At 42.5% G+C, this 69,861-nt stretch overlaps 1 long non-coding RNA gene across 1 annotated transcript; it reads right to left on the minus strand.

The window, feature by feature from the left end:
- Nucleotides 1–23,028: 23,028 nt before the first annotated feature.
- Nucleotides 23,029–36,512, minus strand: LOC114905682. The gene is made up of 3 exons (XR_003796317.1): nucleotides 36,418–36,512; nucleotides 28,982–29,185; nucleotides 23,029–23,186 (listed from the first exon to the last, which is right to left on the minus strand). It is a non-coding gene; the product is annotated as an uncharacterized LOC114905682 (long non-coding RNA).
- Between the last annotated feature and the right edge of the window lie 33,349 nt (nucleotides 36,513–69,861).

Here is a 69,861-nt window from a genome sequence, read left to right on the forward strand (position 1 = left end):
GGAATGACAGATTTTACAAGCCCTCCTGGTCCATAATTTCAGGAGACTCTTGGCTCTAGGGGATGGGGCGGGGGGTTTCCCATCGTGCCGAGATGGACCGCAGGCGGCTCACACAGGCCTGGGTCTGCACTACGGCGTGAGCTGTTCTGCAGAGCGGTTTTTCTCTATGTGTGTTTCTCAGTTGAGGTATCCTGATCCATTCAAAAACGTCACGAATCTGCATTCTTGAAAAATCACAGATGGAGAGAGGGCTCTGGTTCCTTGGAGTCGTGTGTTTCTCTTGTATTTCAATAGGTCCATGTCCGTAATGAACTAAAACCACCACGAAATGCAAACAGATTTCAGAAGCAAAGCTGTGCTGCCCACTTGGACCCACGGTAGGGAGTGAAAACAAACTGAACAGCTTTCAGGACATCGGGAGAAAGAAGACGACTTCAGGTGCGGTTCAGAAGAGGATGAGGGCGCAGAGCACAAGGTAAAGACAGGAAATGAAGAAGAAGGATTGTGGTTAGTGATTTTAAAGTCCCAGGGCAAGTTTATCGCGAGAAGAAAATGGCTTTGACTGAACCAAGAGAGCTAAGGCGTCCTCCACACCACATCACGAGCCATGGCTAGGGCTGTCTCAATATAAATCCAGAAGAGTCAAGCCATTTATTTGATGACATGAAAACAAGGTCATTGAAGGGAATTAACTATAAGCTCCAAGAGGTTGGAGACAATATTGGTCACTATGATAGTCTCAGCACCTCACTCATAGGAGGTGCTCTATAAATATGTGTTCAGGGGGCTTCCCTGGTGGCGCAGTGGTTGGGAGTCCGCCTGCCGATGCAGGGGACGCGGGTTCGTGCCCCAGTCCGGGAGGATCCCACGTGCCGCAGAGCGGCTGGGCCCGTGAGCCATGGCCGCTGAGCCTGCGCGTCCGGAGCCTGTGCTCCGCAACGGGAGAGGCCACAACAGTGAGAGGCCCGCGTACCGCAAAAAAAAAAAAAAAAAAAAAAATTTGTTCAGGAAAGGGATGGATGCATGCTTGCATTGCTCAGTTGTGCGCTGGGGGGTGGCAGGGCTAGATGGATACATTCCTAATCCCATACTCCAAGTGATATTGGCCTGTCCAAAGGACAACTGCATTTTATTAGAAGGATGGATTCTGAAATGTTTGGCCCCGTTCTCAGTGCTGGGTTTACCATGGCAAACAAGACAGCATGTTCTCTGCCTTCCCAGAGAGGCAGTCTCTTCCCTCTGCCAATGGTCTAGAGGGGGAGGCTGCCATTAAACAATTAAGAATCCAATTAATGACATGGCTACACTGGTGCTAAGCGCTACAAAGGAGAAGCACACAGCTTCCAGGAGACCAAACAACAGCCGAAACTAACCTCATCTCAGAGGAGGGTCACAGAGGCTTCCTGGACAAAGTGACATTTGAGTAACACTTCTAAGGATCAATGAGAGTTAACTAGATAAAAAGAGCAGAAGGGGGTATTCAGGGCAAAAGGATCACGTGCAAAGGCAGGCCCAGAAGCAGAAAGGAATAGACATCTTCTGAGGGATCCAAAGGCAGCCCGTGTGACTGGACGGCAGACGCTAAGGAGGGAAGTGGCCCACAATGAGGCTGTAAGAGGCAAAAGGGACCATGGAGGTGGTGGTAAGGATTTGGGGATTTAGCCTAAGAATCATAGAAAGACACTGAAAGCTTTTAAGCAAAGAGAAAGAGACCTGATAAGATTTGCATGATTAAGAAGTCTCTTGAGCCACTAAATGGAGAGCAGATTAAAAGTGATTAACAGTGGAATACTATTCAGCCATGGCCTCTGCATGGTTTCATCGCTAGGTTTCCCAGCCTTAGCCAGCATGGCTCGGTTAATGGAGTTCTCAGAACAAGACACCGGTGACGCACCCAAGTGCTTGTCTACACCTCACACGGTCTGTTCACTGATTCTTTGAAAGACCTTTGAAACATTCAAGTGCATAGAGGCCTTTCAGACTGTCTGCCCTCTGTAACAGATCTGGCTAACTGCCTGCCCATCTGAAGGGCCACCGGGGAGAAAGCAGAAGAGGTTTCAAAAACCGGACTGTGCAAAGCTCAATGTTTAACAGCCCAGTGACTCCACGAGACAATTTATCAAGAGACAATAAGTTGAACAACCTTTGCCTGAACAGAATGATAGCCGGATGGCCCTTCATCGAGGTACTTTTCCCAGAAAACAAGATCACTTGCTTTTAATGCTATTTTAGTCCACATTTCTTGTCAAGAACAGAATCTGACCTGACCCTAAGCATACATTATACAGAACATCAAATTCCTACACACGTTGTGTGTCTAAGTAAAGGAGATTCATTTAATCAACAGATATTTGACATGAAAATGTAAAATTAAATGTTCAAAAGAGTCGCTCATCATGTCTGAGCAACAGGGCCATCGTCCTGCAGACCCTTCATGTGTTACGACATCGCCCATTGCTCCCCACGCACTACTCCACGCCAGGTTCCATGCCCCAACGCTGCCTGCCTTGGAGCCCCAGCTTGGCCGCCTTTTGGACTACCTTCTCTGGCTTTCTGGATTTGGTTCCCCACTTGGCTCTCAATTCTGAATGCTTTCATTACCTCAGTGTTCCTCCACGAGTTCAAAAGCAAGGCTTCCCCACAATCCACAGCTTCTTCGAGCTCCTCCAGGTGGACCACACCCAAGAACGAATTCTCAGTAGCCCCACCAGTAGTCCTTGAACCCAGCACTACTTTAGCTAGTAGCAGGCAGAGATATACATATGCATATACGTGAAACTGCTCCCACACACATACCCCTCCCAGTCACCTTTCTTACCAGTCACACGTGCGGGAGGCTACTGACGTCACTCAGATTAATATTTCCCGGGACGGCAGAGCTCGTGGCACTATGATCTCAGCAACCCAGATGAGCTAGACCCACAGTGACCGCACATCCTGGGAGAAGGCTTAAGATGTGAAGAGTCAACGGCTCAGGGCGGGACGGCTGAAGATCTCGCTACTGCTGATGGCGGGGCCAGAAGAGAGAGGAGAGCCCTCTCTGAAGGAGTTCCTGGGCCAGTGGCAATGCTATGACAGGGTGTGGCAGACAAACTCTAAGGTAACCCCCAATGATTCCACCGCCCGGCGCTCATGTCTTTGCCTACTCTGCTGGCTCTGAGTGTGGGTAGTACGTATGACTTGCTTCTGACCTACAGAACATGGCAAAGGTGACTGTACGTCACTCCCACAATTAGCTTGTTACGCAAAACACCACCTCACCAGACTGGAGGAGGCTTCTCCTTGATAAAGGCAGCAGCCGTGTTGAAGAAGCCACATGGCAAGGAACTTCAGGTGGCCTCTGGCCTACAGCCAGCGAAAAGCTCAGGCTCTCAGCCGTACAGCCACGAGGAAATGAATTCCGCCCACATCCTGATGCTTGGAACAGATTCTTCCCCACTCAAGCCACCAGAAGAACTCTCAGCCTTGCCCTTCATTTCATCCTGTGAGACCCTGATCAGAGGCTCCAACTAAGCTGTGCCCAGACTCCTGATCCACAGAAACTGGGAGATAATAAACGTGTACCGGCTTAAGCTGTTCATTTGTGGTCCTCTGTTACACAGTAATACGAAACCCGTACACAGGAGTTATGGGAAACAAGGATTACAGAATCAGTCAGGCCAGGCAGACCTCGGGCTGTGTGGGAGGGAGCAATGGGTAGGCAGTAGCTGGAAACATCCCAAACATCAAAGCCAATCGAACACCTCAGTCTACAATCCGAAGTCCTCCCTGTCTTGACCCCTGCTTCCAAGCTTTTGTTCAAATATGCACACATCTGTACCCTCCATCCTGTCCATTCAACCCGGAAAGCCTAAGCACCTCTGCTGTGCCAGGCCCTGTCTTAGATCCAGCTGGGAGGAGACAGGACAAAGTCAAGGTCACTGGCCTCTAGGGGTTCTCGGCAAGAATTTGAATCCCAAAGGGAACTGGTTGAGGCAGGTGCTTGTTTGAAATATGATTTCCTGGGCTCCACCCACAGAGATTCAGTTGGTAGATCTTAGGCAGGGCCTAGGCATTCACATATATATATATATATATATATTTTTTTGCGGTACGCGGGCCTCTCACAGTCGCGGCCCCTTCCGCTGCGGAGCACAGGCTCCGGACGCGCAGGCCCAGCGGCCATGGCTCACGGGCCCGGCCGCTCCGCGGCATGTGGGATCTTCCCAGCCCGGGGCACGAACCCACGTCCCCTGCATCGGCAGGCGGACTCTCAACCAGGGAAGCCACAGGGAAGCCCCATATTTTTTTTTTTAAATGTCTCAAGTGATTCTTATGCAGGTAGTCCAAGGACCACACTCTTAAGATGAAACACCAACCTGCAGGGCCAGTGTTAGGTTTTCAGTAGAGCGATGACAAGATACGGCTTGCATTTTAAGAGGATCACCCTGGGCTGCTGCATGGAGAATAAACTGATAAGGAGCAGGGATAGAAGCAGGGGGCCAGCAGGGGCTGTGGTCCAAGAGAGATGATAGCGGCTTGACCAGGGTAGGAACAATGGGATGAGAGAAAAATAGATGGATACAGGTTATATTATGGAGGTGGAGCCAACAGAACTTAGTGATGATGTTATTGTGAGACAGAGAGGGAAGTGTTGAGGATACCACCATTACTCAGATCATCATGTGTGTGATTATTCAAGTGACATGCCCATTGTAACTGTGGTCACTCCACAGTATAATACTCATGAAAGGGAAGAAACAGGTCAATACAAACTCAATCATTTTCCCATCAAAATAATTTGAGTAACCAATTGGAACACACTGATTTCCTTAATTTAATAGGTGAGTCTGTCATCGTGAATGAATCAATGGTTTAAGTATCATTCCCCAGACAAAACAGCAGAAGTACCTGCTCATTAATGAAAGATAACTCTTTCAGAGAAGTCAGCTTTGGGCTTCCCTGGTGGCACAGTGGTTAAGAATCCGCCTGCCAAGGCAGGGGACATGGGTTCGAGCCCTGGTCTGGGAAGATCCCACATGCCACGGAGCAACTAAGCCCGTGCACCACAACTACTGAAGACCTTGCGTGTAGAGCCTGTGCTCCCCAACAAGAGAAGCCACCGCAATGAGAAGCCCACGCACTGCAACGAAGAGTAGCCCCCGCTCACCGCAACTAGAGAAAGCCCGCGTGCAGCAACAAAGACCCAACACAGCCAAAAATAAATAAATAAGTAAAATTTAAAAAAGAGAGAAGTCAACTTTATTCAAATTGTTTCAAACTTTTCACAAAATGTTTCAAGGAGAAATCATAAAATTCTAAGGACTGAAAAACTAGATAAGGACCCTTCTTTTTTCTAGACCAGGAAACAAGTACAGAAGAGAGTTATGTAAATATACGATTGCCATAGAGACCTTTCCTGAGTGGGGCAGACTGATTTGGAGAAAGAGAATTAATTCTTGTTGGGTGCTGGTTTAATTTTTTACTTTGTGTGTGTGTTTAAATTTTTTTTTATTTCACTTTATCTTAACAATGACCCCATGGAGTAGAGATCATTATCATCTCCATTCTACACTCAGGATTTGATAACAGTGGCAGAATGTCAAACAACTATTTAATAAATGAAAACTTTCACCTCACCTCTTCCATCGAAATAAGCTCCAATGAATTAAAGAGTTAAGTTTTAAAAGAAAGTTATCAAACAGTCCATCAAAACATAGGTAAATATCTACCAGCTCATGGTATGGGGAAAGATCTTCTAAACATGAAAGGAAAAGAAACGTAAAACAAAAACACTGATAAATTTGACTCCAGATATGTATTCTAAAATCTCTGTATAAAAATATCACAAGCAAAATTTAAGACACAAATAAGAGTAGAAAATTATCTGGAGCTACTATAACACAGAGCTAATACCTTTCCACAGTGCGGTGGCTGCCTTGGTGTCAGACTATTTCAATTTGAATCCTGGCTCTGCCTTTTACTAGCTGTGTGACCTGCAGCAAGTTATCAAACTTCTCTGTTCCTATTTTCCTCATGTGTATGATGGGGATGATAAGGGTACTTACTTATTCATGAGCCCTAAAAACGCTCATGCCCTTTGACCTACTAATGTGACCTCTAGGAACCTAGTCCAAGGAACTTATTATATAAACAAATAAAAATGTGAAAAAAGGGGCTTCCCACGCACAATATTAACTAAATTTTTTCACTCCCCCAAGGAGCCTTCTAGAAGAGGCAAAGCCTGGGACCAGGCTGGGACTAGGGGTGATGTCAGTGAGGGATCTAGTGCCTCCTTGAATTGTACGCCCTGGGTGCTTGCTTACTGTACCCTAGTCGCTGCCTTGGAGCATGAGGCTAACATCTATCCCTAACAAAAAAAGTCTTACGACTTCAAGTTAGAAAAAGCATCGATAGAAGAGAGTTTTTAATTTCTTCAACTCTTGGTCCATGAAACAGGTCAGGCTTTGAAAGCATTCATTCAACAATTCGACAGGCCCTTGGGATTTCCCTGGTGGTCCAGTGGTTAAGGCTCCGTGCTTACACCGCAGGCGGCTTGGGTTCAATCCCTGGTTGGGGAACTAAGATCCGACATGCTGCGTGGTACGCCAAAAAATTAAAAACAAACAATAAAAAAAGCAATTTGACAGGCCCTGTATGATGTTCTAGGGACCCAGAGATTGGCAGGATGGGGAGGGGTGGGCGTGCACAGGGTAATTAACAATGTGTTCACAGGGCCATATATTTTTGTTAAATTTGCAAAAGTAAGATGTTCACATCACAGTTGGTTAAGCATTTTGGGGAATGGGCTAGGGGAAGCTGACTTGGGATAGATCAATTTTGAGTTTGGTGGGGGTATATTTATGGGGTTTGCAGTTACTTGCATGATTAGTTAAATTATCCCTAAGCACCTTGCTGTAGGAATGGCTTCCGGGACGCTTCTACCATCCACTAGGCTGACTCACCTGGGGTCATGACATAAAGGTCCAGAAGCCATATTGCTTGTGCACACATCCTATAGCAGCTGGTACCCAAAGCGGGCAGATGGTGGAAGACGAACAGGGCTTGAGTGTACCGAGTCAGAAGCTTAGTCTTTGGAAAAGTCTTTCAAATTTTAAATAGAGATTTAAAATGAGAGAGAGAGAGACAGAAAGAGGTTTTCTTAAATTTGACAACAACAGAAACAATTGGTAATTAGACGAATTACCCACTAAAAGTTGAGAAGCTGGGGGGGAAAAAAAGGTTTCTAAACGATCAACAATATAAAACAAATTTCAACCAAAAGTGATAGAGGAAAGAAAAATGATCTTCCAACTCTCTCCACAGAAAATCCTATAAAATTGTCATATGCAGAAGTGATTAAAGAATATGTCGGGCAGCTGTTTAGTGAAAATATTGTGCTATTTTTCTGGATTTTATGATGTCTCTGGTATTTGGCAGCCTTCCAAATTTGTGATTTCTGTGATTTATTTCCCCTAAGTAAATATTGACTTTTGTACCTAATTTTGAATTTGTGATTGGGGTTGCTTTTCTTAAGGAGGGTCACACAAATTCGGTAAGCTTCAGGGCCCCCAAATCTGGATGTGCTTCTGGTAGGAGATGAAAGATCGTAGAGATCTGTAGATGTATTCATGATTTGTGTAGGTACTCTACAAAACATTTTTAACAATAAAAAATGAGTTATGTGCTAAATTCCTACCTTGTCTCAGTTACCCACACCTGGGGAAAGGCCTGCTCGATGAGCCGACCAAGCAGATTGGGCCACATAGGACCTACGCCTGAAGACCCCGCACCAAGGAGGAAATCATTTCCACAGGGAGCAACAAATGGCCCATCATTCAGAGCATTGTTTTCCAATTACATACAGAAAGAATTTCACCACCACCTCCCACTTCCTCTTGCATATGGATTCAAAGCAAAAATATTTATTGAGCGTGCAAGACTCCAGGTCACCTTGGGATCAAGCCAGGCGAGAGGGTCCAGGAGAGTCAGCATAACTTTGTGGTAGGAATACAAGAGAGGAGGTGAAATCTGGAGAGCTCTGCTAAATTTTGGAAAACCAGGCGGGCAAAGGCCTAAGGGGAGGAGGTTCTCCCCTCAGCAAGGGTTAAGGCTTCCAGCCAGGAGGCAGAGGGAAGAGGGCCCAGGAAAACCAAGTTCAGTCTTCACTCTTCATCAGGCCCCGCTCATTAACAGCCCAGCGGATCTGTAGGGATTGCGGGAACGTGGGCAATTTGGCCTCAGAGTTGAAGGGCAGGGAGCATGGCAGGCCTGGAAGAGTGGTGTGGTAACCAAGACAGTCCCTGGAAGGGGGGTGGAGCCTGGACTATCCCCGGCTACCTGTGCCCCAGCTCATCCCAGACTGACCCTTTACAGGAAGCCTGCAGCACGACATCCCTCCAGATAGCACAGGCTTTGGCGGCAGACGGGCCTGAGCCTCAGCCTAACCCCTCCAGCCTTGTGACCCAGGACAAATGATTTCATCTCTCTATGCTTGAGTTTTTTCATCTCTACACAGGGGCTGATGATTCCCACCTCAGAGGGTTCTTACAAGGAGGTTTTTAACTAATACTAGCTGTAACTAACATTTACTCCATGGATACTTCGTGCTTATTGCATCTAATCAACCAGAACAACCCTCTTAGGAAGTTTTCCTCACTTCCCCATTTTACAGATGAGAAAACTCAGGCACAGAGAGGTTGAGTAATTTGCTCAAGAACACACAGCTACTAAGTAGCAGAGCCAGGGTTTGCGATGCAAGCAGTTCAACCCCAGAGTCTGTATGCCAAATCACTCTCCCTCCTGCCTCTCACTACCAATACTTGCAACTGGCTTTTCAACAACAGAAAAAACATGGAAGGCTAAATTATAGCCACCAAAAAGAATGTAAATGCTATCAACCTTCCTGGTGGGGATGTAAAATGGTACCCCATCTATGGAGAGAAATGTGGCAATATTTAGCAAAAATATGTGTATGTTTACCTTCTGACCCGACAATACCAGTCCTAGGAATCTATCCCATGGATACTGGCAAAAATATGAAAATGCATATACACAAAGCTATTTGATGCAGAACAATTTGTAAAAGCAAAGACTGGTATCGGCCCAAATGTTCCTCGATAGGGGATTGTGGTGCATCCACATAACGGAGTTACCCAGCTGGTAAACAAATGAGAAGATATTATAAAGTGATTTCCAGGATCTATTTTTAAGTGGGGAAAAAAAAAGCAAGGTGTAGAAAAATGTGCATATCATGCTATCTTTTTTCCAAGAAAGGAGGGATGCCAAGATATATGTATACGGAGAATTCCTTGGTGGTCCGGTGGCTAGGACTCGGCGCCACTGCTGAGGGCCTGGGTTCAATCCCTGGTCGGGGAACTAAGATCCACAAGCCACCCTGTGCGGCCAAAAAAAGATATATGAATATTCTCAGGTTAAAACATTAAAAAACGGAAGGATGAGCCCTAAGAAATTTTGAAATGGTTGCCTCTAAGGTGAGGAGGAAACAGGATGAAAGGGGCAGGGATAGAATCTAGATTTATTTGAATATACCTTGGCTTACAGATTTGACTTCAGAATCATGTAACCATATTACGTAATCATAAAAGAACATGAATAACACACTATAAAACAGAAATTCCCGAACTGAAAGCAAAATGAAATAGATGAATCTAATTGTGTGTGTAGCTGGTGGCAGAGAGAAACTATTCCCAATGACTTTCAAACACAGTGATCTGATAGTATATCCCTAGTGAGATTTGCTTTAAGTATAAGAACTACAAAAAAATGTGTAAATTATTTACAGTAATCATGTTGTGGCGGCAGCATTAGTATTGTTATTCTGAGACAGTTTTGTTTGTATGATGAGATAAACTGAATAAGTAATTGTGTGATATTTTAATTCTATTATCCCCCGTGGCCTTGAATACTGGGATTCTTAGTGTAGGAATAGAGATGTGGATGTAAGATAGAAGATGTTACATAAATGCCCTGTAGTCCTGAATTTGAATTGGAAGTATCAGTATGAACTCATGATATATTTTACTTTAAATAATACACTTCCTAGCTCTTCTGCTGAAAAGCTCTAGAAACAATGATGAACCCAGTAGCAATGAGCAACCTTAAAATGCAGACTGTAGTCCTGAAATATCATTTATCCCTAAAAGAAACAGGGCTTCTTGGAGAAATGGCTGATTCTAGGTCTGTAGCAGGAAATATACAAGATGAGCCTGGAGCACCCTGTCTTACCGGACAACAAGGAAACAATCAAAGGCTCTCGGGGTCAGGGCAAAAGAACTCAGGGAGCCAACTTGAAGAGGCTTCCATTGGCCAAAGATGGGACAATTTGAATATCAAAAAAATAATGACCGTCATGGATTGGCAAATTTATGGTTACCAAAGGGGAAAGGTGGGTGGGGGGAAGGATAAATTAGGAGTTTGGAATTAACATACACGCATTACTATATATAAAATAGATAACCAACAAGGACCTACTGTAGATTCTTGTATAGCACAGGGAACTCTACTCAATATTCTGTAATAACCTACATGGGAAAAGAATCTGAAAAAAAATGGATATATGTATATGTACAATTGAATCACTTTGCTGTACACCTGAAACCAACACAACATTGTAAATCAACTATACTCCAATATAAAATAAAAATTAAAAAAATAATAACTGCCAATGGATTGAACACATCAAACATATTTAAACCCATGATTTCATTATAAAAACATCTACTTCGTCACTTTAGTGCAATGAAAGAGAGCCAACTTATTCTTTTGGAAATTAATAATTAAAGGGAAAGAATCAGGTATTAATCCTGCATTTCTCTATGGACTAAACCACTGGGCAACCAAATAGTAGATGAGGGAAATTTCTCTTGTACTGGAGCTCTATGTAAGCTAGATAACCAACAAGGACCTACTGTATAGCACAGGGAACTCTCCCCAATATCCTGTGATAACTTATATGAAAAGAATCTAAAAAAGAATATATGTTTATGTACAATTGAATCACTTTGCTGTACACATGAAACTAACACAACATTGTAAATTGACAATACGCCAATAAAATTTTTTTAAAAAAGAAGTACTGTAGCTAATAAATGAAGAAGTAATTAGAGTTAGAGTATCACCATTGCACAATCGGTAATGAAGTAATGGATCTAGGCATTGAACAATAATGATTGCTAGCATCACCAAAAAAAAGGAGGCACCTAGACAGGATGTAGGGTGACCAACATCATCTATGACGCATGATTCTTGCTGGCCCCAAGTTAAATTTGCATCAGATGAAGCCTCGAGATACAACAACCAATTCACAAGAAACACTAAGGACAGAGGAACATCTTAAGGTAAGCCATGGAGATTCAATCAGCCAAATCCAGACTGTGAGACTCTATAGGAAAACTTCTTCAGCAAATAAATTATGAGGGGGAAAAAAAAGATGGAGAGGGTTCCTACAATTTTAAAAAGTTCTGAAAGACATATTAACCTTAACCAATTGTAATATATGGGCTTTATTTGTATCCTGATTCAAACAAACTGTAGTGTGTGTGTGTGTTTGTGTGTGTGTGTGTGTGTGTGCGCACGCACGTGCACACACATGTGTATAATTGGAAATTTGAACACTGATTACTGCACTATTTATATTTGATAATGGTATTTTGGTTGTGTTATAAAAATATTTCATGTCTTTTAGAGATACATACTGAAATATTTATGGATTACCTGATTTATGAAGTCTGGGATTTGCTTTAAAATAATACAGGAGATATGAAGTAGATGGGGCCAGAGATGCAACAAAACTGGCCCTGAGTTGATAATTATTGAAGTTGGGTAATAGGTATATGGTGGTTTATCAAACTATTCTATTTTGTATATTTTTAATTTTCCATATTTTTAAGCTCAAGGTCAAGCTGTTGGAAGTCTAGTGGTAGAGAGAGGAGGGAAGGTGGAGGCCCTCTCAGGACTGAACCCTCCTGTAAGCAAGGGAGCTGCCATCATTGGGAAAATCTGCCTCCTGGGACCTCCTTCTATTTGGTGCTCAGGGGCACGTGACCCCTGCCTGGCTAGACCTTCAATGCCCTTCCGCCACTCTGACTCCCATCTCCAGTGATCTAAAGCTTCTCAGCAGAAGCCCTTATTCCTGAAACAAGGAAGATAAACTTTCTAAAAGAGCCTCTCCACTCAGAAGACTAATCTGAAACACAGCTTAGTGGTGCTGGGAGTTTTTAATTATTGTGGCTGTCAGTTGATGTAAATATTTTAATGAATGGTTTTATTATGCTTCTGTCTTGAGGCCTTAGGCACAAAGTCCACTTCTAAAAATCAGATGTTCTTGCAACCATATTTCTTTAGCGTTTTAATAGTTTGCAGAGAACATGCCAATCGTGGTCATTTGTTATAGTTCATACTGAGAGATGACAGCAGGGGTAGTTTTGTGGAAAGAACCTTGAACCAGATCTCAGAAGTCCTCAGTTTAAAGTCCTGGATATCAGTGTTGTGACTTACTGGCTGATGAGCTGGGGCAAGCATCTTAACCAATGTGAGGCTCTTTCGTCATCTGTAACATGGAGATGAGAAGCCTGGCTGAAACTGGTGTTTGGAGAATCTAACTGAATAATATGTGAGCAACACACACCCATATACCACACACCACATAACCACACAGACAAAGGTGATGCCGAAATTTGGCCTCTGTACACGAGTACCAAATTGAATCTCAGAGACAGAGTTTTGGGTGAAGTAGAAAAGAATAGCTTTATTGCTTTGCCAGGCAAAGGGGACCACAGCAGGCTAATGCCCTCAAAACTGTGTGTCCCAACCCAGGGGGCGTTGTGAGGAGTTTTATAGTCAAGGGGCAGGGTGTGTGCAGGACCCATATTCTTTTCAATCTAGAGATCTTCTGGTGTCAGGTGGTCTCTTGATCTGTGGTTCTCGAGGTTATTGAACTGTGACCTTCTCTCTGGAACATCTTCCATTTGTTGGGGGTTTTAGTTCTTTAAAGAGCTCAAAGATATTGTTATGTGTATCCCTTGAGGGGGAACCAGGACCCTGCCCCAAGGCTGCACTATCGTTTCTGGACTGCTCCTCCCCTGTCTCTGCACCCCCTCCCTTCCCTGATTAGCAACTACTTGAACCTGCCCTTTGGAACTCAGGGAACACAGAAAGGCTTTTGTGCCCAGGAGCCCCACAGGGTCCTGCTCAGTTTCACAGGGGCTGCCATGAAGGACCCCCAGTACATACTTACTACACTAGAATGAACTGGAATGCTCTCCTGGCTCTTTCCCCATCCAAACTGCATTAAGCCTCCAGTTCCAGGGCTCTCTGAAGGCTGCTGCATCCCACCGTCCAGACAGATCCCACAAGCCAGCACACAGCCCCTTCCTCGCACCCATGGGCATCTACAGTGACATCTGACAGCGGGCTCTTTCATCTTGGATGGTGATTTGGAATTACCCAGATTTCCAATCCACTTCGTTTTACTGACTTGAAACTTCTCCTTTTATTACAATTTGACTTTGGTATGAATCATAGATATGAGGTTCTTCTCTTCATTTTTAGAGAGATTGGTTATTACACCAGGAATGCTGCTACTTTCGAGGGTTCTTACTCTTGTTCCAGAAAGGAAAGGTGTCTAGGAAACAAGACCTGTACACGAGTCACAGCCATAGTCATGAGCAGATGGGATTGTAAGTAAAATTGGACTGGGCCCAGCTTGGGCAAACAACTGGCACAAGAAGTGCCAAAGTGTGGGACTTCCCTGGTGGCGCAGTGGTTGAGAATCCGCCTGCCAGTGCAGGGGACACGGGTTCGAGCCCTGGTCTGGGAAGATCCCACATGCCGCGGAGCAACTAGGCCCGTGTGCCACAACTACTGAGCCTGCGCTCTAGAGCCCGCGAGCCACAACTACTGAAGCCCGCGTGTCTAGAGCCCGTGCTCCGCAACAAGAGAAGCCACCGCAATGAGAAGCCTGCACACCACAACGAAGAGTAGCCCCCGCTCGCCGCAACTAGAGAAAGCCCACGTGCAGCAATGAAGACCCAACGCAGCCAAAAATAAATAAATAAATAAATTTATTAAAAAAAAAAAAAGACGTGCCAAAGTGTGGCAGAAGTCCTATAACTGGTAGAACCGGGCAAGTTCAAGGAAGTTGGAAGCAACAGGTCCAACAGAGTCTAAGGTTTCTGTTTACCCTTTGAGAGAGGAGTGGGCGAAGACATCCAGATATCCTGGCTAGCTTTTTGTAAGTTGCTTAGACTAAGTATGTGTTTTGACTACTGCCTCTGAACTTCACCCTAGTCACTTTCAAAGCTGATGTTGACCACCTCTGGCCTGGCTTAGAGCTCCAAGACACCTCAAAAATATAATGACGCAGAAAGGCATGAAACAAAGGGCAAAGATATACCTACAAATGCAAAGTAAACAGGATTGGCGCTATTACTATCAAAGTGAGTTCAATGCGGCAGAATTAAGCAGAAGAGAGATTTTAAATAAATAAAATATATGATCCACCAAAAAGTAATAATAGTTATGCCCCTAAACACACCAAACAATCCAGCATCAAAATTCATAAAGCAAAAATTCTAGAATGGGTGGAGATGAAGCCAGAGAGGTAGACTGGACCCACATGGTAGAGAGCTCTGAATACTTCTGAAGGAATCTGTATCCTGTAGCGGACGGGAAAGCAAACAGCCTCTCTGCTCCTTGGCTACACTTTGTATGTTCCTGTTTGTGTCAAGCTGTATCTGTAACCAAGTTGCGCCTTACCTCCAGTATCAGCTACAGAGGACACCCAGCACCCGCTACTCTAGAATGAATGGGAATGATCTCCACAACCCTTTTCTCCACCCAAACTATGCTCATTCTGGAAGACACAGATCAGGGCCCACCTCCTGGATGAAGTCTTCTTCCCACCCCAAGTCCTCCATGGCCGCTTCGTCCCACCTCTGAGATGAACAGTAGAACTCTCTGGGAAATGAATCACACTCTACCTTGTGACTTATCTTCTTTTGTATTATCTATTTGAACTGGTTCTTGAAGCTTGCCTTGTCATTTCACGATTTTTCACAAGTTCATGTTCACCTCCCCAATTTGGCTATACACCTCAGAGGTCTGACCCGCTCTGCTATTTCTATGCACAGAGGAGTGTCACGCAGAGTGCTTTTGGAGGGAGAGGACTCTGGGGCAGTGAGTGGATGGGCCTGAGAGTCAAGAGACTTCCTCTGATAGGAACCTGCTATAATCATCCAGGACAGTAGTAAGGAGATGGTATTTGCTTGTGCTATAAGAGGCATGGGAAGGGATTCAATGGGAGTGAACTTTCAGGAAACATCAGCAGGGCTGAATGGGCTAAGAAGAATAAGACTCAAGGATATCTCCCACTGAGCTGGTCACGATCTCCAAGGTTCCAAGCATGATGCTGACACCCGTGACCCAGATCAGCTAAGCCCTTCACACCAAGAAGGCACATATGTGAGACTTAGACTCTGAGCCATTTTCTTAGTTGGTTGAGGGCCAAATGATCCAGTGGCTCTGATGGAACTAGGTATGGCACAAAGACAAAGGAAGAGGAGCCCACCAGAGGCCACCCTCCGCCAAACCTTCTGCCTGCGGTCCTGACACTTCCAGCTCCCCACCCTGCAGATCACCCAAGCCCTTTGCAAACCAGAAGGTAAAGATGCCAGTTGGGCGGGGGAGGGGGGCGGTGCACAGGACACCCTTGGGCTTCCAATACCAGAGATAAGATGTAAGCCGACCCTGGCTGGAGGCCACCAGCTCGAGATGCTAGACCAAAGGGGCTCCCCAGAAAGCACAACTTCCCCCACTCCCCCACGTGTCCCTAGCAACAGGCACACGGGTCACCGACACAACCCCCACCCTGCAGTGCCTATGAGAGCTGGCCTGGGTGCCCCCAGGCAAAAGGAATGGTTCCTCCCAGACCATTGGTTCGGACGTCTCTGGGAAAGGCAGCAATGAAAGACGGAAACACACAGGGACCTGGGAGCCAGAGAAAGCTGAGAGAGTAGCTTTGTGACCTTGCGCAAATCATTTCCCATCTCTGGGCTCGAGTATCCCTCTCTGTAAAATGGCAATAAAATGGTAATAATACTCACCCAACAGGTTGTTGCCAGGGCGCCCAGCACAAGGAGGCACTCAAAAAGTAAAAATAATTATTGCTGTCCCTCTGCATCGTGGTAAAGCCAGTCAAGATAAAGTCTAGAAAGAGAGGCAATCTGTGAGTCTCTGGAGGACTGAAACGGGATTGCGGGGAGTCTTCCCCTCCCCCAACACACCGGCAAACACATCCGCGCATGCTCACACCGGCCGCCCAAGGGCTGGCCTGAGGCCTGAGCAAAACCCCGCCCGACTGTGCCTCTTGCACTGGTGAAGCTCCTAATTGCGGAAAACATCCCCACAGGAGACCCAGCCGAGGTTAACTCCCCTTCCTGCCGGCGGGGCCTGGAGCTTGCATCTTATTTGCATACTGATTCACATCAGTTGGAGAAGTGTGGGATTTTGAACCTTGTGGGTGTGCCAGGGTATCCCTTGCCAGGTAGAAAAAATTTCAACGTGCAGCCGAATTTCAATCTTCCAGCCAATTCGATCTGCTTCCTCCCTGGAGCTACAACCAGAGAAGTGGCTTGAACTCTGCTTGGAGCTTGCTAGCACCACAGGAAATTCTCTTGCAGAGATTCAAAGAGTCAGTGACCCAAGCACTTTCCAGTGCTTTCCGGATTCTAAGGCACTTTCGCAACTATTATCACACTTAGTCTTCTGAATAACCCTGTGAGGTAGGTATGAATAAACCCATTTTACAGAGCAGGAGACTGGGCTTAGACACGTAAAGTGCTTCGTCTGAGCTTGCGCGCTGTCTCTCTCTCTCTCTCTCTCTCTCTCACACACGCACACGCACACGCATACAACCCTAGTGGTTTCCAAGCTCAAATTCAAACACAAGTCTGGACTCCACACTCCTACCCCACTCCACTACCCCTTTTTACTTCCTTCTTTCTTCTTTACTACCCAGCCAACAGTCTCCATCATCCCCTAAGGAGTTTCATGGCCAGACTGCAGCCAAGCCCTCAGGTCAGAGAGATGAAGATTCCTGCAAGTAGTGACCGGCAGCTTCTGTTTTTAACAGTTTAATTTCAAAGGAAATGGACCTCACTTAACTAAATTTCCTTTTCTATTTTTTTCTAGCTATTAAAGAACTTGCATATCTAATAAATATTTAATAGGAATTCCCCTCCAGCTGAATTCAGGCCTCTCAGCATCTCATTACCATGTCTTAGAATAGTATCCTCATTGTCACTTGCTTAATTATGCTAAGAAAGAGTTGAATTGTGTAGCTGTTGGGATCAGAAAGCGATTAAATTCACTTGGCAAGACATTGGATATCTCATTATTATCCTCATTTAGCACTTCTAATGGAGTTATTTTTTTCCCCAATACTGACTTGGGAAAGGCTTGCTTGGTGGAGCTAAGTATTTCCTTAAGCCTTGCACAACTTTGCAGTGTGCCAGAAAAGATCAGAAGTTACTTCACACATCATTTGAACTCCCAAGAACACCAGCCGCCCAACGAGCAACAACACAGGAGCCTGGAGAAAGGGGTGGGGCAGGTGGGCTTTTCAGATCAGCCAGTGCCCTCTGATGTTTGAATTCCTTCTGCAACATCATCCTGGAAGGCTAGTCCAGGCCCTGCTTGGACTCCTCCAATGTCAGGAAACTGACTTCTCCCTAAGGCAGCCTGTTAGCTCTTTGGACCCCTCAGTAAGTCCTTTGTTGCTTACAGTTACTGGTCCTCTCCCTGCCCTCTAGATCTTCCCTGCTTTTTTGGATAACAGAGAACTCTTACCTCTCTCTTAGAAGATCCTTTGGCAAGTTGGAGATTCTGAAACTCAGCAGGACCCTGTGGGGTCCTCCTGGATGCAAAAGCCTTTATGTGTCCCCCGTTTCTGGCGTGTAGGAAAAAGGCTTCAGCCTCCTAGACCTTCCCTGAGTTCCAAAGGGCAGATTCCAACAGTTGCTAATCAGGGAAGGGAGGGGATGCAGAAACAAATGGGGAGAAGTCAAGAAGCAATAGTGCAGCGACTAAAACAGGGCCCTGGTTCCTCCGCAAGGGTTATATCAATACGTAACAATACCTTTGAGTTCTTCTGCAGGAACTAAGGCCCCCAGCCAGGTGGAGGATGGTAACTTCCAGCTGAGCACAAGGTTTCTGGAGCCCCGCCCTGTTACCTCACCACCAGCAGTCAAGTTTGCCAGGCTTTCCGCTCTGGGCCCAGTACCTACTCTCATGGGCAGGCACTAGAGAAGAAAAGAAGGGAGGGAGGGAAGGAGGGAGGGAGGAGAAATTGTTGTTGAACACAGAGACACTGATGCTAGTGACAGAAGCATCGTGTGAGTAACGACAGGAGCAGCAGCTAGGATTTATTGAACGTGGACTCTGCACCCATTCTGTGCTAGGAGCGGCCCATGGATTACTTAGTCCTCACGACCCCATTCTACAGAGGAAGCAACGGAGGCACAGAGAGGTTAAGTAACTTCTCCAACGTCACACATTAAGTAGCAGATGGAGGATGTAAAGCCATAGAATAAATACACTGTTATTCGGGCCTCTGAGTATGGAAACAAGATTTGGATTCAATCCCCCGAGAGTCCTCTGACCAGTCAAGAAAGAGCACAGCATTTCCCTCCTGAACCCTCTCTGTGCTCGTTCCCATCTGAGCACCTCTTTCTCGTCTTAGGTCCGTGACCCCTCCTCGTGCTGGTGCTTCTGAATGTGCTGACCACTGAACCCAGAGATGCTGCTCGTCTATTGCTCACCCCAGCGGCCCCTCACTGAGCTGCCGCCCTGCCCTGCCCCTCCCCCAGACCGCCTCTCAGCTCCTTCTGAAACAGGAGGGAAGGGGGCAGGGCACAACCTTTAAAAGAAGGACATAGACGTAGGGCATGACAAAACTGGGTAGAACCCACTAGGTCCAAGATGGGTGGAAGATTTGACTTCCAGGGGACCTTGAGCCTCATTACACTCTCATTGTAATACATTAGCTGCTAAATGACACACCCACCAGCGCCCGTGATTGTTCTGAGGCCGACCATAATAGGTCAAAAAGTGAGTGGTGGCCCAATTCCTGGAAATCCCCACCCCTTCCCTGAAATAATTGGAATAGTACTTCCACTCATTAGCCTATGAAATTACCCAGCCCATAAAAACTAACCACACCATACTTCGGTGCCTCTAACGTTCTGAGATGGCGCACGGATCTATGGAGTGTGTTTCTCTCTAAATAAATCCACTTCTTCCCTATCACTTTGTCTCTCACTGAATTCTTTCTGCCATGAGACATCAAGAACCTGAGCTTCATTAAGTCCCGAGAGCAGGTGTGTGATCTCAGTTAAAAGACCGTGGGTTCAAGTCCCAGCCTGAGATACACGGTTTCACTTCCAGGCTCTTGCACCCTGGCACATGTGCCTGCAGGACCAGGGTTTGACCAAAGAGAACTGGCTCCTGGAAGAGTGATGTAAAAGGAGGTCCCAACTCCCCCCAGCATCCCTGGGCCTTATTCTTTGGAAAAACTTGCTTCTTCTCCACACGAATGAAATAGACACAAGAGTGGCAAGTACACCTTCACAAGCCTGAGCGAACCGGATTTTATTCCCGTCTCTTCCGTGGGAGACCCCATCTAAGAGAAGGCGCACATCCCAGGGAGGAGGGATGGGTGGCCAGGAGGCCGAGTTAAAAAGCGTGTAACCCTCTGATTTCCAAAGGGAGGCTACTTTTTAGATAAGGAGGATCACCTTGACAACTGAAATAGGCAGCCCCAGTTCTGCCACCAAGTTGGAGCAAGCTGACCTCTGTGGGCCCTTCCAGCTTTAAGATAGGATGGGTTCAAGCCCATTTATTAGGTGCTTTGTCTTCCAAGAACATCCTTGAGTCCCTGTGGAGAAGGGGTGAGCCGGGTTCCAGGGAAGAGTGATGGAAGAGGTAGAGGCAGCCTTCGGGATGCAACACTTCAGCCTTCCTGAAACCTCCTTTATACCCTGTTGCTGGCTGTTTGCAAGCCCAGTCCCAAGTCCTGGGAGGCACTGACACCATGCCGCAGGCCAGAGGGAGGGAGGCCTCACCTCAACCACAGGCTGCTTTCTGGCAACTTCCAGGATGGCTGTGACCCAGTCATTGGCCAGCCACCTGGGCTCTGAGACTAGAGCTCCTTTAGTTGTCCTCTGCCCAGACCTGGGAGGAGACAGAACTTTCCAAAAACATACAGAGCCATTGTTAGTATTCGCCACTCAGGGTTATTGCCTGTCCTCAAACAGAGTATGAAAGGTGGCGTGGTGATGTTTGAAAAGAAAAGGTGTGACTCAGAGGAACACAGAGAGTGACTTCCCTGGTGATCCAGTGTTACGACTCTGCCCTTCCAATGCAGGGGGCACAGGGGTTTTTTAAAAAATTAATTTATTTTATTTTATTTATTTTTGGCTGCATTGGGTCTTCGTTGCTGCGCCTGGGCTTTCTCTAGTTGCGGCGAGCAGGGGTTCCTCTTGGTTGTGGAGCACGGGCTCTAGGCGCGCGGGCTTCAGTAGTTGTGGCACACGGGCTCAGTAGTTGTGGCTTGCAGGCTCCAGAGTGCAGGCTCAGTAGTTGTGGCGCATGGGTTTCGTTGCTCTGCGGCATGTGGGATCTTCCCAGACTAGGGCTCGAACCCGTGTCCCCTGCATTGGCAGGCAGATTCTTAACCATTGCACCACCAGGGAGTCCCAGGGGTGTGGGTTTGATCCTGGTTGGGAAACTAAGATTCCACATGCCACGCCACGTGCACAGCCAAAATATATATATATATATATATATATATATTTAAATATATATATATATATATATACAAAAGGAACACAGAGAGTGTCACTGGGATTGACCTGCCAGCTGACAGACCAAAGGCCAAACAAGCTGGCACTCACTTGAGTGAATATACGGGGCCTGGTCCACATCTCTAAGCTTATATGCTGATATTATCATGATCTCAGGGTTGATTGGATCGGGCGTGCTCACCCACACCCTGAAAGCTGTCAAGATCCTAGGGAAGGAAATGAACAGACTCCTACTGGATGACACTAAGAACTAAAAGTGCCAAGGAGCCTAGACCGTCTCATCCATGGGTCCCGGGGAAGCCAACTTGTCATGAGAAAGTCACTTGAGGAACATGGAGGCACAGCTGTGGGTCCTTGGTATGTGTGCCATCTCTCAGGGGCTGGAGGCCTCCCTGCGAACGCGGGGAAATTGAACCAGGCATTCTTGGATGTCCCATTCAGCCCTTCAAATGCAAAAGCTAACCATAAGTCGCTCTCAGGTTTACAAACCACATCACAAGAGGGCCCTCTCTCTTCCTCTAAACTTGGACCTTCTTTCCAACGCAGCCATCGCCGCTTGGCGGCCAAGGCTTTGCAAGCAGGCTCCATTCAACAGTGTCTGCTTTCTGTCCCCAGCTCTTCCTCCTAGGCCTCCCCATCTTCCGTGTAGTAACACCAACATACAAACAGCCCTCAGTACTAAAGTCACTCTGAGAACTGCCTTAGACACTGCTGCTGCTTTCGAGAAAATGGAACATGTTATGAGATGTTCCTACCTGAACAGTCTTGTTATCCAATGGCCCAGACCTCTTCAAACAGCACAAGTGATAAGCACAGAGTTCTAATAGATCCTAACGTTGAACACAGTGACTTCGTTTACAAGACCCTTTCCCACAGTCTCACCCATCCGAACCTTGCGCTAATAGAGGACTGCAGGGTGGCAGCCTGGAGCTGGGAGAGCACAGCACAGGGAGTCAGAGGCATGCACTTCAGAGCTCACGCTGGCCTTGATGAGGTGGATGACCTTGGACCAATCCTTTCACCTCTCTGAACCTCAGTGTCTCTATCTGCAACAGGCTGAGAACAGACTTGGTGTGAAAAACGCAAGAGAACAAGGAAGGAATTTAACTGACAGACAGTGAAGAAGGTGCTCACGATGTACCAGACACCGTCCCAGACCTTTTACAGGTATGACCTCATTGACTCTGCATTACAATCCTTTGAGGTTGATATATTGTTATTCCCTTGTTACAGAAGAGGAACCTAAGGCACAGAGAGGTGAAGTAAATCGCCCAAGGTCACCCAGTTGGTGAGCAGTGGAGCTGGGATTTGAACTCAGCTCATAGGTCCAGAACCCACGATGCTATGCTGAGGAACAGAGGCTGTTTGCACTCTCCGTGGTTTACAGATTGCTCATAGCTTTGGACTCCACCTCCAGTCTTCCTTTCACCTGGAAGAATCTGAGCACCCTCAAGGCCTCACTCAGACCAGAGATTAGTACTCCAGGAGACTGGGTGAAACGCCTGTGATGTCTCACAAGAGACTGGCTTCTGAGGTCCAGGGCACTGATTTTACTTGCAGCCGTAGCATTTATCATGGATTTTGAATCAACAGCAACTCCAGCAACTGGAAACTTGGGCCAATATTCGTGGAGATGACATTTGGCTGAGGCCGGTCTTCTTCCAGGAGGCCGGTGCAGGCCCCCATCAGGCACGAGCCTTTTCCTCCTCCGAATGGGAGGTCACAATTCGAAGGTGTCACTTGGCTTTCGGATAATAAATGTCTGTCTTGGGAGATTAACAGACTTCATTTCCCTTTCTCTCGTTTTATGCGGCCTGCTTGGATCACATGTAGTTTTAATAGCAAGAAAAGGAGTGGGAAACACCTTTTGAAAGCAATACAGAGCTCTGTCGGGCCTCTGCAAGACACTTTCCAGAATCTTCTCCTCCTCCACCTCCCCCTTCGGAGAACAGGACTATAAAAGGCAGAGTGCCTCCTGTCAGAATCTGCAGCCTGGCAGGTAATTCTCCTGAGCACACACCAAGTAACCAGCTCAGAGCACGTGCCTGCCCCCGAAGCTTTAGAATATATTTCACAGCCTTCTCAGAATCCTCATATCTAAATACATTCAGGTGATAAAACAACTGCTATAAAACTACAATGACATAGTTAAACAAAAATGCCTGATGATTTTATTCTTCTTTTATCCTTCATCTCTGGGAAGGAAAAACACCGTGCAGACACTTGAACGAGAGAGCCCTGCCTTGAGAGCAAACGATTTTAATTCACAATGTCTTCATCACGAAGGTTGTCTTTCTAAGATCACTCTGGCCAGGACAGGAAAACCTGCAACATAAAAAATAACTCCCATGTCAGGTTGTTTTTCAAGTCTGAAAGGAATCCACACGTAATCAGAAATGTTCTGTGATAAAGGGCAGGGAAACTGCTGGGAAAGGAGGAAATGATTACAAACAGCCCCATCAGGCACTCTTTAAGAAGAGGCAGGACAGGCTCCTTGATGACATTCAATCAGGGAAATAATGGATGGAAGAAAATCAGTATTCATTGAGTTTCTACAGATCTGAGGGCACAATGCTAGATGCTTTCCTACGCACTGCCTACTTTAAGCTGCAGAAAACTCCTGTGAAAGAAGTATTATCCCCATTCACTCAACAGATGAGGAAACCAAGGCTCAGAGAAGAAGTGGCTTCCGGATGGCCACGTGACCAGGGAGTGGCAGAGCTGGGTTCAAACATCATGACGCCTCTGCTCTTTCTGAGGAGACTATTGGAAATACAGCTTATCCTTTTGACTTGCAGGACACCTAGGGTTTCATGGGGTCTGAGTCCCACTGGCACAGAACTGCCTATTTATCTAACACCTTCACTTAATGATCAAGAAGACGCTTGCCTGGGTCCCCTGTGCTCTGATGCAGTGCCTATTCTTGGTAAGTATCCTTGGAGTTTCAGCTATTCAGTTACATGCTTCATTGTTTTGGTATTTTCCAGAAGCCATAGAATAGATCCTTGGCCACATGCATTGCTCAGGAATCTTCTGCTTGCAATTGACAGTCCTGCCCCAACCAACCCAAGGGTCATTAGGGAAACACTCTTACAAGAAGACCTTGCCATGAAAAAGTAGCATGAGTCCTACTCTTCAGCTATTTTATTCAATTTCAGTCCATTTTTCCGTAACCACAGAGACCATATATGGCCCCACTGTATACGGCCTCCACTTCTTTTCCTGTCACTAGCAACAGAATAGGTGTCCATGTTTGTCTTACCTGCAATGAAGCTCCGAAATCAACTTAATTCTCATTGCCATCTCATCTCAAGTTCTTAGAACTTTCTATTCCTTCCCTCATTATCAGAAATGGCAAACCAGTGGTCCACTGGCTGACTCTGGTCTGTGGACATGCCTTGTGTGGTGTGCGGTGTTTTGAAAAATCCGAATTCCTTGCCAGCACTTAGAACTTAGGAGATTTTTAGGCGAATATGCAAGTGTCCAGCTTCTTATGAAAACTTGGGAGACCTGGCCACACTTGGCCTGCAGCCCCTCCTGGCAACAGCGGCCAGAGCCGAGTCACTTTTGCTGTGTAACAAGGTCACATATTTGTCTTCCACCTTAAAACATTTTGGGGAGGGCCAGTTAGGTATAAGTTATAAACATAATTCTTTAAAAAGAAATGACTGCAAAACCTTTGATGGCTTCACAATACCTCTGGGATAAAGTCCAAAGTCTCAGCATAACATTCCAGACCCTTCATGATCTAACTCCAAATACACATGCAGAGCGCCGCCCACCACACCTACCAAGTGTGCCCTGCAGCAGCGCACCCGGCCACTCCTCGTTCCCCAGGCACACATCACTGTGGTTTCCTCCCTCTGTCTCAGCGCATGCTCCCCCTGCCTATATAATGCCCTGCGCCTGGCCAGCCGACCCCTATGACCCTTGTACAGCCCTGATGGCGATGCCACCTCCCCTCCACCGCCTTTCTGAAACTGAGCGAGGCCCTGTGGGGCTCCCTGTCCCCCGTTTCTTGTAGGCAAGACTCCAGCCTCCATGACCTTCCCTGAGTTCCAAAGGGCGGACTTGAACAGCTGCTCATCGAGGGAGGAGCAGCCAAGAAACCAAGAGGCAAGATTAAAGGGACCGGAGAAGCTCATCAAGATTAGGAGACTGGCCACCAGAGGAGAGATGAAGGGAGTGCAGGCCCTGGGCACACCGAGATCCTTATCAGCGACCCCACCCTTGAGCCATTGCTATAAAACTCTTCATCAAATCCCCCCCCCGGGTTGGGACACATAGTTTCTCGAGGCAGGAGCCCTCTGTGGCCCCCTTTGCCTGGCAAAGCAATAAAGCTATCCTTTTCTACTTCACCCAAAACTCTGTCACTGAGATTTGATTTGGCACCGGGTCACAGAGAAACTGAGCTTTCGGCATCACTTCCAGTCCGATGCCGGCCCAGGGCCACCTGACCTGTACAGCGCCTTAGTGAAAATTTTTAAAATGTGCCTTTTCCTCAAGACATGTTTTTGATGACTACAGTATGGATGGTTTCTACTTAAATTCAGCACCCTTGTGCAGTTCACGACCTGCACAGCCGTACTTTGCAGTCTGCTCCTGCCAGAGCAGAATCAGCCACTCTCCCATGTTCCCACACTGGTGCTTCACACCTCTGCCACAGAGGGCCTGTGTCTGTCATCCCCACAGACAGGTCACACATTCTCAGGGGACGGGAAGCACATCTCGAGGATTTCAGTACTCCCAGAACACACGGAAGGTAGTCCATAACGGGCGTTGAATCAGTTTCTCAGCTATTGATTTATGAATACTTGGCAGCTAGATGGAGTCGGTGGAAAATAGCGAGGTCAGACCGACAGTCCAAAGGCGGTACTAGAGGGGAGTTCAGCAGACGCCAGCTCCCAGGCAAAGGGGCCCACCTGGTTTAGGATTGTCGGGAACGATATTCGATTGGAGATCTACAACGCGATGAAAAGAAAAAATCAAGAAGACTGAACTAAAATGTGCTGTGTTACTCCACTCTCAAAAGGGATTTTTCTTCTCATTTTCCTGACTCCTAACAATAAAATCACTTCAGCCTGACAACCCTCTTACTTAAATAAAAACATGATTAAACGAGATGGCATTTGGTGAGCTGTAAACCAAGCAAGTATTTGACATAACACGGAGAGGAGGGGAAGAGGAAGGAGGCGAGGGAAGCCTGCTTCCGGGGAAACACGCAGGCCCATTTTACGGCAGCCACGCCTCCAAGTAGGTCCTGCTGGCTGGTCAAAGGGATGAATGAAGAGAATGTCAAGCGGGTATAAACAAGAGACGGGGAAAGACACAGAAGGCGGCACAGTAGAGGCAGTAAGCTCTGCTCAGCAGAGACAACAGAGGACCTGGCCTGACAGGGCCTTTCTCTGCAGCCCGAATCTATGGGCTGGTTGCATCCCCCAGGGCAATACCTCCAGGACTTCCAAGGATCGTGGCCAATCAAGGTGGTACCTTGTTCCTCTGAGATCAGGAATGATCTCAATCAAGCCCTTCTGAAGCCAGGACCCCATCTTCCAGCTTGGCTGGAAGCTCAAGATCTCAAAGGGTCCAGCCCTAGAGAAACAATCCAGGCGGTAATTTGCTCGTTGCAGAACTTCCCTTCCCCCAGCGCCGAGGCGAAGGCTCGATCCCCTTATGCTGCAGCTTCTTCTTGAAAAAGCTTGTCCTGAACTTCTCAAGGTCACCCTTCCAGACTAGAAGTTGAGAATAGGCGCAAGTTATCCCTTTGTGGGTCTTTTCTCTTTAAAAAACACAGTAACGTTTCAAATGTTTCAGAGACGTAAGGACGATGAAGATCCTCCATTTCTCGGCCCGCCATTATGCAAGGAGCAAACCCTATGGTAAGGACATGACAGTGTGAATTCTCAGCAGAGGTAAAGCATGAAAGGCTCTCGGCAGACTTTGATAACTAAGCGTGTTTCATTTGCCCTTAACAATGTTGTTGTGGTATCTTTCAAGGAGGAATTCTACAACCTGCCTGCATCTTCTTAGTTCCACAAAGTCTCGGAGTTGACAACTAACAATTAATTAACAATGAACACTGTCTTGCTACCCATCACAGTGACTGGCACGCTCAGCTCTGAAAAGAGAAAGATGTGCTAACGTGGCATCTTCCTAATCCCCACAGCTTTCAGCTCAGTGTCTGATGTGACAGGGCACATCCCTGCTCAAGACAACTCGACAAAGGTGGGGTGGGGAGCGACAGCTTTCTGGAACCAGCTTACAGAAGCCACCTGCCCATGGGCGGAAGTTCATGGTCCAGAAGCTCAGTAAGCAGCCCCTTTCATTCAATGATTGCACCATCTTCCTCTGAAGGGCTCCTCCCGCCCATCAGCTCAATTCTGCCCAAACTTAATGAGCGTTTTCCACGCATAAAGCCCTAGGGACTCTGGACAGTAACGGGCCAGGGGCCTCAAAGGGGTGTGCCCACTAAGCTGGGCTGTGGCCAATGGGAGCCCAGGAAGAGAGTCTTGCTGACTGTCCCTGAGCTAGTCCTGGCAGGGTCCTTTCCTGTTCTCTCCTTTGAAGACATTACCCGCCTCATTTGAAGATCTATGGACTTAGACACACACAGATGGGCAGACCTATTGCAGGCCCTCCAGGTGACTGGTACCCAGAGCCATCTATCTGCCTGGCATGGAAGCTGGATTTTTTGGATGGGAGGATGGGGAGATGGGGCCATTTGCTCAAGTCACTTGGGGGAATCTAACCACGGCTGAAGCATAGTCAGCAGAGTTTAGGGTGCCAGGGGCCCTGCGTTCCAGCCCAGCCCTGAGGTGGACTTGCTGTGTGACCTCAAGCAAGTCCTTTCCTCTCTTTGGGGAACTGAGAGACCTATCTGCCAAGAGAAGGGATTGGACTGGAGGATGGTGGTTCCTCACCGCGTCCCCAGCCCCCGGAACAGTACGTGGCCGTGTGTACAAGATGCCTTGAAAGGTTTGCTGCCTGAATGATCTGCTATGGCTCCTTCCAGCGCTAACATTCCAGAAATCTGTGGAATCAGTCCCCTTGGAACTGTGCATCTGCCTTCACAGCTAGGCCAGCTAATGACAGAACCTTCACTTGAAGGTTTGTGGTCTGTAAACATAAGGAAAGCATTAGAGAGGAAAACCTGGGTCCCCTAATCCCCAGTCCAGACGCCACATCACACAGCCTCACAGCCAATTCATACACGGAAGGAAGGCAGCAGACAGAAGAATATTAACACTGTCGATCTAAAAATGCGGGTTTAAAATTAGGAAAGGGAAAAATACATCAATCACGACTCAGGCAGCATCTAAATGTACTAAATGATGGTACAGGCAGTGCTAAATGACAGTACATCTTAACCGAAGCTCTCAACTCTTCACAGGCTAATCACCAATTGTTTTGCATGTTCACTTCTCAACCAAACAACCACTTGAAATCCTTCATATCCAAAATGTCGACTGACAAAAATCAATGCTAAGAATATCAGGCTTGAATGAACCAAAAAACAAAGAAACAACCCCCCCTCCCCAAAACTAAAAACCTCACAAAGAAGAAAGACAGAACCTGAAAAGAGAAATTTAAATCACAGATTAAATGTGTGATTTACTACAATTACCTTTACCTATTACCAGAGAATTCTGGATTTATTGGAAAGTGTAGCCAAAAATACATAAATAAATAATAAAAATGTAAAAAGAAGAACTCGGGTAAAATTTGCTGCTGAGGGAGGAGGGCCCAGCGGAGGGGGGTAGTTTTCATGAGCTTAAAGCAATTCTTGAGGTCCCTTCCACCTCTGTTCTCAAAGATATAAATGGAGGTTGGAATCAAGCAGCAAGAGAGAGAAACGCAGCACTTGCATGGGAGCCCTTCACTTCGTCCTGCTGGGAGTGGATGTGAAATTCTTGAGGATATGCCGAGTGACACAGGACCTGCTGGGACCAAAGGCTGAGAGAGAAAGGAGCGGAGCATGCCCTTGAAGCCCATCCACTCACCACCCTCCTCGCCAGTCAGAATGTGGGAAGACCCCTGGAAGGAAATCCGACACTGACCACCAGCGCTGGCATGGCCAAGGCCCCAGGAGCTGCCTGCCCAGTCCCAAAATGCACACTTACACATTCCTCAGATTAGGTGTAGCACAGCCATCTAGAATGGATATAAGCCTGGGAGGCTCAGTCTCCGCTCTGCCATGGACCCAACGTGTTCTTTCTTGGGCAAATCCGGCCCGTTTCTGTCTTCCATGTCTCCACTGAGGGTCAGCAGGTGGTCTCATAGGGATCTTCCAGACTGGTCATGACATGACTAAAGCAAGCTCAGTGCTGTGGAAACACAAGAAAAGCCCCACCCTTGCCTGAGCCAGGTGAAATTGGGGATGCATCCTCCACGCAGAGGCCCAGCAAGGATGCAATGCAGTTGCCCTGCAAATGGCAGTGGGCTTGATCAGAAGCGTCTAAAGCCAGCCCTGGCCTTAGAGACACTCCATTAGCCAAGAGCAAATTGCTCATTATCCAAGTGACCCAAAGACACCCCCTCCCTCCCCGACACCAATGTCCCAACTGATGCAGGCCCACTCTGTCATCCCACGGACAGCCTGGCAGCATCTCATAATTAGGAAAAAGCTGTTTCTGCCGTCATCCGGAAGATCCATTTCACAGAGACAGCTTCTGCATGGTGAGTCAGTATTTCAAACAAGAACGTTTCAAATACCAAAATCCAGGCACTCCAGCCAGTCTTGTCTTGATAGCCTGGTCTTAGATGACTCAGTATCCCCAAACTTGCCTTCCTTTTGCTCTAGACAAGAAATTGCCCCACTTTTTTCAGGACCAGGACTGTTCATACCTTTAAAGCAACTCTTGTCAATCTGTCTGAAAATAACATTAGGCAAGGGGAAACAATTCTTAACTGAGACGGTAGAAAGATGTTCCTTCCTAGACATAAAGAGTCCTCTTAACTAACACACACACACACACACACACACACACACACGCACACACACACACGCACACACACACGCACACACACATGCACATACACACACACACACACGTTCCAACTTTGGAATTTTTTTTTTAAATAAATTTATTTATTTATTTTTGGCTGCATTAGGTCTTTGTTGCTGCACCCGGGCTTTCTCTAGTTGCGGCGAGCGGGGGCTACTCTTCATTGCGGTGTGCAGACTTCTCATTGCGGTGGCTTCCCTTGTTGTGGAGCACGAGCTCTAGGCACGCAGGCTTCAGTAGTTGTGGCTTGCAGGCTCAGTAGCTGTGGCGCATGGGCTTAGTTGCTCTGCGGCATGTGGGATCTTTCCGGACCAGGGCTCGAACCCATGTCCTCTGCTCTGCATTGGCAGGTGGATTCTTAACCACTGCGCCACCAGGGAAGCCCCAACATTGAAATTTTAAAAACTAAACTACAACGCTTATAAATAGGGATATTGTATAGCACAGTTTCTGAAACACCATTTAATAAGAAATCGAATATGAAAGGTGAATATTTACTCAAAGTAAATGTGGTCCCTCAAATCTTGGTCAGATACACGCCTACTAATTTAGGATTCGTAGCAGACGAGAGACCATTTCGACCTACAAATTGAGTGTTAAAAGCTCTGAAATGGGTATTGGGTGTTTAAACAAGAACCATCAAAAGAACCAAAAATGCTGCCCACCTGACTTTCATTTTAGTTCTGTAAATCATTGCAGATGAAGGACTGAGGGCTTTCTGCCCCTAATCAAAGGAAACTTCTTTTCAAATGAAGTCTAGAGTCACGTGATTTCATTTGCCAAATCTAAATGATGGTACATCTTAACCTAAGCCCTCAACTCTTCACAGGCTAATTGCAGAAAAGAGGTGGAGGCAACAACATTATTTTTCCCATCCGATTATGCAAAAGCATAATTTTGTCACTAAACTATTCTTTTGTCACTAAACTCTTTGCTTCCAAGAGTCCTGCGTGAAAAAGTGATCACTTCCTCCTACAACGACTTGAAGGCAAACATTTGAAGTGCTTCCTTCACTTCTCTTCCTTGTCTATACTTACTATAAATAAACAAGGTTTCCAGCCTGTGGGCCAAAGGCGAATGGAATGGAGGCCACTTTGGTGGGATATGATGAAGGGGGTTTCCCTTGATGTTCCCCTGTTCAATGACAAGTTCAATAGCAGACACATTCATTTATATTATAATTCGTAAACGCTCATGACAGAAAATGTGGAAAATACAGAGAAGCGTAAAAGGAAAATTGAGTGTTTCCATCCCCCAATGACCAGTGTTAACATTGCTATATTTCCTTCTGCTTTTTTGTTTATAAATAATTGCTGCTTGTTCTACATGGTTATAATCGGTCATATCTACAATTTCATATCTTGCTTTCTTCACATACAATTATAAGCATCTCTACATGTTATAACCATCATTTTGAGAACCACATAATAGTCCATGATGTGGATGTGATAGAGGTGAAAAGTGCACCACATGTAGTTAAGAGCATGGACTTTGGGGTCAGATGGAGCAGGGATCAAATTGCACCTCTACTATTTACTGGTCTATGGTCTTGCACAAATGATTCACTCTGAACTTCAGTCTCCTCTTCTATAAATTAGGGAAGACAATAGCATAACACCCATCACATGGTTGTTTTGAGTCCTAACGGGGTAATACCATAAAACACTTAGGACTGTGCTGGCAGTAACTCCATAGTACATGTTAGCTGATATCGATACAGGCTGGGACCTGGGACCTGGGGCCCTTTGCTGCAGTGCTTGCACCTGGACAAACGTCTCCCCCAGCGACAAAATACAAAGAAAACTATAAGGGACTAAAACCTGTGTGCATGCACATGTGGGGCAAATTACGGACAACAAGATACAAAAAGACCAAAAAAACCCAACTGCCACTTCTGAAGAGCCAGGAGCAAAAACAGGGCATCAGCAGCAAAAGCAGGGTGCTACACATGACCCCTGCAATCAACACCACCAAAGGAGTAGACAGACCACCAAAGCCATCCCTCCAGCCCGACCCCTGGACTCACTCCTGGCCTCACCCCATATAAAGACCCAGCTCACCACCCCCCTCAGGGAGCGAGCAACGGAAACTTTTGACAAAATTCAGCACTCATTTATGATAAAAACCCTCCAGAAAGTAGGCATAGAGGGAACTTACCTCAACATAGTAAAGGCCATATATGACAAACCCACAGCCAACATCATTCTCAGTGGTGAAAAACTGAAAGCATTTCGTCCAAGATCAGGAACAAGACAAGATTGTCCACTCTCACCACTATTATTCAACATAGTTTTGGAAGTTTTAGCCACAGCAATCAGAGAAGAAAAAGAAATAAAAGGAGTCCAAATCGGAAAAGAAGAAGTAAAGCTGTCACTGTTTGCAGATGACATGATACCATACATAGAGAATCCTAAAGACTCTACCAGAAAACTACTAGAGCTAATCAATGAATTTGGTAAAGTAGCAGGATACAAAATTAATGCACAGAAATCTCTTGCATTCCTATACACTAATGATGAAAAATCTGAAAGAGAAATTAAGGAAACACTCCCACTTACCATTGCAACAAAAAGAATAAAATACCTAGGAATAAACCTACCTAAGGAGACAAAAGACCTGTATGCAGAAAATTATAAGACGTTGATGAAAGAAATTAAAGATGATACAAACAGATGGAGAGATATACCATGTTCTTGGATTGGAAGAATCAACACGGTGAAAATGACTCTACTCCCCAAAGCAATCTACAGATTCCATGCAATCCCTATCAAACTACCAATGGCATTTTTCACAGAACTAGAACAAAAAAATCTTAAAATTTGTATGGAGATACAAAAGACCCTGAATAGCCAAAGCAATCTTGAGAAAGAAAACCAGAGCTGGAGGAATCAGGCTCCCTGACTTCTGACTATACTACAGAGCTACAGTAATCAAGACAGTATGGTACTGGCACAAAAACAGAAATATAGATCAATGGAACAGGATAGAAAGCCCAGAGATAAACCCACACACATATGGTCACCTTATTTTTGATAAAGGAGGCAAGAATATACAATGGAGAAAAGACTGCATCCTCAATAAGTGGTGCTGGGAAAACTGGACAGCTACATGTAAAAGAATGAAATTAGAACACTGCCTAACACCATACACAAAAGTAAACTCAAAATGGATTAGAGACCTAAATGTAAGGCCAGACACTATCAAATGCTTAGAGGAAAACATAGGCAAAACACTCTATGACATAAATCACAGCAAGATCCTTTTTGACACACCTTCTGGTGTGTCAAAAAGAATGGAAATAAAAACAAAAATAAACAAATGGGACCTAATGAAACTTCAAAGCTTTTGCACAGCAAAGAAAACCATAAGCAAGACGAAAAGACAACCCTCAGAATGGGAGAAAATATTTGCAAATGAAGCAACTGACAAAGGATTAATCTCCAACATTTACAAGCAGCTCATGCAGCTCAATATCACAAAAACAAACAACCCAATCCAAAAATGGGCAGAAGACCTAAATAGACATTTCTCCAAGGAAGATATACAGACTGCCAACAAACACATGAAAGAATGCTCAACATCACTAATAATTAGAGATGTGCAAATCAAAACTACAGTGAGGTATCACCTCACACCAGTCAGAATGGCCAACATCAAAAAATCTACAAACAATAAGTGCTGGAGAGGGTGTGGAGAAGAGGGAAGCCTCTTGCACTGTTGGTGGGAATGTTAATTGACACAGCCACTATGGAGAACAGTATGGAGGTTCCTTAAAAAACTAAAAGTAGAACTACCATACGACCCAGCAATCCCACAACTGGGCATATACCCTGAGAAAACCATAATTCAAAACAAGTCATGTACGACAGTGTTCATTGCAGCTCTATTTACAATAGCCAAGATATGGAAGCAACCTAAGTGTCCATTGACAGATGAATGGGTAAGGAAGATGTGGCATATATATACAATGGAATATTACTCAGCCATAAAAAGAAACGAATTTGAGTTATTTGTAGTGAGGTGGATGGACTTAGAGACTGTCATACACAGTGAAGTAAGTCAGAAAGAGAAAAATAAATACCGTATGTTAACACATATATATGGAATCTAAAAAAAAAAAGTGGTTATGAAGAACCTAGGGTCAGGACGGGAATAAAGACGCAGATGTAGAGAATGGACTTGAGGTCATGGGGAGGGGGAGGGGTAAGCCGGGGCAAAGTGAGAGAGTGGCATGGACATATATACACTACCAAACGTAAAATAGCTAGCTAGTGGGAAGCAGCCGCATAGCACAGGGAGATCAGCTCAGTGCTTTGTGACCACCTAGAGGGGTGGGATAGGGAGGGTGGGAGGGAGATGCAAGAGGGAAGAGATTTGGGGATATATGTATATGTATAGCTGATTCACTTTGTTATAAAGCAGAAACTAACACAACAATGTAAAGCAATTATGCTCCAATAAAGATGTTCAAAATAAATAAATAAAATAAAATACCTTTTTTTAGTTCACAGGAAACTTCCTGAGCAGGCCCACCTGTGAATGACTGCAGGAAGGAAGAAATTAACACATATATCCTCTCGAGGCTGACCAGAACGAGGAAATGTTTGACTTTACTCCCTCCCCTCTATCATAAGGGGCTGACTGGAGCCCAGATTTTAGGCTCTTTACTGCTGTCCTGCACATCTTTCCTTTATTCTTGCTCTGCTCCACCAGCCTTTTCAGTGTTGGCTTATGGGGAGCATCCTGAGGAGCATGCTGTAAAGCAGACGAAGTCCACACAGATGCTGTTACCGAGCCCAAGCTCCTACTGCTTGCCACACGACAGACCAATAAATTGAGAGACGAGTTGCTGGGGCAAGGAATAGTGACTTTATTCAGAAAGCCAGCAGACTGAGAAGATGGTGGACTCATGTCCCAAAGAACCATCTTGCCCAATTTAGAATTCAGGCTCACCTCATCCCTGAGCCTGTTTTCTCCTGAATAGCAGTAGACAGTAGAGTCTTCCCTGCTTCTTGGGATGCTGCAATGATCATGTGCACAAAAGGTGAGATTGCAATAGAGAGGCCAAGAGCCTCTTATGACCAGCTGGGGAGAGGACGAGTCTGTCAGCTCAGTGGCCCCATGGGGCCCCTCTGGAGAAATTTGATGGTGGAGACAGAGAGCCATGCCTCCTGCATCTAGACCTAGTCTTCTTGACCAAGGAATTCTCAGGCCTCTTGAAATAGCCCCCAGGTTAGACTTCCTCCTGCACTGAGAAGCAGCTACTCGTTTTCTTCAAGGCAAGTTTTGTAATCAAATAGGCAATGTCTCCGCAGCGGCCAAAAGCTCAGACAAACCACAGACGCCCCATTCACCATGTCAGTCCTGCAGAGGAAGTGGTGGTTCTATCAATTTCCTCTGCCATGTCCAGCTGCAACACTGGCTTCTATTCCTAATTCCATGCAGTGTGTGTGTCTCGGGTTATAACAGATGGTGTTTGCGATGCGTGCAAAAGCTTCAAGTAGCCAAATGGTGCAGCCGTGGAGATTTTCCAAGAGAAGACAAGAACAACAACAACAAAAAATACTCTCACCAGTGAAAATCTGAAGAGTGTTTATATTACTTCCTACTGTGGCAAAATAGAGAACATCCGATTACTGCAATGGCTCCACTGACTGGGAGAAACCAGCCAAACGTGAAGGGGGCTCATGCCACTGGAAGGCTGTACCTGCGAGGCACATTCTAACCCTTTCAAGAAGAGATATTACTTAAAAGAAATTAAAATACAGAATCTAGGCCTCCTCATCCTGCCAATAGATCTGGAATTTTCTCTACTGGCCAAGGTTGCCAGCTCCATGAGTTGACGGCTCTAATTGGTAAAACACTCTGTTCTAATAAAACACTCAAGATTTCATTCCTGTAACTCATAAAACCAGAGCTAAAAAGGACCCTGGGGGTCACCACTTCAACCCCTTACTTCCCAGCTAAGGTACCTGAGACCCAGAGGAGAGTCATCCAAGGTCACATGGCTAGATAATGACTTGCCCTAGCCCTGTATACTGGTGCACCCCACCAAGCTCCCCAAACAGCTAGAGGCAATCAACAAGCAACTACTCATGTTTTCACCAATTCCTCAAGACCCACCTATCCCCACTTATTCGTGACCTGCTCCTGCTCTAATATCCCTGTGACTTTTGCCTCTGGACCTTCAAACTGGGGTTTGGATTTTGTCTCCAGCTCTCTGTAAAGAACTTAGACTCGCTTCCCACCCTGGCCCCCACACCTTTGGCTTCACTGACTCCAACCGCCAATCCCAGACATCTCATCTGAGTCATGGCCCAGCCAATCCACACCATGGCCAAACCACCCTAACAAGGAGGAGATTCAGACAAAGGCAAAACCAAGACTAAAGTCTAAGTCTCCTGATTCTAAGACCAATGAACTTTCCACTCATGATATTCTCTAACCCCTGCCCCTGCATTGCTGTTACTTCCATCTTCCACAGCAGGCAGGAAATCTCGTCCCTCTCCATCATACAGAGTTTTCACATCCCACACCACCTTAAACCCTACCTGAGCCTTCTCTCCTTGGCATAAATCATCCCCAGCTTCTTCAAAATGACCTCATAATTCATGGTTTCCAGATCTTCAGAGGGCTCATAAACTCAATCACCATTCTCTTAAAAAGAAAAACAGAGAAGACTTTGAATCCATCACGTCTTTTGATTTAGACAGTCTGCTTGTATCAGTGCAGCTCTGATCACGGTCACATGTCCATCAGCCGCATGTCACATTATGCCAAGTTGTGGCCAAATAAAACCCTAGGATTATGTTCAGATTCTTTCCTTAGGGATGTTCAAATACTGACAAGAGAACAAAGATGCTTTCTCTTTCCTCTGGGGTCTCCAAGATGGAATTCTGTAAATCCAGGGATGCCAGAAACCATGTTCTCCACCAGAAAAAGAAAGCTCATTTGCAACAAGAGAGTTTGGGGCCAGGAAGAAATGAGCAGAGATGAGTGTGTGTGTGTGTGTGTGTGTGTGTGTGTGTGTGTGTGTGTGAGAGAGAGAGAGAGAGAGAGAGAGAGAGAGAGAGAGAGAGAGAGAGCCCACAGTAACACGTAAGCACACATTCACTGGTGCTATCAAATCTCCAATTTCAATCCTTGAAGTTTCCTGAGCTGCTTTGGTTCCTGCAGTTCTTCCACTGATTCTGGGAGCTACCTCAGTATTCTTCCAATAAGTTCTCTTGTATGCTTCAACTAGGAAAGAAGGTTTCTGTCATTTATAACAAAAAGAAACTTGACTCTAAATTTTCTGAGATCTTCACAGGGCAGGTTTCTTCCCTCCCTTCACATCACGGATTTAGAGCCAGTGTGGGGGCTTTCCTTGCTGAATGAGACAGCAGATCGGGTATCTGGACAGTAGGAGGGGTAGAGAGAAGAGAAAGTGTGACAATGCTAGAGACCAAGTCTTCTGATTACCACTTTGTGAAGCGTCAGCCCAAGTCTTCTCTGGGCTCCTCCAATGATTCCTCCATCCCACGAAGCTCAGAGGAGAGTGCACAGGACCCATCACCTTGCTTCTTCCAAAGATCTCCACTCCAGATGGAAAGCTTGGTAGAATTGGGGTTCCTGTGTGGAAAAGAATGCTTGGGAAAATTATGGGTCTGTGACACAGTCTGAATTTATCCTCCTCCCAGGCCCTGCATAATGTCAAGGCTATGCATTGAACATGTGAAATGGAACATCCTCTGTGTTCTGCCAAAGAGAATCTAAGCCACCTTGAGCTGGAGATGGCACAAACTAATGTTTGGGTTTGTAGCGACTGACAGCAAGATAATCAAGTTGAATCCCCTAAGTGCCTTGGGCTCTTCCCCTTTTAAAGTGCTCTGTGTCTACCAAACGTAAAATAGACAGCTAGTGGGAAGCAGCCACATAGCTCAGGGAGATCAGCTTGGTGCTTTGTGACCACCTAGAGGGGTGGGATAGGGAGGGTGGGAGGGAGACGCAAGAGGGAAGAGATATGGGGATATATGTATATGTATAGCTGATTCACTTTGTTATACAGCAGAAACTAACTCAGCACTGTAAAGCAATTATACTCCAATAAAGATGCTAATAAATAAATAAATAAATAAGTGCTCTGTGCACACAGACAAAGTGATTTGGCTGAAAGACCAGCAGCTAACAAGTCACACAAGGGTAACTTCCAAGCCGGCTGTTTGCAAACATGAGCAACATTATCCAGGAAGACAGTCGATATGATGCTGAGTAGAGAGCAATGTTCTTGGCATAACTGTCCCCAGTGTGGCTAAGATGTGGGCCAGCATGTTCCACTACAATTAGTACTTAGGGGAACTATGGCCGCCTAATAGCCTTGCAGTTGTAGATTCACTCAGAAGGGATTATGTGCTCTTACTAACACAGTAGTGTTGGAGTGAGCTTTGCTCGATTACATACTTGGCCTCAAGCCTTCTATTCAAGGCATTACAAAAGCATCTCTCACAAACTCATCTACCAGGAAATCTGGCTTTTCCTCCTACATCAGTCCTAGACAACCACCAAAGAAAGATTTTATTTGCTCATTGAGTTTGCACTTTCTTGCTCTATTTCAGGAAATTATGATGCTTCCGGAAGCACTAAAGGATGAGGTACAGGAACATAATGTCACCCATTTAACCCCGGAAAACACAGTTCTTACATATTTATAAATTCTTTCTGCACACTAACTGATTACCAATCTTTGGAGGAAATGCTAAGAGCCCAGATGGCAATAATCTGAAGGAAGGGGAGCTAGTAAATGCCTTCAGATTAAGCTGAATAATAATAATAATGAAGAGGAATTTACAGACCCACTGGGGTATAGGTATTTCTTTTCCAGATGGAAAGAAAGAATTCATTTTTGGTAGACTTTTAGCAACGACTTTCCCACTAAGGAACCTTTGATGCGGTAGCCTGCTCACCTAGTTACAAATTATTTTAGAGTCTGTACAGGCAGACTTCAGAGATATTGCAGGTTCTGTTCCAACCACCACAATAAAGCGAGCATCACAATAAATTGAATCACACAAATTCATTGGTTTCCTAGTGCATATAGAAGTTATGTTTATACTATACTGTAGCCTATTAAGTGTACAATAACATTATGTCTAAAAAAACAGTGTATATACCTTAATTAAAAATACTTTATTGCTAAAAAATGCTAACCATTACCTGAGCCTTCAGCATGTAGTAACCCTTTTGCTGGTGGAGGGTTTGAAACATTGCTAGAATGATCAAAATATGACACGGACACGTGAAGTGAGCAAATGCAGCTGGAAAAATAGTGCTGACCGACTTGCTCGACGCAGGGTTGCCAAATATCAATTTGTAACAAAACGCAATGTCTGTGAAGCTCAATAGAATGAGGTATCCTGTACTTGGCCCCTTAGAGCTATTTAAGAAAAGCACAAAAAATAAATGCGTGGTGATTATTAAACTCATATTGACCTGAAAATGAAGGGCTTTGTGACTCCCAAAAATGGTGTCCTGAAAAACACGTGAGGCAGTTACAGACAGGGCCTGGGAATTTGGGAAGTGTTCTAAGCATTCTCCTTCCTATTATTGGTGCTATATCACAAAAGCTACTTGGAGAATGGACTTGACAAAGCTTCGGCCAATAAGCTAGAGGAACAGATTCACACTGAAGTCTTCTGATGTTAAATTTCGTGGCCTACTACACATCCAAAATTCAAGTCATAGATCTCTGCTTTCAAGACAAGATTACAGCTACCCTTATTAAATGTGCAATCACCCCAGAAACAGACAACAGCCAGGTACATGAGAAAGTATGTCAGGAGACTTTTCCAGGACTGCCTTGATATTAAATACCCAACTGGATATTATCCCCATAAACCTCTCAAGTGTCCTAGAAATGCCAATACTTCAGCAAATAGTGACAGAATTGAGTCAGTAATCATAGCAATTCCAACTTCAACAACTCACAGGGATCACATCTCGGATCGTATGTCCTTTGTCCTTCACTGATATTGACAACATAATGCTCCAAATTTGAGAGAGGCGTTCTTTTTTCTTTTTTTTTTTTTTGGCTGTGCCGTGTGGCTTTTGGGATCATGGTTCCCCACCCTCTGCAGTGGAAGTGTGGAGTCCTAACCACTAAACCGCCAGGAAATTCCCAAGAGAGACATTCTCATAGGTAGGTTTTCAGCTGGAGATCTTTGATTGTAAGCAAAAAAAAAAAAGAATTCTGTGTAACTTGAGCAAAAATGAAAATGTATTGGAAGACATAGGGAAGCTCAAGAGATCAAAGGAAAACTAAAGAACCAGGCTTGGAACAGCCAGGAACCAGGGACTCCAGAGGGTCTGGCACCACTCAGCAGCTTGACCCAAGCATATACCACCACTGGAATACATTCACTCATCCAATACATATTTACAAGTACCTACCACATACCAGACACAGTTCTACATGCTAGGGATATAGCAGTAAACAAAACAGACAACATCCCCATTCTTGTGGGTGTTTCATTCCAATAAGGGGAGAGAGACAATATTCCAAACAGAATAAACATTTTAAAAAGCCATGCTAGTCCAGTGGTTAGGACTTCGCCTTCCAATGCAGGGGGTGTGGGTTCAATCCCTGGTTAGGGAGCTAATATCCTACATGCCTCGTGGCCAGAGAAAACAGACATATTACATACAGAAGAACAAACATAAGAATATAATAAACTTCTCATCAGAAACTATGCAAGCCAGAAGACAATGGAACAACTTTAAAGTGCTGAAGAAAGAAACTGTCTACTTAGAATTTTATACCCAGGGAAAATATCTTTCAGAAACAAAAGCAAAATAATTTTCCAGACAAACAAAATCTGACATGATTCATTGCCATCAGACCTGCACTGCAAGAAATGTTAAAGGAATCAAACAGGAGGAAAATGATACCAGATGAAAATACGGATATATACACAGAAATAAAGAGATCTGGAAAGGTTAAATATGTAAGTAAATATTTAAACAATTTCTTCACATTATTTTTAATGTCTTCAAAAACTGACTGTTTAAAGCAACAATATACTATGCATTTTGGTGTTAATAACATACATTAGAACAAAAATCTATCAAAATGATATCATGAAGGATAGGGGAGGAAAATGGAAGACTATTGTTGTGGGCTTCCCTGGTGGTGCAGTGGTTGGGAGTCTGCCTGCCAATGCAGGGGACATGGGTTCCAGCCCTGGTCCGGGAGGATCCCACATGCCGCAGAGCAACTAAGCCCATGCTGAGCCTGTGCTCTAGAGCCCACGAGCCACAACTACTGAAGGCCACGCACCACAACTGCTGAGGCCCGCATGCCTAGAGCCCATGCTCCGCAACAAGAGAAGCCACCGCAGTGAGAAGCCAGCGCACCGCAATGAAGAGTAGCCCCTGTCTGCTACAACTAAAGAAAGCCCGCACAGCAATGAAGACCCAATGCAGCCAAAAATAAATAAATAAATAAATAAATTTTAAAAAAGGCTCTTGTAAGGTTCTCACAGTTTACTAAGAGGTATAACATCATTTAAAACTAGATCATGATAAGACAAAGATGCATATTGCAAATACTAGGGCAGCTACTAAAAGGGTAAAAGAGGCGGAGCTAATAAGCCAAGAGAGGAGACTACGTGGAATACTAACAAGGATATTCAAATAATACTAACAAGTTCAGGAAAGAAAGAAAATGACATTTATAAGGCATTCCATCCACTAACAGCACAAAGCACATTCTTTTCAAGTTCACATTGGACATTTTACCAAGATATACCTATGTTGGGCCATAAAACATGTCTCAATATATTTAAAATAATTGAAATTATACAGAGACATTTCTACAGTCACAGTGGAATTAAACTAGAAATAAATAACAAAAATATCTGGACAAGTCCCAAATATTTGGAAGCTTAGAAAAGCTACTGAACATTACTTTTAATTCCAGTCAAGACAAAGTATGGAAGGGATTTACCCTCCCACTTGAAACAACTGAAAACAAACTAGACAAAATATGCAAACCACGTCACTCAAGACATTGGACGTGAGGCAATGAAAAACAATTATCTCTGAAATATAAAAAACAAGTGAGGTGAGTCCTAATATTGCTTCACATTACCAGCTGGAGAAAGTTTCCAGGGTACAGCAAGGGAGGGGGAACCTAGGCAGGCCGCCTGAATTGGGTACACAGAGATGGGAGTCTGACGAAAAGAGGGTGACTAGAGTTCATATGATAGAGTATGAGAGAGGTGAGAGCTGAAAATAAAGAGGAGTCCAGAGATCTTCAGGGTCTCCCTCAAATATTCAGAAAAGTACTGATTAGTGCATGCAAGTAAGAAAACTACCCAAGACCAGGAAAATAACCACCAAAAAAGATTACAGGGAGCAGTGCTCAGAGATCACACACAGTCAGGAATAATACCTCTTGTCTACAGTCAGTGTGGGAAATCTCATAATTAAGTGAGCATCAGTTAGAGCTGTGGTTCCCAAATGGAAGGCACTTTTGTCCCTAAGGTGACATTTGGCAATATCTGGAGACATTTTTGTTGTCACAACAGGGGGCATGCTACTGGCATATAGTTTGTAAGGGCCAGGGATACTGTTAAACATTCTACAATGCACAGGACAGTCCTCCACCACAAGGAATTATCTGTCCCCAAATATCATTAGAACTGAGGTTGAGAAATCCTAGGTTAAACTAATAAAAAGAATGTTGCCTCGGTAGTGGTGAAAAATAAACCCCAGACTAAACCCTATTCTTGCCCCAACTAACAAAATTTAGCTCATGCAAGACCTGAAAGGATCAAACTATTTCCACATAACTGCATCCCAGAACAAAGCTCAAGAATATTTATTCAATATCCAGTAAGGTAAAACTGACAATCCCCAACATCTAATAAAAAATTATGAGACAGGCAAAGAAGAAGAAAAACATAACCCATAATGAGGGGGAAAATCTATTGGAGTTGACAGAGAAATAATAGATGGTGAAATTAATAGAAAAGGACATTAAAATAATTATTATAACTGTATTCCACATGTTCAAGAAGCTATAGGAAATGTTGGACATGTTAAGTAGAGGAATGGTACATGTGAAATGATCCAAACTAACTTCTAGACATGAAAACTAAAATGGCTAAGATGAAAAATATACTCGATTGGCTTAATGACAGACTACACATTGCAGATGAAAAGATTATGAAGACATAACAATATATACCATCTAAAATGAAACACGGAGTGAAAACAAACTAAAAGCATAAATAAATAAACAGAGCATCAGTGAAATGTGGCACAACTTCAAGCAACCAAATATATATAAAATTGAAGTCCCCAAAAGACAGGGGAGAGAGGGGCTATTCAAAACATGTTTAAAGAAATAATGGCCAAAACCTTTCAAAAGTTAATGACAACTATAAACCAGCAGATTCATGAAGCTTAACGAACCCAAGGATAAGAAACAGAAGAAAGCTACACTAACACATATCATAATCAAATTGCTTGAAATCAGTGATAAAAAGAAAATCTTAGAAGTAGCCAGAGGAAAAAAGAATAATATACTATGTATAGAGGAAAAAAGGTGAAGCTAACAGAAGATTTCTCATTGTAAATCATACTATGTGATTCCATTCATATGAAAGTCCAGAATAGGGATCCATAGAGACAGAGAGTACATCAGTGATTGCTTAATGCTGGGGGGAGAGTGAGGACAAGGTGTAGGGAGTGATAGCTAAAAGACACAGGGCTTTTTCTTCAGATGATAAAAATAATCTAAACTTGACTGTGGTGATGGTCGAACATACCTCTGAACATATTAAAAACCATTGAGTTGTATACTTTAAATGGGTGAATTATATGGTATATGAATAAATCTCAGTAAAGATGCTTAAAAAGATAATGGACTATTTTAAAGACAAAAACAACAACATTGTACTGGGAGATTTATAATATAGGTAGAAGTATAATGAATGAAAACTATAGCACTAAGGTGAGGAGGGAAGAAATTGAAGTATACTTCTACATGATTCTCATACTTTATTTGAAACAGTATAATGTCACTTGAAGACAGATTGTGATAAGTACAAAATGTATATTATAAACCTTACAAGAAACACTGAATAACAAAACAGAGTTATAGCTAATAAGCCAACAAAGGAGATAAAATGGAAACATAAAAAACACTCAATTCATCCAAAAGATGGCAGAAAAAGAGAAACAAAGAACAGATGGGACAAATAGAAAACAAATAGAAAATGATAGATTTAAACCCAACAGTAATGAGAATCAGATTACAATAAACAGGCTAAACACCACACACACAAAAGGCAGACATAATCAGATTGGATTAAAAAAAAGCAAAACCTAACTATATGCTGCCCACAACAAAGCCACTCTAAATATAAAGAAAAAAATAGGCTAAAATTTAATTCTGACACTAGTCCAAAGAAAGCTGGAATTGCTATATTAATATCAGACAAAGTAGATTTCAGAAAAAAGAATATTATTAGAGATAACGAAGATCATTTTATAATGTTAAAGGTGTCAATTTATCAATAGAACATAACAATCTAAACATTTGTGAACCTAAGAACTGACCTTCTAAATATATAAAGAAAAACTAAAAGAACTTGAAAATTAACTAGAAAAATCGCCATTATAATTGGTGATTACAATACTCCTCTCTCAATAACTGAAAGTATGTACATAAAATTCAGCCATGCTATAGAAGACGTGAACAAGAAAATCAGTCCATTGGACCTCATTGACATATATAGCAGAAATCACACTTTGTTTTCAAATGCACATGGAATATTTACCAAGAAAGCCCATACTGTGGGCCTTAACACAAGTCAAATTAAATATTAAAAGACTCAAGTTATATAAAGTATGTTCTCTGACCTCTATAGAATTAAAGTAGAAATCAGTTAAGAGAAAGATACCTGAAAAATCCCCAAATATTTGCACTCTAAATAAAATACATATATATAACTTATGAGACAAAGAAGAAATTAAAATGAAAATTTTAAAATGTATTAAACTAAATGAAAATGAAAATATACATATCCAAATTTATGGGAGACAGCTAAAGCAGTACTTAGAAGAAAAATTATAGCATTATACACCTCTGTTAGAAAAGAAGAAAGGTCTCAGATCATTGACCTCAGTTTGTACATTAAAGAACTAAAAAAAAAAAAAAGAGCAAATGATACTCAAACTAAGCATAAGAATGGAAATAATAAAGATCAGAGCAGAATCATTGAAATAGAAAACAAAAACAATAGAGAAAATCAATAAAATAGAAATCCGGTTCACTGAGTCAATCTATAAAATTGATAAACACCTAGCCATGATGATGAGGGAAAAAAGTGAAAAGAAAAATTATCAATATCACAAATGAGAGAGGTAACATCACTAAAGATTCTGCAGCTATTAAAAGACCACAAGAGGATATTATGTTTCAACACATGAAAATCATTCAGTGTAATACACCAGATTAACAAAATAAAGGAAAAAAAATACATGATTGTCTCAGTTGATACAGAAAACATTTGAGAAAATTCAATGCCCTTTAATGATAAAAACACTCAATAAACTAGGAATAGAAGGAAACTGACTCAGCGGGGACAGAGTTTTAGCTGTATAAGATGAAAAGAAGGAAAGAAAGAAAGTAGGGAGGGAGGGAGGGGAGGAAGGAAGGAAGGAGGGAAGTAAAGAAAGAAAGAAAGAAGATAAATAAAGGGAGACGCAAGAGAGAAGAGATATGGGAACATACGTATATGTATAACTGATTCACTTTGTTATAAAGCAGAAACTAACACACCATTGTAAAGCAATTATACTCCAATAAAGATGTAAAAAAAAAGATTTGTATAACAGTTTGCCATTTGACTTAGTTAATCTTCACAGCAATCCTTTGCTGTTGAAGTGGAAGTAGTACTGATAACTCCTACTGAGTGCTTACTCTGCACTAAGCTCAGAGGATAGACAACTACAATTACTAATTCTACAGACGATGAAACTGACTCTTAGAAAAGGAAGTATTGAAATTTCAGCTCTGTTGTTCCTCATTTTTTAAAAAAATTAAAAATGACAAATGTTATGAATAAGTTTGTGCCAATATGTATGCCAATTTGGACGAAATGGACAAATTTCTTGAAAGACACAGATTACCAAGGCTCATTAAAGAAGATATATGTAACCTGAAAAGTGCTGAACATATTAAAGAAATTGAAGAGCTGTTTACAACTTCCCACAAAGTAAACTCCAGGCCCAGATATCTTCAGAGGTAAACTTTAGAGAATATGTTTTAAAAATTTATATTCAAACACTTCCAGAAAATTGAATAGGAGGATCTCCTATTCTAACTAACTCCCCAACTAATTCTATGAAGCCAGTATTACTGGTAAACTCAAACCAGGTAAAGACATTAAATGAAAAGAAAACTCCAGGTAGATGTCCTTCCTGAACATAGCTATAAATTTCTAAGACAACATTATCAAATCAAATCCAACAGCATGAAAAAAAGATCATGACCAAATGGAGTTTATCCCAGGAATACAAAGTATATTTAACATTCAACAATTAGTTAATGTAATTTACCATTTTAACAGACTAAAGAAGGAAAACCATGAGACCATCTCAACAGAAGGAGAAAAAGCCCTTAAAAAATTCAACATCCATTCATAATTGAACCTGTCAACAAAACTAGGAATGGAAGGGAACTTCCTCAATCTAAAAAAAAACATGTTAAAAAAACCACTAAAATTCACATCATACTTAATGGTGAAAGGCTGACTGCTTTTCCTTTAAAATCAGGAACAAGCAAGGATGTCTACTCCCGTCACTTCTGTTCAACACTGTACTGGAGCTCCTAGCTATTGCAATAAGGCAGTGAAATATATGGGAAAATAAATATATATATATATAAACAAATTCCTTTCCCCCACAAACAACATGATCATGTACACAGAATATCCTAAGAAACTTATAAGATGTTAACTAGAATTAGTAAGTGATTTTCGCAAGGTCGAAGGGTACAAGGTTACTATGTAATAACCAGTTGTAATTCTAAATACTAGTAGAAAACAATTAGAAATTGAAATTGAAAAAACAATACAATTTATTACGGGATTTAAAAAACCCAGAAAATATGAGGGATAGACTTAATCAAATAAGTATACTGAAAACCCCAAAACACTTTTGAGAAAAATTAAAGGCACAAGTAAACAAAGAGATTTGTCAAGTTCGTGGGACGAAGGCTCAATATTGTTAAGATGTTAGTTCTCCCCAAATTGATCATTAGATTCAACCTAATCACAATCAAACCCTAACAGGATATTTTAATAATAATTGTCACACTGATTCTAAAAGTTATATAGAAATGGAAGGACTTAGAATATCCAAAGGAACATTTAAAAATAAAAAGTTTAGAAGGCTTACCCTATTTAATTGCAATGCCACAGTAAGCAAGACAATGTGGTATTGGCATAAGGATACATGCATACATCAATGGAAAGGAATAGTCCAGAAATAGAGCCATGTATATATGACCAATTGATTTTCAACAGGTGCCAAGGTAATTCAATAGGAAAAAAAAAATCTTTCAACAAATAATGCTGGAATAACTGGGTGCCCATATGGGAAAAAGCAAACCTTGACCCTTACATCACACCACATGCAAAATTAATTCATGAAAGGATTATAGAATAAAAGCTAAAAACATGAAACTTTGATAAGGCATCACAAGAGAAAATAGTTGTGGCTTTGGGGTAGGCAAAATTTTGTTAAATTGGATGAAAATAGCATGATGTATAAAAGAAAAATTGATAAATTGGACTTCACAAATTAAAAAGTATCTGGTCCTCAAAAGAAAACATTAGCAAAATGAAAAATCAAGTTAAGGGAAAGGAGAAAATATTTATAATACATATATCTGACAAAAAGAATCGTATACAGAATGTACAAACAAATCTTACAGGACAATGATAAGAAAACAAACCACCCAATTAGAAAATCAACAAAAGATTTGGACAGACTAGTCATAAAAGATGCTATACAAATGGTCAACAAGCACATGAATAGATATTCCACACCACAAATCATCAAAAAAATGCAATTTAAAACCACGTGAAGCATCTCTAATAACTAATACTAAAAAGATTTTTAATACCAAGTGTTGGCAAGGATGTGAAGTGACTAAAACTCCCATTCACTGCTGATGAGAATGTAAGATGATACATCCAATTTGAAAAACTGACAGTTTCTTAAAATGTTAAGAAACACCTAACTTATGACCTAGCAATCCCACTGCTAAGTATTTACCCAAGTGAATTAAATATAAAATGTTCACGGCGTATTTATTCACAATACTCAAAAATTGAAAACAGCTCAAATATTCCAAAACATATGAATGGGTAAATAACTGTGGTGTATTTATACAATAGAATACTATTACATGATTAAAAAAGGACTATTGATCCACACAACATTAATGAATCACCAAAATATTAGTGTTAGCAAAAGAAGCCAAACACAAAAAGAGTACATGTACTGTGTTTCCATTTTTATGAAACTTTAGGAAAAATATATCTAATCTATAGTGATGGGAGGCAGATCACTGGGAGTAGGGTGTGGGGATGGACCGGAAAGAGGCAGAGGAAAATCTTTTAGGGCAATGGAAGTATTCTATATCTTGATTGTGGTTGTGATTACACAGCTGTATACCATCCAACTATAAAATAAAATGTACCCATTTAAAATGTATGTAAACTATACATCTGGATAACTTAAAATGTATGAATGGCCAAAATCCAAAAACTGACGATACCGTTTGTTGGCAAAGATGTCAAATAACAAGAGTTCTCATTCATTGCTGGAGGGAATGCAAAATGATACAACTCTGCAAGACAATTTCTTACAGACAGTTTCTTACAAAGCTGAACATAGTCTTACCATCCAGTCCACTAATTGTGCTTCTAGATATTTACCCAGATATATCTGTCCTGGATGGAATCCTGGAACAGAAAAGGGAACTTAGGTAAAAACTAAGGAAATCTAAATTAAGTCTGGATCTTAGTAATAATCATATATTGGTATTGGCTTATTAACTGTGACAAATGTACCATACTAATGTAAGATGTTAATAATATGGGAGACTGGGTGTGGGGTATATGGGAACCCTGTATTATCTTTGCAGTTTTTCTGTGAAACTAAAATTATTCTAAAGTAAAGTTTACGTAAAAAAAAAAACAAAAAACCTGATGCCTGACCCAACTCCCCAGAAATTCGGATTTAATTCGTCAGCTTTGCAGCCTGAGCATTGGGAGTTTTGAAATCTCTCCAGGTGATTCTAAGGTGCGGCCAGGTTTGAGAACTCTAGGATGAGAGCCTGAGGGTGAGGACTCCAATCTGGACAAGTGCCAGGAGCTATACACATGTCCACAGTGCCTCTTGTGCCAAATTTAACCTCATAAAATCATATTTCCTCAGCAGATAATGTTGCCCTTTTTATAGAATAAACAGGTGGAGCCAGACAAAATATCTTTTCTTATTATCCTAGATTAAATAGCACTGTTCCAAAGAGCTTTCTGTAATGATGAAAATGTTCTATATCTACTCTCCAATATGGCAGCCGCTAGCCGCCATGTGGCCATTGAGTACTTGAAATGTGGCAAGACTGAAGAAGTGAAATTTTCATTTCATTCCGTTTCATTAATTCAAACTTAAATAGCCACATGTGACTAGTGACTACTGTATAGGACAGCACTGCTCTATAAAAACACAATCAAATCCCTAAGAAAAGGCTTCTCAATGTTCTTTTTTGTATTTGGACTAATTTTTTCTCTCTCCAACTTTTTTCTTCCTACAGTCGGAGCCTCCTATTTGCTAGGAGGCTCTTGTACTTTAAAACAGCAGGACAAGTGCTACCTCACTCCCCTACCTTAGCAGCGGAAGGGTTTGGCATCCTTCCTGGGCCTCCCCAACCTGTGGTGGTGCCTGGTGCCGCTGTTGGCTGCAGGAAGCAGCCATTGTGCCCTCGGAGGAGGGCGTTTCGTCCCATCCCTGACACCCCTTCCTGGAGTATTTTGGTTCAGTCCAACACTAATTTTTCAACTGCTCTCTCTGGAGTTAATTCCAAACTCCTAGAGAAGAAAGGAAAATAGGGTCCCCTGGCAGAGGGATGCAGATGTTCTGCTATTTATCTCCATTTAAAAAATAGCTTCTCCCCAACCCTCTACCACATCCACGAATTTCTACTATACTGCACAGCTAATGACTACATTAAGCATTTGGAAGGTCTGCATTATTGTATCGCTGTCAGCTCCATGGCAGAATACAATTATACTATAGATTGCTTAGGCTGTCTGGGTGATGGGAAGAAATAAACATTCCGGAGGGGCAGTATAGATTGAGCTTTATCACATACAACTCCCCCGATTGCCAGCTCCGTATCCTGAATACTGAAAGCAAAAGAACAAAGGCAAGATCTTAGAAATACTGTTGCTGTGCTGGGGCCCGCACACCTTGTCACTTACACATTACAGGCGGAAGTTCAGCTGTCTGTTTGTAATAGGTGTAGGGTTTGTGTGGTTTTTAATGATGCAAAGAGGTCAGGTGAGGATGGTATTTTTTTTTTTTTTTAAGTAACAGCTTCCACTGTCAGAGGCTGTTCCAAGCTTATTTCACAGAGATCAGGAAGAAATCTAGATTCCCATGAGCAATTAGCAAAGGACAAAAAACTGTGATTAGCATTAGAATTAGAAATTCTAAACTGATTTAGAATTGAATTCTAAATTCAATTTTGCTGCATCCTAGGCAGGCCTATGGTTTCAGGGTTTGTGTTTTTAACAGCCTCATTGAGATGTAATTTTAAATACTATAAAATCGTCCGCTTTTAATGCACAATTCAATGATTTTTAGTAAATTTATATTTTTGCAACCATCACTACTCTCCAGTTTTATAACATTTCTTCCACTGCAAAGAGATCTCTCCTGCCTGGTCAGTCACTATTTATTATCCCCACCCTTCTCCCAAATTTAAGCAACCACTAATCTATTTTCTGTCTCTATGGATTTGCCTGTTCTAGATATGTCATATAAATGGAATCATGCAAGTTGTAGTATTTTGTGACTGGCTTCTTTTACTTAGCATAATATATATATATATTTTTTGGCTGCAGCATGCAGGAACTTAGTTCCCTGACCAGAGATCGAACCCTTGCTCTCTGCATTGGGAGCGTGGAGTCTTAACCACTGGCCCGCCAGGGAAGTCCCTAGCATAATGTCTTCAAGGTTCGTCCATGGCAGAGCATTGGTACTTCATTCTTTTTTATGGAGGAATAATGTCCAATTGTGTGGCTATACAACATTTTGTTTATCCACCATCAGTTGATGGATATGTAGGTTGTTTTCACCTTTTATCTATTATGAATAATGCTGCTGGGAATGTTTGTGTACAAGTTTTTGTTTGGACAAATATTTTCAATTCTTTGGGGTATATACCTAGGAATGGAATTGCTGGGTCATATGGTAACTCTATGTTTAACTTTTAGAGGAACGGCCAAACTGTTTTCCAACGTGGCTGCACCATTTTACATTCCCATCAGCAATGTACGAGGGTTCCAATTTCTCCACATCCTTACCAACATGTTATTTCCCGTTAAATATGTATACAGCCCTCCTAGTGTGTGTGAAGTATGCATTAGGATGCTGTGACTTACATTTCCCTAATGACTAATGATGTTGAGTATCTTTTCATGTGCTCACTATTCATTCACAAATGTTCTATGTTGAATTTTTAGTTGAATCAATTGGATTGTCTTATTATTGAATTGTAAAAGTTCTATTCATATATTGGGTACACGTTCCTTATCAGACATAATATTTGCAAATATTGCCTCCAATTCTCTGTTATCTTTTCCCTTTCTTAAGGATGTTTTTTGAAGAGCCTAAGTTTTTAGTTTTGATAAATTCCAATTTGTAATTTTTGCTTTTTACTGATTGTGCTTGCTTTTTTAAAAGTCATATCTAAGCAATTTTTGCCTAACCCAAGGTCAGGAAGATTTTCTCCTATGTTTTCTTCTGAAAGCTTTACAGCTAACAAAATATCCTATCTTTATACCTCAACAAATAATACCCTCATGACAACCTGGAAGGCCAGGTTCAAACGTAAAACTCTCGGACTCAAAGTTCTACATCTCAATATAGAATACCAGCCCCCTGCAACTGACCCAACACCTACCCGGCTTTCGTTCTCACTCTGGGCTCACCCCTCACTGTGAGGGGCTGCACACGTGTTCGTGTGCACTTACTAGCCCGTGCCTCTAAATTCCATTCCCAGTCCCCCCAAATAGCAAACAGCTGCCCCCTGGCCGCCCCTCGGGCATAGAGGTGCCCACACCAACTGCAGCATGTGTCCCTGGGGAGACAGACACAGGGAAGGAGCTTGTGAAAGCTCTGGAAATGGGCTTGCAGCCATCTAGGCAAGGAATTCCAGCTTCCCAGGTATCCACTGTGTGGTCTAGAAAAGGGCCAGCTGCTCTGTGTGGGCACATCTCCTTGATTCCACTGTCTCCTCCTCAAAGTGAGGCCATCTAAATCACAGGGACCAGAGTGGGGCTCTTTTTGCATACGTCCAAGTGTGGTACTAAGCCTGCCAAATCCTCAGCGGGAGGAAGACAGGAGGAAACTGATGGCCGGTGAACCCAGAGAGTTGCCCACGGAGGTCTTGCTCTTCCACGGGCTCCTATCCAACCTGAAAACAGAAACGGGCAGCTTGTGCGAACAGGAGCAATCCATTTCCATCAAGGCAAAGGGGGGAAGCAACCTCAGAGAGGAGGCTTCAGTCTCAGGCCTAGAAAAGCTGGACTACGATATACCTCCACTTTCCTGTCTTCTCTTCCACAATCAGATTTCAACCTGTATTCCGACAGTCTCATCCACAGACCTATGGTTTAACAGGGCTGTCTATGGGGCTCCAAGATCTTCTTGCTAGGACAGCGGGAAATCTATTCTGGTGTGAGGATTTCCTGGGCCCAGGTTCTCGTCACTGGTTGCATCCAAAGGCAGTGCCCCTTTATTTTATAACTGAAAATGTGTACGTTTTGACCCCCTTCAACCAGTTCAAAAGGTACAGACTTCCGGTTATGAAATAGATAAGTCATGGGATGTCATGTACAGCATGGTGACTATAGTTAATAATACCGTTTTGCATATTTGAAAGTTGCTAAGAGATTAAATCTTAAAAGTCCTCCTCACAAGGAGAAAAAAAAGAAAAGAAAAAATGTCATAACTATGTGTGGTGATAGCTGGTAACTATACTTATTGTGGTGATCACTTTGCAATGTATACAAATATTGAATCATTATATTATACACCTGAAACTAATTTTTTTTTTTTTTTTTTTTTTTTTTTTTTGCGGTACGCGGGCCTCTCACTGCCGTGGCCTCTCCCGTTGCGGAGCACAGGCTCCGGACGCGCAGGCTCAGCGGCCATGGCTCACGGGCCCGGCCGCTCCGCGGCATGTGGGATCTTCCCGGACCGGGGCACGAACCCGCGTCCCCTGCATCGGCAGGCGGACTCTCAACCACTGCGCCACCAAGGAAGCCCCTAATATAATTTTATATATCAATTATATCTCAATTTAAAAAATGTCTCCAGACGTTGCCAGATGTCCCCTGGGGGACAATATTTTCCCTGGTTGAAACCACTAGAACTAGATAGAATATTACACAGCCTTGACAATGACAGGTTTACAAATTTTGTGTAATAAAAATTGCTTATGTAACAACATAAAAAAAGCAGAATAAAAATATACTCACAACAAGGCCACAATGAGTAATAAAACAGTGTGTGAATAAAAGTTGTGACTGTAATAAAACACTGAATGAAAACAATGCCCCTTTAAACGGTTGGTGAACACCAAGATACTGCATAGTAGCTGTTCCGTAGGTGTGTGGATGACGGCTCTGTTTATTCATGCTTGAGCAAGAGGCTGATAGGAAGGTAGCACAATGCAGAGGGACATTCACCTCTGGATGGCCCATGGGTGAGTATGCTACAATTCCTTTGGTACAGGTGGGACATCTGACACTTATTCACTCAGAACCAAGGGCTGGCCCGGAACTCAGGACCAGCTCAGCAGCAGCAATCTGTCATCTTTCACATTCCTTCTTAGGTTGCCTTTCTCAGCTTGGCTGGAGCCTCTGAGCCAGGTAACCATTTCGAAGATTGCCATAGACACTAGAACTCTGTTGTGGTAGAAGCTTCCAGAAGACAGATGTCTCCAAGAGAGGGATGGCGACCAAGATTTTTGGGCAGCAGAGTATAGACTGGCACAAGCTGGAAAGATTTTGAAGAGGCAAAGGAATTGGAATCGTCTCCATGCACAGTAATGCGGACAGGTGCTTCCAGGAACAAAGAAATATATAGTTGCCGGGGCCTCAGTTTGCTCCCTGTTAGATGCATCAGTATGGCAGAGACAGAGACGGAGAGAGAGGACTGAACCTGAGTGTGCGAAAATGTTGAGGGACAGAATGTGTTAGACCGCAGCATGCCCAAGAATGGCTCCCTAGGTCCCGTTCACAACACTGATTTCTATTCTTTACGGATTCCTGGAAGTTCTAGTACTATTACTCCATAGAACGATTATAATCAAGCTCCCAACTTCCTAATATTTTCTCTCTTCAGGGTTCTGTTCACCATCCATCTTCCTTTCCATTGCTCTGTGTCCAAAAATGCGATAGCATATGATGTAGAAAGTTCATCTCAGTAAATTTAGGGTTTTTCAATTACTTATTCATTTAACAAACACTTCTTGAGGTTCTACTATGTGCTAAGCCCTATGTTGGATGTTGAGACTCACATGATGAACGCAACCAACATGATCCCTGATCCGGTGGGATTTACATTCTATCAAGGAAGAAGGATAGACGGAAGTAAACACATAAGCATAATAGAAATATCATCAAATAATGAAAATGACTTTGAAGACAGAGTAACAAAGTGACTATAAAGACAAAATAGCACAATGGCAGCACTGGAGTGAGGGTGGTCAGAGAAAGCATCTCTCGAGAGAGAACCTTTGAGCTGAGAATTGAATGAAGAGAAGGAGGCAGCCACGCAAATACTGGGGGGAAAAAAAGCATTTCAGGCAAAGGGAAGAGCTGATAAAAATGGCAAGGCAGAAACAAGATTAGGTTGTCTAAGGAGCAGCCAGAAGGAGGAGGAGAAGGGGGAAAGGAAGAGGGTAGGAGATGGCACTGGAGGAGCAGGTGGAAACAGGTCATCTAGGACCTGGTAGTTCAAGTGTAATATGTTAAGATTTTGTTGCAAGTAAAGTTATAATTCACAGGAGGAGTTTAAGCATCCATCCCTCCACCTTTCAGTAATGGCGCCCCAATTTCCTTACTGGAAATGTCTTCTTTCCACATGGGAAATAGTTCAGTGGGACTGTCAGTCTAGGTGCCCCAGACCCTTGGCACAAGACCCAAGCTAAATCAATAGGGTGGACTCTCACTGGAGGTTCTTCTTGTTGATCTTATAACAGCTTTATTGAGGTAAAATTCACAGACCATACGGTTTACCCATTTAAAGTGTAAAATTCTACGGTTTTTAGTATATTCAGATTTGAGCAACCATCACTCAAGTTGATTTTGTAACATTTTCATCATCTCAGAAAGAAATCCTGGGTGGGATAGGCTGGGTGGGAGGGAGACACAAGAGGGAGGAGATACGGGGATGTATGTATATGTATAGCTGATTCACTTTGTTTTACAGCAGAAACTAACACACCATTGTAAAGCAATTATACTCCAATAAAGATGTTAGAAAAAAGAAAGAAAGAAATCCTGGACCCTTTGGCTCTTACCCCTCTACCCTCTTCTGTCCCTCCCCCGCTCCAGTTCTAAGCAAACCCTAATCTACTTTCTGCCTCTGTAGTCTTCCTTTTTCTGGACCTTTAATATGAATGGGATCATATAACATGTGATCTTTTGTGCCTGGCTTTTTTCACTTAGCATAATGTTTTCCAGGGTCATCCATGTTGTAGTATGGATGAGTGCATCACTGCTTTTAATGGCTGTACATATATACCACATTTTGTTTATCTGTTCTTCAATTGATGGACATTTGTGTTGTTTCCACTTTTTGGCTATTTTTACTAATTCTACTATGAACACTTGCATACAAGTCTTTGTGTGGCCATATGCTTTCCATTCTCTTGGGTAGATACCTAAGACTGGATTTGCAGGGTCATATAGCCACTCACTTTGAGGAACTGTCAAACTGGTTTTCACAGTGGCTGCACTAATATACGTTCTAAAGAGTGAGGCACGAGGCTTCCAATTCCTTTACAATCTCACCAACACTTGTTATTTTCCATTTAAGAAAAAATTATAGCCATCCTAGTATGTGTCTGATCGTGTCTAGAAGCGGTACCTAATTGTGGTTTTGATTTGCATTTGCCTGATGCCTAATGATATTAAGCATCTTTTCATGAGTTCACTGTCCTTTCTATAACTTTTTGGACACATGTCAATTCAAATCTTTTGCCCACTTTTTTTTTGTCTTTTTCTTATTGAGTTGAAAGAGTATTTTTTAAAACATATTCTGGATACTAGATCCTTATCGGATATATGATTTGTAAATATTTTCTCCAAAGAATCGAATTATGACGCACCAAAGGTTTTAATCATGATGAAGTCTAATTTATCTATTTTTTCTTTGGTTGCTTGTGCTTTGGGTGCCGTATATAAGAAGCCATCGCTTAGTCCAAGGTCATGAAGATTTATAACTACGTTTCATTTTCTTCTAGGAATTACATAGTTTTAGCTCTTATGTTTAGACCTTTGATCTATCTTGAGTTGGTTTTCGTATAATATATGGTGTGGGGAGGGAGTCAAAAATCCTTCTTTTCATGTGGCTATTCAGTTGTCCCAGCACCATTCACTGAAATAGCGAATCTATTGACCACAGATGTATGGGTTTATTTCTGACCTCTTAATTCTGTTGCATTGATTTATATATCTATCTTTATGCCAGTACCACGCTGTCTTGATTACTGCAGTGTTGTCTGAAAACCAGGAAGTGTGTGTTGTCCAACTTTGTTCTTCTCTTTCAAAATTGTTTTCATTATTCTTGATCCCTTGCATTTCCATGTGAATTTTAGGATCAGCTTATCCATTTCTGGACATATCTTTTCCCATGCTCTTACTTTCAACTAATTAATGGCTTTCAAACTACAGTGTGTCTCTTGTAGACAGCTTATGGTTGGATAATGTGATTTTTAAATCAATTGTACTAATTTTTGCCTTTTAATTGTGTTAATCATTTACATTTAATATAATTACTGATAAGGTAGGATTTATGTCTGCCATTTTTCTATTTGTTTTCTACATTTCTTATGTATTTTTTGTTTCTCAATTCCTCCATTACTGCCTTGTTTTGAGTTAAATATATATGTTATGGTGTACAATTTTTTTCATTGCTATGTATTTTATTCTATATTTTTGAATTATTTTCTTCATGGTTGCCCTGGGGATTACTATTAACATCTTAATCTATAAATGTCTAGTTCAGATTAGTGCGAAGTTAATTTCAATAGTGTATGTACAAAGACTTTGCTTCTTCGTGGCTCTTTTCCCCATATAATATTATCATCAAAAATTGCTTCTTTATACATTTTGTGCCCTTCAACGTGTACTTATAATGATCACATTATGCTGTCTTTTATATTTACCTATGCAGTTACCTTTACTAGTATCCTTTATTTCTTCATGTGGATCCAAGTTTCAGTCTAGTTTTCTTTCATTTCAGCCTGAAGGACTTCCTTCATTATTTCCTGTCAGGAAGGTTTGCTTGCAATGATGTCCTTCAGTTTTTGTTTATCTGGGAATGTCTTAATTTCTCCTTCATTTTTGAATGATATATTTTTTTCTGTATACATAATTCATGGTTGATAGTAGCTTCTTTTGTTTCATTTTTTTCCCTTTCAGTAAATTCATTTGAAAATGTCATCTCACTGCTTTCTGACCTCCATGGTTTCTGATGAGAAATCAGCTTACCTTATTGGGGATCCCTTGTAAGTAAGAGTCACTTCTCTCCTGCTCCTTTCAAGATTCTCTCTTTGTCTTTGGACATAATTTGATTATGTTGTGTCTAGATGTAAATATCTTTGAGAATATTATACTAAGAGTTCATTGAGCAGATATACAAATGGTCAATAGCACATAACCGCATGACCATAATGATGGTCAACGTCATTAGCCATCCGGGAAATGCAAGTCAAAACCAAAATGAGATATCACTTCACACGAAGTAGGACAGAAATAATGAAAAGGTCATATAATAACATGTTGGCGAGGTTCTGAAAAAAATTGAAACCCTCATACTCTGCTTGTGGGAATGTAAAATGGTACAGGAGTTTGCAAAACAGTTTGGCGGTTCTCCAAAAAGCTAAACATAGTTATCATATGACCCTGGAATTCCACTCCTAGGTGTATACCCATGAGAAATGCAAAGTATGTCCACACAGAAACCAGTACATGAATGTTCATGGCAGCATTAGTCATAATAACCAAAGGGTGGAAAAAACCCAAATGTTCATCAACTGATGAAAGAATAAATAATATGTGGTATATCCGTACAATGGAATATAATTTGGCCATAAAATAAATGGATACTACAACAATGCATGAACCTTGAAAACATTATGCCAAGTGAAAGAAGCCAGTCACAAAGGACTATGTATTATAAGATTCCATTTATATGAAATATTCAAAATACACGAACCCATAAACAGAAAAGATGTTACTGGTGGCTTAAGGCTGGGCACGGATAGAGAGATTGGGAGGTGATGACTGTGGTGTGTAGGGTTTCTTTCTGAAGTCCTGAAAATATTCCAAAGTTGATTAAGGTGAAAGCTGCAGAACTCTGTGAATATATTAAGTCATTGATCTGTACACTACAAATGGGTGAATTGTATGGTATATGAATTATATCTCAATAAAGCTGTTTAAAAAAATAGATCAACAAGAACTGTCTTCGTGAAGGTAGCTTACTAGTTAGTGCTTTGTAATCATAAAATGCTTGGCAATAAGACCTGGGCTTGAGTCTTTACTGCTCACTAGCTGTGTGACTTTGGGTGAATCATTTTCTCTTTCTGACTCTCGTTTTCCTCATCTGTAAAATGGCGTCAATAATAGTACCTACCTTATAAGGTGATTGTAAGGATTAAATTAAATATTGAATAAAAGGTGATTTCCAAACCTGAATATATGAAGACCCCAAGAACACATCTGTGGACTCCTGAGAATATGTTCTGTGGCCTCAAGTTTGAGAAACGCTGCCATTTGCATTGATCGCAATCACCAATACCAGTGCTAAAGCAGACACGGAAGCCAAGTATCACAGTTCACTTATGTGTGGTCCCCAAGATCATCCAGAATATACTTACTCATCAAAATCGTAGAGAACTCACTGACCCTAACCCCCTTGAGAATATATCCACTGCAACTATAACTCTCATTACTGCCGGAGGGAGTGTAAAGCGTTACAACTACTTTGGACAACTGGTTGGCAATCAGTACACCTACAATGGAATATTATCCAGCCTTATAAAGGAAGGAAGCTCTGACACCAGCTACAACGTGGATGAAACTTGAGGACGTTATGCTAAATGAAACGAGCCAGTCACAGAAAGACAAATATAGATACTACATGATTCCACTTCTGTGAGGTCCCTAGAGTAGTCAAATTCATAGAGACAGAAAGTAGAAGGGTAGGTGCCAGGGGATGTGGGCAGAGAGAAACAGGGAGTTGCTCTTCAATGGGTATAGGGTTTCAATTTTGCAAGATGAAAAAATTCTAGAAATCTGTTGCACAAAGGTATGATATTGTTAACACTACTGAACTACACACTTAAAAATGGTTAAGATGGTAAATTTTATGTTACGGGTTTTAAACCACAATTTAAAAAAAAATAAAAATAAAATACTTTCAAAAGAAAAGAAAAGGAATATTTGCTGTTGGGCCACAAGAGCCAGAAGAGCTGGCAGCTGGGAAGCCATGTGGTACCAACACAGCCAGCACTAAAGTTTCTTCTGTCTATTTGCTCTGGCATCAGGGTCCAGCTTCTCACCTAAAGTCCAACACAGTGGTCTTCTATCTTGGTTGCATGTTGGAATCACCTGAGGGGATTTTATATGTTCTGATGTCTGAGCCCCACCCTAGAGATTCTGACCTACTTTATCCAGGGTATGGCGTGGTAATTTAAAAAAACAAAACCAAAAAACAGGTATTTCTCAAATACAGCCACGATGGAGGCCCACTGATCTAGGGAGATTCAGAGCTGGTCTCCTTGGGGACTTGTGATGGGGTTCCCAGGACTGATGCACTTTAAGGGCCTGAAATGAAGTAGCTAGTGGCGACAGAGAGAAGGTAGAATCAGCTTGGTGATGATTGGAGTGGTTCGGGGGAGTCAAGGGTAACTTCCAGGTTCCTGGTTTGAACAACAGAAAGATGGTAGTGTGAATCAATCCGGTAGGGAAGACTGGCTAGAGGAACAGTATTTGCAGGGGAAGACCATGGATTCAGGTTAGGAGAAGACTTGAGATGCCTATTAGAGGTCCAGGTAGGGATGGTGCATAAGGAATTGGATATTGTAATCTGGAGCTTGGGGAGAGGTCCAGGGCAGCGGTAAATCTGTATATCATTGAAAGGTATTGGGATTGATGAAATCACCCTGGGTAGGAAGTGTAGAGAGGGAAAAGAGAGCTCAGAACCAGCTTCTTAAGTACTCCAGTACTGGCTTAGGAAACTGAAAAAAAGAAGTGCCTTTAAAAATGGTAAAAATAATAACAGCTAATCTTTATTAGAAATTAATTTGTGCAGAGCCCTGTTCTCCAACCCTGTTCTAAAGGCTTTACTTGTTTTAACTCAACGCTCACAACAACTCCATGAGTTAGGTCGTTGTGATCAGTGTCTAACTGCGTTTTGGTTTCTGACTGCTTTGTTTGTTTCGTTTTGTTTTTTTCTGGCTGAGCTGTGCAGCATGCAGGATCTTAGTTCCCCGACCAGGGATCGAACCCACGCCCCCTGCATTGGAAGAGCAGAGTCTTAACCACTGGACCACCAGGGAAGTCCCATGGTTTTTGACTGCTGAGAGCTTTCAAGCCCCATTCCTCCTCCTTTCCCTTTGGCCCCATATCTGAGCAAGTTCAGTGCTCTGTCCTGGGCACCAGTGGGAATTTCAAACCATGAAAGGCCCAGCCTCCGCACACAAATTCCCACCCCAGCTCCACCCCCTCTCACCACAATAAAAACCTGAAGCCATCCACCATCACCTCACTGCTGTTTTGTCCTAAACTGAACCTGAGCCCTTCACCTTGGGGAATCTTTGTGCTGCTCACTGTGTGAGTAATCGACTATGTTAGTTTCCTGTGGATGCTATAACAAACTACCACAAACCTGGTGGCGTAAACAGCAGAAATGTATTTTCTTACAGTTCTGGAGTCTGAAATCAGTTTCACTTGCCTGAAATTAAGTGGTTAGCAGGACCACACTTCCTCCGGAAGCTCCAGGGCAGAATCTGTCCTCAGCATCTTTCAGCCTCTGGTGGCTGCCAACATTCCTTGACTTGTGGCTGCATCCTCTAAAAACTAGAATCTTCAAATCTTTCTCTGTTCCATCTCCATATTGCCTCCTCCTCTGTGTGTGTGTGTCACCTTTGTCTCCCTCTGATAAGGATACATGTGACTGCATTTAGGGCTCACCTAAATGGCCCACCTAAAGATAATCCAGGGTAATGTCTTCATCTCAAGATCCTTAACTTCATCACATCCACAAAGATCCTTTCTTCAAATAAGGTAACATTTCCAGGTCCAAGGGATTAAGGCCTGATGTCTCAAGGAGCCATTTTTCAGCCTACCACACATGCATTGGTGCATCCTTGTGTGGAACAAGCCTGTCCAGTATCCAGCAGGGGATAGCAGGCTCCCAAATAAAACAGCAATATTATTCCCAATTCACAGATGACTGGAATGAGGGAACGGAGCAGCTTGGGGAAGTGAGGGAAGATGTGTTGTTTGGTTTTGTTTCTGCCCACAGGACTACTCCCTCATTACCTGAAAAAACTCTTGGATCCTTAATAGTGATCAGGCAAGAAGTGAAAAGGCCATCTGTAGTGCAGTTTGCTGGCCTGGAAGTATTGGAGGAAAAGAAAAGAAAAATTCGAGACCCAAAGGAGCATGCCAGTTCCTCAGTATAGAATGAGCTGATTGTAACCGTTACCGCTGAGCAGAGCGAATACCTTGAACGCCTGCAGGGAGCTAGCAAGCAGCTCCAAAGCTACAGTAGCTGTTCAGATCTGTTTACATGGAATTAAAGCTATAGTCGTTATCCATCACCCTACTTTTAGTGAGCAGCACATACTCAATTCACATCAGTAGTTACCTTGACAGTAGTTACTCTGATGTAGTTTTTCATAATTATCAGGCTGACTTTGACGTTTGTTCTTCACAGTTCCTTACCAGTTTCCCCTGACAGTTTATCCAGCACGTATGGTTAGTTGTATCCTTTGACATCCTCAGTGAAGTTGGGTTAAGTTCAGTTTCCCCACAGAAGTTAGGAGATCCGGGTTCAAGTCCTGGTTCTGCCACTCTTGCTGAGCGACATGGACCAAATCCCTCCTGCTCTCTGGGTTTCAGATGTTGCATCTGAAAAAGAAGGGAGGTGTATGGCCCTTTGCAAAAGCACACAATTCTTTATAGTGGCTGAAGCATCCTGGACCTTCCCCGGAGACAAATGATCTAAAAGGCAACTCAAACCACAGTACCACTGACCCACACAGGAGGCTGCTGCCTTTGCAGTGTCTCACGTTGGTCCTGAATTCTAAGACGTGGCATTGGGCAAAGAAAGGTCATCATTCTTCTTTGCAATGACTGTAACAGAGCTCATTCTTGGCAGTTACTGTAGATGGGCAGGAGAAAATTCTTTCATGATGAACAAAAGCTTTTGTGTCTCCTCCAAGCAGTGGAAAACTGCCTAGATGGACACACCAAACCACCCTGATGGGAGACTTTGGAATGTCTAATTTGAAAAACAGGCACGTGGCAAGCCAATGAAGGCTTCTGCTTCCCTTCATCTCCATCTCTTTGCTTCTCCCCTACTTGTTCCACTGTGCCAAAATTGAACCGTCTTTTCTCCGGAAACTTTAAAAGTTTACCATAATCATTTTTATTGGTTTTAAGCAATTACTAAATGAATCAGCAAAATAGTACAGCCAGATAACCAGCTTAATGTGCTCCTGGGGTAGACAGCCTTTAAAGAGGCTCTTTATTCCATAGCAGCTAACCCATTTCCCTCTAGGATAAAACAGTGGGGACACGGGCTTTGAGCCTGATAAAGTCAGGCTGTAATCCCAAATCTATTATATCCAGTGTGACTTTGGGCAAGTTGTTAACTTTTCTGGCCCTCCATTTCCTCATCTATAAAATCAGTCTCATAATAGCTATACCCTACGGTAAGTGGGTTACATGGATTCTATCCCTTAACGCTCACAGTAGCTTCTGAGGTGGCCGTCATCTGCCTTTATTGTGAGGATTAAGTGAGATAACTCAGGTGGGCAACCAGTATGCAGTAGGTGCTCAAGAAAATGGTGACCAGTTACCTCTGTGTGCTCAGCTTTGTGCCAGGTACGATAGAGGAAGTCAAGAAGTATTTACTCACTAAACATGAATTGAGCACCTGCCATGTATTCATTTTAAAAGTAGAGGGAGAATGTTCAGAGAAAGTACACAACTCAGTTTCTCAATCTCGACTGGTGGTCTTCTGTTAGGAAGGGTTTGGATGAGGTTGGATTAAATACCCCTACTGGCCAGATAGCCTCCAAGTGTCCTAGGTTTCTCTCCCGTATTTCCTAGTTCAGAGCTCAGGGCCACAAACTGGGATTTGACCCTCTGGTGGGGCTGGGGTTGTGGAGGAAGCACCCCTGGCGTCGCTGATGAGGCTGGATAGAAACCAAAGCAGAGGCGGAAAAGATTTGGGCCATTCAAGTGGCCTCTGCAAGAGAAGGCAGGGGCTTGCACTCCCTCCTGCACGGAATGGCCTTTCCCCAAGTTGGCCCCGGTCCACTGACTCTCCCTCCCACATCCCCGTCTGTCGCACATGCTCCTTGCAGACCTTGCCAGACTCCCACTCTTTGATCTTCTTGGCATCTTCAGGTTATTCCCTGGGTCTGGCAGGAGACTTATATGCCCATTGAAATTCAACTCATCTTACGAGTTTGAATGGCCCCTCTGGGGACACTATCAGGACTGACATTTGAGGCCACCTTTCTATGGCATATGGTGAGAATGGCAGCTCTTTAATACGATATGAGCTGATGAGAGGAATTTAATCCCTATTAAAGCCATCACAAATGTATGGTTAATTTTTCAATAAAAATAAGAGTGATATTTATGTAGTACGCATAAACCAATTATGAACATAAATCAATTAATAAAAAGTATCTGGTGGTACTACATGCCAGATGTCAGCTTATTGCCAGATGCCAATATTTATAACCTTATCTATCTATATCATACATATACCCTGCTGCACTGATTAACATATAAACACTTCTGAATTACATGATTACATGTGGTTTATAGGTTTATATATGAGAAAACACAATTAACCAAGGAAAAAACTATAAAGATGGTTGAGGCACTAAACAGCCTAAACAACAAAGGAATGCCAAAGATTAGACTATGGTACATTCAAGCATCAGTGATTTAAAGTGAGAAATGCTGTGTATAAAGACCTCACACTTAGCTTTCAGGCTACTGGTTCCAAATTGCAAAAAAATAAAATAAAAATTTTATCCACTTAATTTTACTGAACCACTGTAGCAGGTTGAATAGCGCCACCCTTCACCCCCCAATTCATGTCCACCTGGAACCTCAGACTGTGATCTTCTTTGGAAATAGAGTTTTTGCAGTTACAATTAGTTAAGAATCTCAAGATGAAATCATTCCGGATTTAGGGTGAGTCTTAAATCCAATGGCTGGTGTCCTTATGAGAAGACAAGAGGACACAGAGAGACAAACAGGGGAAAGCCATGTGAAGACAAAGGCAGAAATTAGAGTGATGCATGTGCAAGTCAAGAAATGCCAAGAATTGCCGACAACCACCAGAAGCTAGGAGAGAGAGGCATGGAACTGATTTCCCCTCAGAGCCTCTAGAAGGAATCAACCATCTCTACACCTTTATTTCAGACTTCTGGCCTTCTGAACTGTAAGACAACAAATTTCTGTTGTTTTAAGCCACCCAGTTTGTGATCATTGGTACAGCAGCCATCGGAAACAAATACAACCAACCACCTTAACTTCTATATCCAAACACGACAAAGCATCAAAAATGAGAACTAATACACCACCTAATTTGTGAATATAGAAGTATAAATTCTAAATAACATATCAGCAAAGCAATTCCTGAAAAATAATAATTTTTTAAGACTTGTTTACTAGGACCAGGCAGGTTTTATTTTAGATGCTTATTAGAAATATCTATGACTGGCATTCATCACATCAGAGTCAAAGCCATATGACCATCTTAATAGGTGTTAAGAGGGCATTTGTTAAAATCCACATGAGTTCCTAATAATCATTCTTAATAACATGTGATCATGAACATATTTCCTTAGCAGGACATACTATATGCATCTGAATGTGTGTATGTTTTGTGTCTGTGTATACGCACATGTTCTTCCCAGCTCTATCTACCGAGAGGACCTAGAAGCAATGACCCCAATGGTGCCCAGATCTTGATTTCTGAATACCATTCTCCTTGGAAAAATGGACTGGGGCAGTAAATGTACAAGATGTGCCTGAAGCATCTTGTATACCAGAAAGCAGGAAATGCTCAAAGAATAAAAGGATGAGGATATGCCAAAGGAATTTAGGAGCCAACCTGAAAGAGCAGTCAACGGTTAAAGTTGGAACAATTCGAGCAACAAAATAAAGTAGTACTGGAGTACAACCCAAAGTATAAAATAAATATACATGAGTTCATACTGACATATACATACTTGATTGAATAAATAAATGAGGTAGAAAGAAAAGCTCTTTCAATTCATAAATATAGGCAGAATAATGGACATAGAAAATCACCATTTGGCAAACGCCACCGTTTTTAAGAAGAATCAACAGCAGATGCTAAAATCGGTGCATGAAAGTATGATGAGCAACAGGATATTTACATAGTCTCAAAATATTTTACCACAAGATCTTTATTATTACTAAGGGAAGCATACTAACTTTACAGTGAAGAAAGCCGGCAAAAAATGATCAAAGTTAACATGATCAGCATGGGACGCATCGCCGTCACGCACCTCCTGATATCATGCCCTAAGAAGCACACAGAATTACTTCTGAGGCATTCTTGCCCCAAATGCAAAATATGAATTTAATCAAGGAAATGTTAGACAAACCTAGCTTGAATGACATTCTACAAAATAAGTGGCCAGTTCTCTTCAAAATTTCAGAATCGGTAAAGATAAAGACTAAAGGACCATCCCAGATCGTAAAAGATGCAGGGGACATGACAACTACATGCCATGCGTGATCCTGGATTGGATCCTGGACCAAAAAAGAACAGATATCAGTGGAACAATTGTTAACATCTGTGTAACATCTGTAGATTGGTTACTAATATTGTATCAATGTTAATTTTCTGGTTTTGATACTTATACTATGGTTATGTAAGATGTTAACTTTTGAGGAAACTGGATGAAGGGAATATGAGACTCCTTTGTACTATTTTGCAAATTTTTGTCAATTTGAAATTATTTCAAAATCAAAAGTTAAATTTAAAGAAGCGCCTCTCAAATTTTTAAAATTCTAGTGTATATCATGCAATGGAATTTTATGCAAATATTAAATTTAGGGTTTTCTTAAAGTAATAAGGTACCAATGAGGAAATGCTCACACTATATTAAATGAAGATATACTTTGTATGTAAATTTTATGTTCTATATGATCCCAATTCTGTATAATTATTCATAGATATACACATAGCAAAGCAAGAAAAATGAAGGTAATACTGCGAAGGAGAGGACAAAATGATCATATTTTCAGATGTTATCACACTCCACTTCTACTTAGAAATACAAGAGAATCAACTATAAGAACTCTTAAGATAATTCAATTAGGTGGTTATAAAAGAAATGTACAGGATTTAGAGTATTCTGTATGCCAGCAATAACAAGTTGGAAAATACAATTTTAAAAGAAAATCCCATTCACAAATAAAACCTTTAGAATATTAAGGGTAGACTAAGATTTTAGCAAGAGGGATTTGAAATCTAAGCTAGTAAACAGTTTGGATAGAGCTGGTAGAATTGGTTCAATATGGGGAAAAATAAAGTGAATCAGTATTCTTGCACTATAGGCCATTGAAGAGTAGCAGAATATGCCACCCCAAAATATGACTCTTTGTTAAGGATTATTTTGAGCTGATTATTTTGAGAAACTGCAGACACAGGAGAAGCTCTAAAAACAGAGTAGAAGCTACCCTTTTGTAAGAGACATTTACATTAGAAAGGGGTCTGTACCAGGAAGGGAGCTATTACTAGAGATCATTTTTTTTTCATCTGAGACACTTACCTACATGGCAGGGAAAATTCTGTTTACCATATATTTCCTCTTCTCACCTTCCTGTGAGTGGCCTTCTTCCCCTTTGAAACCCCAGAGCCCTGTCCCTTTCCTTAGCCCAGGATGGTATATAAGCCTGAATTGCCTGGCTGCCTTTTTGAGACTCATATCTTTGTGGGGCTCCTGTACCTACATATGTGCATACATAATTAAAATCATTTTCCTCCTTTTAATCTGTTTCTTATTACAGGAGGGTCTCATCCAAGAATCTAGAAGGGCAGAGGCAAAATTATTTTTCCTCCTCTACACCATTATAAATACCCTATGAAATAAATAGTTAAATGTGAAATGTTTAACCATTGGGGGAAAATAAGCTAGACATCATTGAGGTGAATATTTAATCCCAGGGGAAGGAATAATTCTTTAAGCATAAGTAGGTAGAAGATATAAAGGAAAAGACTGCTAGTTTTGACTACATAAAAGTTTTAAATTTATTTACTTCAACAAGACCATAAATAAGAATAAGAGAGCTTCCCTGGTGGCGCAGTGGTTGGGAGTCCACCTGCCGATGCAGGGGACACGGGTTCGTGTCCCGGTCCGGGAGGATCCAATGTGCCGCGGAGTGGCTGGGCCCGTGAGCCATGGCCGCTGAGCCTGCGCATCTGGAGCCTGTGCTCTGCAGCGGGAGGGGCCACGGCAGTGAGAGGCCCGCATACCGCAAAAAAAAAAAAAAAAGAATAAGAGAAATAACAAATTTGGAAAAATATTGTAATATATTTGACAGACAAGGGTCAGTAACCTCAATATGCAAAGAGTGCTTACAAATAAGCAAGAAAAAAAACTCACACAGAAAAAAAGAGAATCCTAGAGTCTCCACCCCAAAACTGTTAGAACTAATAAATAAATTCAGCAAAGATTGCAGGATACAAGCATAATATACAGAAATCTGTTGCATTTTTTATACATTTATAATGAAATATCAGAAAGAGAAAGTAAAAAAAAAAATCCCATTTAAAATCACATCAAAAAATAAAGTAAAATACCTAGTAATAAACCTAACTGAGGAGGTGAAAGAATTATACACTTAAAACTATAAAGCATTAATGAAGGAAATTGAAGATAATTCAAAGAAATGGAAAGATATCCCATGTTCTTGGATTGGAAGAATCAATATTCTTAAAATGGCCATACTACCCAAAGAAATCCACAGATTTGATACAATCTCTATCAGAATATCCATGACATTTTTCACAGAACTAGAACAAATAGTCCTAAAATGTATATGGACCCACAAAAGACCCCAAATTGCCAAAGCAATCCTGAGAAAAAAGAACAAAGTTGGAAGTTTAACCCTCCCAGACTTCAGATTATACTACAAAGCTACACTAATCAAAACAGCATGGTATTGGCACAAAAGTAGACACATAGATCAATGGAACAGAATAGAGAGCCCAGAAATAAACCCACACATCCACGGTCCATTAACAAACAAGGCAAGAATATGCAATGGAGAAAAGACAGTCCTTCAATAAGTGGTGCCAGGAAAACTGGACAGCTACATGTAAAAGAGCAAAATTAGAACAGTCCTTCACACCATATACAAAAATAAATTCAAAATGGATTAAAGATCTAAATTTTAGACCAGATACAATAAAACTCCTAGAGGAACACATTGGCAGAACATTCTTTGACATAAATCACAGCAGTATCTTTTTGGATCCTTCTCCTACAGTAATGGAAACAAAAGCAAAAATAAACAAAGGGGACCTAATTAAACTTAAAAGCTTTTGCACAGCAAAGAAAACCATAAACAAAATGAAAAGACAACCTAAGGAATGGGAGAAAATATTTGCAAACTATGCAACGAACAAGGGATTTTCAAAATATACAAACAGCTTACACAGCTCAATATCAAAAAAACAAAAAACCCAATCAAAAAATGGGCAGAAGACCTAAGTAGGCACTTCTCCAAAAAAGACATACAGATGGCCAACAGGCACATGAAAAGATGCTCAATGTCGCTCATTATTAGAGAAATGCAAATCAAAATTACAATGAGATACCACCTCACACTGGTCAGAATGGCCATTATCAAAAAGTCTACAAAGAATAAATGGTGGAGAGGGTGTGGAGAAAAGGGAACCCTCTTACACTGATGGTGGGAATGTAAATTGGTTCAGCCACTATGGAGAACAGTATGGAGGTTCCTTAAAAAACTGAAAACAGAGCTACCATATGATCCAGCAATCCCACTCCTGGGCATATATCCAGAAAAGACAAAAACTGTAATTCGAAAAGATACATGCACTGCAATGTTCATAGCAGCACTATTTACAATAGCCAAGACATGGAAGCCACCTAA

This window comes from Monodon monoceros, unplaced genomic scaffold (assembly GCF_005190385.1).
Source record: "Monodon monoceros isolate NGI ecotype Baffin Bay Population unplaced genomic scaffold, NGI_Narwhal_1 Super_Scaffold_22, whole genome shotgun sequence".
In the NCBI taxonomy this organism is placed as follows: Eukaryota; Metazoa; Chordata; class Mammalia; order Artiodactyla; family Monodontidae; genus Monodon; species Monodon monoceros.